The sequence below is a fragment of the Zea mays genome, chromosome 5 (assembly GCF_902167145.1).
Source record: "Zea mays cultivar B73 chromosome 5, Zm-B73-REFERENCE-NAM-5.0, whole genome shotgun sequence".
Taxonomy (NCBI): Eukaryota; Viridiplantae; Streptophyta; class Magnoliopsida; order Poales; family Poaceae; genus Zea; species Zea mays.
This window is the reverse complement of record NC_050100.1, coordinates 213,961,026-214,031,369: the sequence shown is the minus strand read 5'-3', so window position 1 is coordinate 214,031,369 and position 70,344 is coordinate 213,961,026. Positions and strand designations below refer to the sequence as shown.

General features: G+C 47.6%; 4 protein-coding genes across 8 annotated transcripts; all 4 read left to right on the top strand.

Annotated features, from left to right (window-relative positions):
* The first annotated feature begins 19,234 nt into the window (after window positions 1-19,234).
* LOC100281101 (microtubule-associated protein TORTIFOLIA1) lies at window positions 19,235-22,888 on the top strand. The gene is made up of 5 exons (NM_001154020.2): window positions 19,235-20,078; window positions 20,175-20,304; window positions 20,482-21,020; window positions 21,651-22,039; window positions 22,388-22,888. Exons 1-4 carry the CDS (start codon window positions 19,296-19,298, stop codon window positions 22,035-22,037), a joined length of 1,839 nt encoding a protein of 612 aa, NP_001147492.2. The 5' UTR covers window positions 19,235-19,295; the 3' UTR covers window positions 22,038-22,039; window positions 22,388-22,888.
* A 1,172-nt stretch (window positions 22,889-24,060) lies between these two features.
* LOC103627702 (E2F transcription factor-like E2FE) lies at window positions 24,061-29,004 on the top strand. Of its 5 annotated transcripts, none has more exons than XM_020538689.1 (12): window positions 24,061-24,651; window positions 24,758-24,878; window positions 24,989-25,066; window positions 25,158-25,223; window positions 25,884-26,010; window positions 26,107-26,174; window positions 26,258-26,330; window positions 26,429-26,490; window positions 26,577-27,027; window positions 27,742-27,843; window positions 28,311-28,479; window positions 28,570-29,004. In XM_020538689.1, exons 1-11 carry the CDS (start codon window positions 24,470-24,472, stop codon window positions 28,322-28,324), a joined length of 1,344 nt encoding a protein of 447 aa, XP_020394278.1. In that variant the 5' UTR covers window positions 24,061-24,469; the 3' UTR covers window positions 28,325-28,479; window positions 28,570-29,004. The 5 variants fall into 5 exon arrangements, with proteins under 5 accessions (XP_020394278.1, XP_008646227.1, XP_008646229.1 ...); XM_008648005.3 differs by having other exon boundaries at window positions 24,073-24,651; window positions 28,247-28,479; XM_008648007.3 differs by having other exon boundaries at window positions 24,073-24,651; window positions 26,255-26,330.
* Window positions 29,005-29,631: 627 nt separating this feature from the next.
* LOC100283889 (pyruvate dehydrogenase E1 component alpha subunit) lies at window positions 29,632-34,210 on the top strand. The gene is made up of 8 exons (NM_001156787.2): window positions 29,632-30,371; window positions 30,475-30,554; window positions 30,914-30,991; window positions 32,345-32,440; window positions 32,521-32,592; window positions 32,729-32,782; window positions 32,866-32,931; window positions 33,579-34,210. The coding sequence occupies exons 1-8, from the start codon at window positions 29,690-29,692 to the stop codon at window positions 33,621-33,623; spliced, it is 1,173 nt and encodes a 390-aa protein (NP_001150259.2). The 5' UTR covers window positions 29,632-29,689; the 3' UTR covers window positions 33,624-34,210.
* A 28,636-nt stretch (window positions 34,211-62,846) lies between these two features.
* Window positions 62,847-64,629, top strand: LOC100191570 (putative galacturonosyltransferase-like 9). Its single transcript, NM_001137000.1, has one exon. It carries the CDS (start codon window positions 63,078-63,080, stop codon window positions 64,173-64,175), a length of 1,098 nt encoding a protein of 365 aa, NP_001130472.1. The 5' UTR covers window positions 62,847-63,077; the 3' UTR covers window positions 64,176-64,629.
* Window positions 64,630-70,344: the final 5,715 nt, after the last annotated feature.

Genomic DNA, 70,344 nt, shown 5'->3' with positions numbered 1-70,344 from the left:
ATCCTGCTGGCGTGATGTCGTGGCTATCGGAGGTGCGGTGGAGCCTGATGGAGGGACAGCTGTTGGAGCGGTCGAGTCCCTGCTGACGTTGTCCTGCTTTCGTAAGAGAGCTGGGGGCCGCCGTCGTCATAGAGCTTGTGGAGCGCCATCATTGCCCCTCTGGCGGAGCTGGCCGGACGAGACGCCGGTCTTGTTCTCCGTGGCCCGAGTCGATTCGGGGTAGGATGATGATGACGTCTCCTGTTGACGTGGCGGTCTGTGCTCTAGGCAGGGCGACGTGGGGTTTCCTCCGAAGCCGAGGTTGAGTCTTGCCTTCAGTTGCCGTGGCCGAGCCCGAGCCAAGGGGTCGGGCGAGGCGGAGGTCGTTCGGCCGAGGCCAGGGCGGAGTCCGAGCCCTGGGGTCGGGCGGAGCGGAGTTCGTCGTCTTCCGGGTCTTAGCCCGAGTCCGAGCCCTGGGGTCGGGCGGAGCGGAGTTCGCCGTCTTCCGGGTCTTAGCCCGAGTCCGAGCCCTGGGGTCGGGCGGAGCGGAGTTCGCCGTCTTCCGGGTCTTTGCCCGAGTCCGAGCCCTGGGGTCGGGCGGAGCGGAGTTCGCCGTCTTCCGGGTCTTAGCCCGAGTCCGAGCCCTGGGGTCGGGCGGAGCGGAGTTCGCCGTCTTCCGGGTCTTAGCCCGAGTCCGAGCCCTGGGGTCGGGCGGAGCGGAGTTCGCCGTCTTCCGGGTCTTTGCCCGAGTCCGAGCCCTGGGGTCGGGCGGAGCGGAGTTCGTCGTGGCGCCCTTGGCAAGGCCTGATTGCCTGTCGGACTCACTCTGTCGAGTGGCACTGCAGTCGGAGTGGCGCAGGCGGCGCTGTCCTTCTGTCAGACTGGCCAGTGGAGCGGTGGAGTGACGGCGGTCACCTCGGCTCTGCCGGGGGCGCGTGTCAGGATAGAGGTGTCAGGCCACCTTTGCGTTAAATGCCCCTGCAATTTGGTCAGTCGGTGTGGTGATTTAGTCAAGGTTGCTTCTGAGCGAAGCCAAGACCTTGGGCAAGCCGGTGATGTGTCCGCCATAAAAAGGGGGCCTCGGGCGAGACGGAAGTCTCTCGAGGTCGGCTGCCTTCGGCCGAGGCTAGGCTCGGGTGAAGCGTGATCGAGTCACTCGTGTGGACTGATCCCTGACTTAATCGTGCCCATCAGGCCTTTGCAGCTTTATGCTGATGGGGGTTACCAGCTGAGAATTAGGCGTCTTGAGGGTACCCCTAATTATGGTACCCGACAGTAGCCCCCGAGCCTCGAAGGGAGTGTTAGCACTCGCTTGGAGGCTTTCGTCGCACTTTTTTGCAAGGGGACCAGCCTTTCTCGGTTGCATTTCGTTCCGGTGGGTGCGCGCGAGCGCACCCGCCGGGTGTAGCCCCCGAGGCCTCGGAGGAGTGGTTACACTCCTTCGAGGTCTTAATGCTTCGCTTTACGCTTCGGCTGGTCTGGTCGTTCCCTCATGCGAACTGGTCGTAGCCCGGGTGCACGGTCGGGGCCCAAGCTCTCGGGCTGGTATGTTGACGCTGTCAACGATTTGGCCGGAGCCGGTTTTTGCGAGAGCAGCCCCCGAGCCTCTGCACAGGGCGAGAGGACGATCAGGGACAGACTCGGCTTTTTACATACGCCCCTACGTCGCCTTTCCGCAAGGAGGAGGGGGGGAGTGCGCCATGTTACCCTCGATGGGCACCGAACATGGTGTCTCCGGTGAGCTGCAAGCGGGTAATCCGAGTGGGCGTCCGTGCCCCGTTCGTTGGGGGTCGGCTAGGGGCCCAGAGGCACGCCCAAAAGTACCTGCGGGTGATTTGCCGGACCCGGTCCCCTGGCGACGGGGTCCGAGGGCTCGATGCCTCTCTCCGATGGGATTCCGTTACAAGATCGTTCCCGCTGGTCTCGGAAATGTCCTAGGGTACCTCGGGAGCGCAGCCCGAGCCTCGGTTATGTATCGAACGTACCCCCGGTCATCCCTCGCTCGGTGTCTGAGGCGACTGTGAACCCTTCGGGGGCCAGCCTTCGAACCTCTGATCAGTAATGGGCGCGGAGCCCGAGTAGCCTGAGGCGGCCATGGAGCCCTTCGGGGGGTTGGCCTTCGAACCCCTGACCAGTAGTGGGTGTCGGGCCCACGCGATCTGAGGCGGTTGTTGAACCCTTGGGGGGCCAGCCTTCGAACCCCTGATCAGTAATGGGGGGCTCGGAGCCCGGTTCCTTCGCGGAGAAGGATCCCTTTCGGGGTATCCCCCTTCCCCGGTCCCTGTTGCAAGAGATAGAGAAAGAGGAAAACGGAAAAGGATACGAAATCGGACGACGTGGCGTACCTTTTCTGAAGCGGTTATTATGGCGAAGGTGAAGCGTCGCGCGCTCCTCCTTCCAGAGGCGCCGCGTGTCCCGCCGCGGAGTTAATGCGACGGGGCGAGTGGTTGGCGGGGCGGCCGTTGCGCGCGGGTGATCCGTTCGAGGAACGGGTCACGGGTGCACCGTCTTCACGCCGTGAGAGGAGGCTCTCTTGCTGTCTCAGGATGGGACGTGAGCCTGGCTGACGACGTGACCGCTGCGCCCGCCCGCCTACCACCGCTATTACTGCCGGCCCACTTTCGGTCGCTTTGACCGACGCGCCAGTCTGGCGCTGTTGGGTCGCCTCGAGTCGTGGCATAGGCTTCGCAACCGAAGAGGCGTGATGGTGGCACAAGTGGCGGTGCGGTTGCTTGCATGCAGCAACTGGCGTGCCGGTTGCTCGACGCGTGGGCCTGGGTTCCAAGCTGGCGTGTCAGAAGTCGGAGAAGCGCGTCCATCTGGCGCGGTTGCATGCCGCCTGCATGGCTGCCCGCCCCTTCTGCCCGTTGGTCTGGGCGAAAATGGGGGGTCGCCTGTAACCGCTGGACGGTCGTGCGCACCATGCGCGGCGGTTTGGCTTCTTCTGCCCTGAGCCGGCTTGCATGACATGCGGGACCCAGCCCCCGAGTCGCAGGGGAGGGCCTTGGAGCGTGTTGGAGAAGACTCGGCCCGCGGCGCCTGGGGGCGCACGTAGGGGGAGTTGCCTTTAAAAGGAGGGAGGCTCCTTCCGTAAGGCAACCATGTCTTCTTCCTCCCTTAAGCGTCGGGTCTTCCCGTCTTCCAAGCCCCCGGATGGGGGGTATCCGCCGCCTTTCCGCCTCCTCGTTGGAGGAAAGCAACTCCATGGGAGTTGGTACCTCTCAGCCATCGTTCGGCTTCAAGGATTTTCATCAGCCGGCCCGGCCGTACCCCCATGCCGACGATCACCCAGGATGGTGACCGCCGGTTTCTAGGTGGGGAAGAGCAAGCCAGGCTGCGATCTTGGTCCCACCCTCAGCTTCAAGGATGTTCATCATCCCCGCTGGGGCGGGAGCCATGCTGAGCCGGCGCTCTACCTTTCGCGCGGGTCCGCGGGTCGCGCCTTCCCACGGCGTTTGGGGGTGGAGGCGCTCGCTGGCCCTGCGGACGGCGCGGACTTCGATAACGAGGGGCTGAACGACGGCGGGCGTCGTCACCTCCAGCGTGTCGGAGTCGTCGGCCGGGCTTCCGGCGGCCCCTCCTGCCGGAGGGTGGCCGCCGCATCGTGTGCATAGGAGGACCACCCAGGATTCCGCGCGCCGTTAGGGCGGCGTTCGTGTTCTGGGGTGGTCCTGCTTTTGCACTGGGACGGCGCCCTTGCGCAGTGGCCGGCGCCCCCACTCGTCCGGGATCACTGCCACCGCCCGCGCCCCGGGCCACCGCGCCGGCGTGCTTGTCCTCGCCCCTCGAGCGTCGGCGGGGGCGGGAACAAGATCGCAGCAGCGCCGACCCACTGTTGCCGCAGTCAGGACGGGCGGCGGCGAGCCGGCCATCGGTCTTCTGTGGCTCCGCAGGCCTTCCCCATGGAGTGGGGTCGTTCGTACCTGCGGAGGGGGGAACCGGAGTTCCGTTGGTAGTGGCATCTCGTATGCCAGTGTGTTCGTTCATTGTGGCTGTCGAGGCCTGAACGTGTATGTAATTTTGGCACGGAGCCGTGTTTTTTCCTCATTTCCGAGCACTAAGTCTCGCCTGTTTGATTATCTGAACCGCTTTACCAAGCATGAGTTGCCCCTGTGTCAAGGTGACGGGTGAGGTATCCGTATCCCGGAGGCGTAGGAATCCCTCGGCCCGTTCGGCCTTGTTATGTGAGGCTCCTCTAGCTTAGTTGAAGAGACCCCTCGGCCGCCCTTTGGTGGATCAAGGCCGGGGGTAGGGATATCAGCATGAACAGAGGCGGAGTTGACTCGAGAATGGGGAACCTGGTTGGCCGGAGCCTAGCCGCGTTGCCCGTCAGCGGAGCCGACGCCCAAGTCGGTCAGTCGAGGCCTCGGATCGGGCTAGCGCCCTTGGAAGCCGGTTGCCCGAGGCCTCAGGGGTAACCGGTTGAGCCGCCTGCTCGGGCCGGATTCCTGGAGGAGCCCCTGGACCTCGGCGCCGCCCGAGGCTGGGTCGGGCTTTGCTGTAGACGTCGTCGATGCCGAGGGTGCTACGGCTCCCTTCGGCGTGAAGACCCGAGCCTGCAGGATCAGATCATCTTGTAGCGTGCGCTTTCTGCGGCCGCCGAGGCCAGAAGAACACGCCCTCGTCGCGCTTGCGAAGCTGCGTCTTTTTTCCTCCTGCTTCGAGCATCTGGACTTTTCACCCGTCCATGAGGCCCTGTCCCCGACTTAGTCGAGAAAGCTTGAAGGACTGCTTCGGCAGGAGAGCTTCTGAACGTGATGACTCGTTCGGTCCACGGAGTCGCTTTACCCGAGCGCAAGTTACTTATCGCAGAAAGGGACGAGTGAGGTATCCGTATCCCGGAGGCGTAGGAGTCCCTCGGCTCGGTCAGCCTTGGCTGCTTACATGTACCTTGTCGTTTCCAGGATCCGCTTTCCGAAGTAGTCGAGAGGCACGGAAGAAACCCTGCTAAAAAGAGATCCTTTTTCGAGAAAAAATTCGACGCAGAGGGGGTCTCCCCCCCTTTTAGCCCCCGAGGGAGGGTCGGGCTTTGCCGGGGCTAGGCCGACCCTTCCTTGACAACTAAACTTTACGTAGGTGCGAGGTATATGGACAACTTGAAAACATCTTAAGGGTAGAAGCGACGTAGCTGTTTGATGTTCCAAGCGTTGCCGTAGATCTCGCCTTGATTGTTGGCCAGCTTGTACGTTCCGGGCTTCAGAACTTTGGCGATGACGAATGGCCCTTCCCAGGGGGGCGTGAGCTTATGCCTCCCTCGGGCATCTTGTCGCAGCCGAAGCACCAGGTCGCCCACCTGGAGTTCTCGGGACCGGACCCCTCGAGCGTGGTAGCGTCGCAGGGATTGCTGGTACCGCGCCGAGTGTAGTAAGGCCCTGTCCCGAGCCTCCTCCAGCTGGTCCAGCGAATCTTCTCGGCTAGCTTGGTTGCTTTGGTCGGTGTAGGCCCTCGTCCTCGGGGAGCCGGATTCCAGGTCAGTGGGCAAGATAGCTTCAGCCCCGTAGACCAGGAAAAAACGGCGTGAAGCCCGTGGCACGACTCGGCGTCGTCCTTAGGCTCCAGACCACCGAGGGGAGTTCCTTCATCCATCGCCTGCCGAACTTGTTGAGGTCGTTGTAGATCCGAGGCTTGAGCCCTTGTAGAATCATGCCGTTGGCACGCTCTACTTGCCCATTCGACATGGGATGAGCCACGGCGGCCTAGTCCACCCGGATATGGTGATCTTCGCAAAAATCCAAGAATTTTTTGTCGGTGAACTGGGTGCCATTGTCGGTGATGATGGAGTTTGGGACCCCGAAGCGATGGATGATGTTGGTGAAGAATGCCACCGCCTGTTCGGACCTGATGCTGTTCAGAGGTCGGACCTCGATCCACTTGGAGAATTTGTCGATGGCGACCAGCAGGTGCGTGTAGCCCCCGGGCGCCTTCTGCAAGGGGCCGACGAGGTCCAGACCCCAAACAGCGAAGGGCCAGGTGATGGGTATTGTCTGCAGAGCCTGAGTGGGCAGATGTGTCCGCTTCGCATAGAATTGGCACCCTTCGCAGGTGCGGACAATTCTAGTGGCGTCAGCCACCGCCGTTGGCCAGTAGAAGCCTTGCCGGAAAGCATTTCCAACAAGGGCTCGGGGTGTTGCGTGGTGGCCGCAAGCCCCCGAGTGTACTTCTTGCAGCAGTTCCCGACCTTCGGCGATGGAGATGCATCGCTGGAGGATGCCCGAGGGGCTGCGATGGTAGAGCTCCTCTTTGTCGCCCAGCAAGACGAATGACTTGGCGCGTCGCGCTACCCGCCGAGCCTCGACTTGGTCGAGGGGTAGCTCTCCTCGACGGAGATATTGCAGGTACGGGGCCTGCCAATCTTGGTCTGGCGTGGCCCCGCTCTGCCCTTCCTCGATGTTCAATGCCCCGCCCTCGGGGGCCGAGGGTACCTCGGGCCGGGCCGAGGGTACCTCGGGCTGAGCCGAGGGTACCTCGGGCTGAGCCGAGGGCGCCTTGGGCCGAGCCGAGGGTACCTCGGGCTCGGGCGCGTCGTCGAGCTTGACGGAGGGTTGATGCAGGTCCCGGGAGAAGACGTCCGGGGGGACTGTCGTTCGCCCCGAGGCTATCTTTGCCAGCTCGTCTGCGGTTTCGTTGTAGCGCCGAGCGATGTGGTTGAGCTCGAGCCCGAAGAACTTGTCTTCCAGGCGCCGAACCTCGTCGCAGTAGGCCTCCATCTTCGGGTCGCGGCAGTGGGAGTTCTTCATGACTTGGTCGATGACGAGCTGCGAATCACCGCGGGCGTCGAGGCGTCTGACCCCTAGCTCGATGGCGATTCACAATCCGTTGACCAGAGCTTCGTACTCGGCCACATTGTTGGACGCCGGGAAGTGGAGGCGCAGCACGTAGCGCAAGTGCTTCCCGAGGGGCGAGATGAAGAGCAGGCCCGCGCCGGCTCCTGTCTTCATCAGCGACCCGTCGAAAAACATGGTCCAGAGCTCCGGTTGGATCGGAGCCGTTGGCAACTGGGTGTCGACCCATTCGGCCACGAAATCCGCCAATACCTGGGACTTGATGGCCTTCCGAGGGGCGAACGAGATCGTTTCTCCCATGATTTCCACCGCCCACTTTGCGATCCTGCCCGAGGCTTCTCGGCACTGGATGATCTCCCCCAGGGGGAAGGATGACACCACAGTTACCGGGTGAGACTCGAAGTAGTGTCGCAGCTTCCGCCTTGTCAGGATCACAGCATACAGCAGCTTTTGAACTTGTGGGTAGCGGATCTTGGTCTCGGACAGCACTTCGCTGACGAAGTAGACCGGCCTCTGAACGGGCAATGCATGCCCTTCCTCTTGCCTCTCGACCACGATCGCGGCGCTAACCACCTGAGTGGTCGCGGCGACGTAGACCAAGAGGGTTTCTCCATCCGCCGGGGGCACCAAGACGGGCGCCTTCGTAAGGAGCGCCTTCAGGTTGTCGAGGGCTTCCTCGGCCTCGGGGGTCCAGGCGAAACATTCGGCCTTCCTTAAGAGGCGGTACAGAGGCAGACCTCTTTCGCCGAGGCGTGAGATGAAGCGGCTCAGGGCCGCGAGGCATCCCATGACCCTCTGTACCCCTTTTAAGTCCTTGATGGGTCCCATGCTGGTGATGGCCGCGATCTTCTCCGGGTTGGCCTCGATGCCTCGCTCGGAGACGATGAAACCTAGGAGCATGCCTCGGGGCACCCCGAAGACACACTTCTCAGGATTAAGCTTGACTCCTTTCGCCTTGAGACACCGGAATGTCACTTCAAGGTCGGAGAGGAGGTCGGAAGCCTTCCGAGTCTTGACTACGATGTCATCGACGTAGGCCTCGACCGTGCGACCGATGTGTTCGCCGAACACATGGTTCATGCACCGCTGGTACGTCGCACCTGCATTCCTCAAGCCGAACGGCATGGTGACATAGCAGTACATGCCGAACGGCGTGATGAAAGAAGTCGCGAGCTGGTCGGACTCTTTCATTCGGATCTGGTGATACCCTGAGTAGGCATCGAGGAAGGACATGGTTTCGCACCCAGCAGTGGAATCCACGATTTGGTCGATGCGAGGCAGAGGGTAGGGAACCTTCGGACATGCTTTGTTGAGACCAGTGTAGTCTACACACATCCGCCATTTCCCCCCTTTCTTCCTCACAAGCACAGGGTTGGCAAGCCATTCGGGATGGAATACCTCTTTGATGAACCCTGCCGCCATTAGCTTGTGGATCTCTTCGCCAATCGCTCTGCGCTTCTCCTCGTCGAATCGGCGCAGAGGCTGTCTGACGGGTCGGGCTCCGGCTCGAATATCCAGCGAGTGCTCGGCGACATCCCTCGGTATGCCGGGCATGTCCGAGGGACTCCGCGCAAAGACGTCGGCGTTCGCGCGGAGAAAGTCGACGAGCACTGCTTCCTATTTGGGGTCGAGCCCGGAGCCGATTCGGATCTGCTTGGTGGTGTCGCCACTGGGGTCGAGGGGGACGGCCTTGACCGTCTCCGCTGGCTCGAAGTCGCCGGCATGGCGCTTCACGTCTGGGACCTCCTTGGAGAGGTTCTCCAGGTCGGCGATGAGGGCCTCGGACTCGGCGAGGGCCTCGGCGTACTCCACGCACTCCACGTCGCATTCGAACGCGTGTTTGTACGTGGGGCCGACAGTGATGACCCCGTTGGGGCCCGGCATCTTGAGCTTCAGGTAGGTGTAGTTGGGGACGGCCATGAACTTCACGTAGCATGGCCTCCCTAGCACGGCGTGGTAGGTTCCTCGGAACCCGACCACTTCGAACGTCAGGGTCTCCCTTCGGAAGTTGGAGGGTGTCCCGAAGCAGACTGGGAGGTCGAGTCGCCCGAGGGGCTGGACGCGCTTCCCAGGGATGATCCCGTGGAAGGGCGCAGCGCCTGCTCGGACGGAGGACGGATCGACGCGCAGGAGCTTGAGGGTCTCGGCGTAGATGATGTTGAGGCAGCTGCCCCCGTCCATCAGGACCTTGGTGAGCCTGACATCGCCGACAACGGGGTCGACGACGAGCGGGTATTTCCCCGGGCTTGGCACATGGTCGGGGTGGTCGGCCCGGTCGAAAGTGATGGGCTTGTCGGACCAGTCTAGGTAGACTGGCGCAGCCACCTTCACCGAGCAGACCTCCCGGCGCTCTTGCTTGCGGTGCCGAGCCGAGGTACTCGCCGCATGCCCTCCATAGATCATGTAGCAGTCGCGGACCTCGGGGAACCCCCCTGCTGGGTGATCTTCGTTCTTGTCGTCGTCGTGGGCCCTGCCACCCTCGGCGGGTGGCCCGGCCCTGTGGAAATGACGCCGAAGCATGACGCACTCCTCGAGGGTGTGCTTGACGGGCCCCTGATGGTAGGGGCACGGCTCCTTGAGCATCTTGTCGAAGAGGTTTGCACCTCCGGGGGGCTTCCGAGGGTTCTTATACTCGGCGGCGGCGACAAGGTCCGCGTCGGCGGCGTCGCGTTTCGATTGCGACTTCTTCTTGCCTTTCTTCTTGGCGCCGCGCGGAGCAGACGCCTCGGGGGCTTCTTCCGATGGGCGGCCCTAGGGCTGCTTGTCCTTTCGGAAGATAGCCTCGACTGCCTCCTGGCCAGAGGCGAACTTGGTGGCGATGTCCATCAGCTCGCTCGCCCTGGTGGGGGTTTTGCGACCCAGCTTGCTCACCAGGTCGCGGCAAGTGGTGCCGGCGAGGAACGCGCCGATGACATCCGAGTCGGTGATGTTGGGCAGCTCGGTGCGCTGCTTCGAGAATCGCCGGATGTAGTCCCGGAGCGACTCCCCCGGCTGTTGCCGGCAGCTTCGAAGGTCCCAGGAATTCCCGGGGCGCACGTATGTGCCCTGGAAATTGCCAGCGAAGGCCTGGACCAAGTCGTCCCAGTTGGAAATCTGCCCCGGAGGCAGGTGCTCCAACCAGGCACGAGCAGTGTCGGAGAGGAACAGGGGGAGGTTGCGGATGATGAGGTTGTCGTCGTCCGTTCCACCCAGTTGGCAGGCAAGGCGGTAGTCCGCGAGCCACAGCTCCGGTCTCGTTTCCCCTGAGTACTTTACGATAGTAGTCGGGGGTCGGAACCGGGTCGGGAATAGCGCCCGTCGGATGGCCCGACTGAAGGCCTGCGGACCGGGTGGTTCGGGCGAAGGACTCCGATCCTCCCCGCTGTCGTAGCGTCCCCCACGCCTGGGGTGATAGCCTCGGCGCACCCTTTCGTCGAGGTGAGCCCGACGGTCGCGTCGATGGTGCCCGCTGCCGAGGTGGCCCGGGGCCGCAGGCGCGGTGTTGCGCGTACGCCCGGTGTAGACCGAGGCTTCCCGCATGAATCGGGAAGTCGCGGCATGAGGTTCCGAGGGATATCCTTGCCTTCGGGATGCAGTGCTCTCGGCCCGCCGGGCCGCGGCGCCTTCCAGGAGATTCTTGAATTCTCCCTGGATCCGCCGACCCTCGGTGGTTGACGGCTCCGGCATCGCACGGATGAGCATTGCTGCGGTTGCCAGGTTCTGACCGACCCCGCTGGATGCGGGCGGCGGCCTGATCCTGACGTCGTTGGCGACGCGGTGCTGGAGACCTTGGGGCGGATGACGTATTTCTCCGGCCAGGGGTCGGCCCACCCATGCCTGTCCGACGTCCCGACGGATCGTCTCAAGCGCTCCTGTTCCCTCGTTGAGCCTGGCCTGTGCTTCGCGGACTTGCTCGAGTTGTGGGTCGTAACCCCCCGCCGGAGCGGGGACCACAGCTAGCTCCCGTGGGATGTCAGCGCGAGGCACCGGCCTAGGGAGATCACCATCCTCCGGCATACCAAGATGGTTGCCTTCGGTGGGAACCCCCAGCTCGATGTGGAAACATTCGCGGCTTGGGCCGCAGCTCTCGTCGCCAAGGCTGTGGCTTCCATCGGAACAGTCGGACAGACAGTAGTCACATGCGGTCATAAAGTCCCGCACGGCACTGGGGTTGCCAAGTCCGGAGAAATCCCAACCGATGCTGGGGTCGTCATCTTCCTCGGACCCAGAGGGCCCGTAGGTCGAGACGTCCGTCAGTCGGTCCCAAGGCGACCGCATACAGAACCTCAGTGGGGTTGCACTCGCCTCAATGAGAGCGCCCGCCAAATCGAGGTCGTTTGGCGGGTGGAGGCCGAGTCGAAATGACGCAAGATGGGAGTTAGTCGTTACCTTTTGGTCGACGAGGAGCGACGTAGTCACATCGGGGACTGGTTGCGCCGTCATCTCTGGTTCGAGGGCGACGTCCTGCAGGCTTTCCGCGAGCGCGCCGGCGTCGTCTTCTTGCTCAGGGTCAGCGTGCCGCGGGGGGACGGCGCTCGCCTCCGTCTCGAACACGAGGTCGACGTCCAGCGTGCCTTCCGTCGGGGCGTCGGGGGCGTCGATTCGCTCGACGGCTGACGAAGCGCGGCCTCCCGTCTGGCCTTGACGGCTCCGCCTTCCCCTCCGTTGGCGGGGGAGAGAACGGAGCGAGCCCGAATATAGCTCTTCCACCACGCGGGGAAGACGTCGTCGATTCCGCCGCCGGCGGGCGGGTTGTCGGCCGCCATTGTCGTGGTCGCACGGCGGTGGAAGAAGTATCATGTCGTAGCTGCCGTCGAAGGACATGAACTCGAGAGCCCCGAAACGAAGCACCGTCCCGGGCCGGAGAGGTTGTTGGAGACTGCCCATCTGGAGCTTGACGGGGAGCTATTCGTCAGCACGCAGCAGGCCCCTACCTGGCGCGCCAACTGTCGGCGTTTCGAGACAGGGGGGTCCCTAAGCCGACGAGTGAGTGTGCTGCGTGCCCCAGCCCAGATGGGTCGAGCGCGTGGGCGAGCGCGGAGGGGGGAGAGGCGAGGCGGCCGGAGCCGAGCGTGAGAGAGGTGGAAGTCCCGCGGCCTTCGTGTTCGTCCCGCGCCCAGGTCGGGTGCGCTTGCAGTAGGGGGGTTACAAGCGTCCACGCGGGTGAGGGAAGCGAGCGGCCCCAAGAGAGCGCCTGTCCCGTCCTCGGTCCCGCGCGGCCAACCTTCTCTGAGAAGGCCCTGGTCCTTCCTTTTATAGTCGTAAGGAGAGGACCCAGGTGTACAATGGGGATGTAGCAGAGTGCTACGTGTCTAGCGGAGGGAGAGCTAGCGCCCTAGGTACATGCCGATGTGGCAGCCGGAGAGATCTGGGCATCCTGCTGGCGTGATGTCGTGGCTATCGGAGGTGCGGCGGAGCCTGATGGAGGGACAGCTGTTGGAGCGGTCGAGTCCCTGCTGACGTTGTCCTGCTTTCGTAAGAGAGCTGGGGGCCGCCGTCGTCATAGAGCTTGTGGAGCGCCATCATTGCCCCTCTGGCGGAGCTGGCCGGACGAGACGCCGGTCTTGTTCTCCGTGGCCCGAGTCGATTCGGGGTAGGATGATGATGACGTCTCCTGTTGACGTGGCGGTCTGTGCTCTAGGCAGGGCGACGTGGGGTTTCCTCCGAAGCCGAGGTTGAGTCTTGCCTTCAGTTGCCGTGGCCGAGCCCGAGCCAAGGGGTCGGGCGAGGCGGAGGTCGTTCGGCCGAGGCCAGGGCGGAGTCCGAGCCCTGGGGTCGGGCGGAGCGGAGTTCGTCGTCTTCCGGGTCTTAGCCCGAGTCCGAGCCCTGGGGTCGGGCGGAGCGGAGTTCGCCGTCTTCCGGGTCTTAGCCCGAGTCCGAGCCCTGGGGTCGGGCGGAGCGGAGTTCGCCGTCTTCCGGGTCTTAGCCCGAGTCCGAGCCCTGGGGTCGGGCGGAGCGGAGTTCGCCGTCTTCCGGGTCTTTGCCCGAGTCCGAGCCCTGGGGTCGGGCGGAGCGGAGTTCGTCGTGGCGCCCTTGGCAAGGCCTGATTGCCTGTCGGACTCACTCTGTCGAGTGGCACTGCAGTCGGAGTGGCGCAGGCGGCGCTGTCCTTCTGTCAGACTGGCCAGTGGAGCGGTGGAGTGACGGCGGTCACCTCGGCTCTGCCGGGGGCGCGTGTCAGGATAGAGGTGTCAGGCCACCTTTGCGTTAAATGCCCCTGCAATTTGGTCAGTCGGTGTGGTGATTTAGTCAAGGTTGCTTCTGAGCGAAGCCAAGACCTTGGGCAAGCCGGTGATGTGTCCGCCATAAAAAGGGGGCCTCGGGCGAGACGGAAGTCTCTCGAGGTCGGCTGCCTTCGGCCGAGGCTAGGCTCGGGTGAAGCGTGATCGAGTCACTCGTGTGGACTGATCCCTGACTTAATCGTGCCCATCAGGCCTTTGCAGCTTTATGCTGATGGGGGTTACCAGCTGAGAATTAGGCGTCTTGAGGGTACCCCTAATTATGGTCCCCGACAACTAGCTTCAAAATCCCATAAACTAAATGACATGTAAAATGTTTCTTTGTCTCTACCATTTTTTCGAGAGAGCTCGACAATGGTTTGGAGATTGAGAAATCTATCATCTTGTTGCACATCATTTATATAAAGGAAAAGCCTGCGTTAAGATCACTCGTATCATCAGAATCAAAGTCACTTGGATATAATTCAGCCAGACTCATCAACTTGTCAACACTGAAATCATGAAATGAATTTCTTGGAATGAATGAAGATGAACATACAAGCAATTGAGAAGCAATTTCACTGAAGCGGCTATCAAGCTCCTGTAGCAACCAATCAATAATCTCATTAAAACAATCAACTTGAAAATAATGCTTGTTGGTAATTCCGATTTTCTTCCTTGGCTTAGTTGGGGTCAATGTAAGCCTCATCCATTTCCAACTTGGCAATGTCATGTTTGCTACAAAATGCATAAACTTCACCAAGTAGTTTCTCTTAACCATCTCTTCTAACTTTATCCAAACGACTTCTAGTAGATCCCACACAATTAACAACATTCAAAATATCTTTCTGTTGTAGTGTCCTTGACAAGGTATTCGTGATAGTTAAAATGCTCAACATGAGATGCAAATAGAACACGAATTCGAAAGACGAGTACATAAGAACACCCCTTGCCTTTCCATCCATGTCTTCTTTTTCCACAAATTATAGCGCTTTTCCCACAGATTTATAGTGTGAACTCCAACAAGTATCTCTGGGGCGTTGAAGTTGAAGGTATTGTTCTTGATTCAATCCTTTTCTAGTTTTAAGTAACCCACAACCCAATGCCTTACTAACTTCTTTGAGATTGATACCTCGAATCATGTCCCTTCTCTTTGAAGATCCACCCACCACATTGAATAGGGTAGAAATCTTGCTAAAATCAGCAATCCCTATATGCTTCTTTGAAATTGATGGGCAAAACATTGAACATAATATGCACTACTATTATCTCTCATAATCAATGTTTGTAATCGGCTCGCTCGATTTATGGTCAGCTCGGTTCAGATCGACTCGTTTGATTTTTTTCACGAGCTGAGCTGACATCCTAGCTCAGTTTGTTAACGAGTTAACTCGCGAGCTAAACAAGCTATCACATTTCAGCAAAACGAAACTATATGCATTTACGTATCAATTGATGAACATGTTGTTTGTATGTGTGGTGTCTATAAGCTATAAATTAAACTAATGATTGATGAATTGTGTATATGCGAATATAAATGTCGGTTAAACTGATGAACATATGTGTGAATTATTAATTGATGAGTAATGGGTTGTGTTAATTTAGTGTTACATTGTTGTGATCTACGAAACTATGAGTGTAATTACTATTTTTATTGTAAAATTAGTTTAGAATTAACTATAAAATTATTATTATATATAATATTTTTTCTGCTTTGACTCGCGAGCTAAAAGAGCCAAACCGAGCTGACTCTATAGCTTGTTAGCTTAATGAGCCGAGTTTAACTCGTTAGCTCTCCCTTGCCACATAAGGTTCAAGTATGAACAAGGAAGTCGTATAGACCCTTTGTACTATGCATAGAGAACTAGACCATGGTGGCCAATAATTTTTCCTTAAATTTGTGAGACCACTTCTGATTGTACTAGTGTGTTTTGTTGAACACTATAGTTCCCAGGTGTAGGGCTCCAGCTTTACCTTCTTCGTACCAAATGATTCACGTGAAGATAAGGAGACAATCACTTCTCCATGACTCCATTTACACTACAAACCATAAGCTTAAAAAACATACTTTCATCTTTGCTCTTATTATATTCTCGTGAGAATCAACATAAAATCAATTCTAATTAGCATCTCACTCTCAGAAATCCAATAGAATAATTCCACAAAAAGAAACCGAAAAGAATCAGTGACGGAGCTCTCACAAACGACTCTGTTTAGTTTGAAGAGTTAGTACATTCTAGATGAGATAGCACATCATGAGTCTATTATATAAATATAGTGGAATAAACTCATTTATTATATTATTATTAATTACGAGCCTATAAGAAATAAAATGGTGTTGAATCAAATTATTCTATTTCATAGACCAAATAAGAAAGTGGGGAATGAGAAGATGTCCTCAAACCAAACATGCCTACCCTTGCTTCCGTGTTCGCACCCTACATTTGAAGGAAGACAGAAATACCACTTTTCTTGCGGAAAAGACAGAAAATGACACTACGGCACTGATCATAGGTTCTGGTAGTACGGGCATGTTTGGTTCGCTGCCTAACTTGTCACACTTTGCCTAACTTTTCTGTCTAAGGTTAGTTTTTCAATTCGGACGATTAAACTTAGGCAAAGTGTGGCACAGTTAGCCACGAACCAAACATGTCATACATCTTTCTTGAGGTGCAACTCTTGGGTAGGTGGTCGCACGGGTAAAAAGATATAAATTTAGTGTTTGCGTCTAAACCGCATAGGTTGCGATGCCCAGATCAATCATACTTAAGCTGCTTGGCATTTTCCAATCCTCATTTGTTTTCCTGTCCTAATTGGGTAGTTGCGCCATAAAGCCTCTCGTTTGGTCCAAGAACCATATCATTAGTTGGAATGTGCTAGTTCGATTAATACGCGTTATTCCAATCACCCCCATTACAACTACATAATCCATTTTAGGATAATGTGTCCAGATAGGAAGATACTACTAATAAATACCAGTTGCATATCCTTTTCTCCCAGCTTCTCTGATGATGAAACGGAGGTAGACCCGTCTTCATATGGGCATCATATGGCACTGGGCAGTGGTATCATGATCGTGTCAAGTCCAAAACAACGCACGACACAGTGAGATGTTCTTTCATAAGAATATTAGGGTTGCAAACAAGTGGCAGGGCGAAGCTGCATAGTAGCTGCTCTCGTAGGTGGGTGCATATGCACCCAAAAATATAAAAAACAGTTATAGTAACCAAAATTTCATCATATAAGCACCAGACATATTTTATCGCTATGTATTCACAAAAAGAGACACATCTTCTTTATTTGTTCTAACTTCACTACTACGAATATATGTTAGCGTTTCTTTTCATTAATGTTAATCCGACTGATAGGTATCTACAGACTGTAGGTATCACTTGCACCCACAACTGCTTACCTCAGATATTTTTCTCCTTTAGGCTAAGATAAAATTAAAGTCCACACTTATAATTATAATAATTTAATTATATGCATAATTTATTATATATTATTGGTCATACAAGGAAGATACTTATGTGTTATATTTATACTACGTGAAAGCAAGCCGAAGAATACGTTATATATAAGTTATAGATTAGAAACATAGTTGGCTACAAAACTGATGTTCAACTCTTACGTACCAGTGACATAATGAAAAGGGAAAAAGTCTACATAACCTCTAACCTTTAGAGTATAATTTACTTCACCTATTCACCTTCAAAACTAGTTGTTTAACCCCTTTAGCTTTGCAAAATCAAACAAATTACAATCTAGCCAGTTTTTGTTGATGGTTTTTATGACTTGATTTAAGTGGCACCTATTTTGTCTATTTAAATTCTGTGATATAGCAGTATGCAAAAATTATATACTTTTGCACACAAATTGGTAATAAGATATTATATGTGCCTTATTTCTTCTATAGTTTTAGGAGTACCAGCTTAATTACTAGAAAAATAAAAAAACTACATGAAAAGAGCTTAATATTTTTGTGTCTGATTCATTTTTTATCTTCTAGGGTTAACCATTTAATAAGAGATATAAATAATAATATTACTAAAATCCTGATTCTTTTGTTGATTTTATTAAAAATATCTAAGTGACCTTTATTCCAATTAACAATTAAATCAATTTTACATTTGTTTTTTATAAACACTTAGCTAATAGTAATAAAATGATCTTCGGTTTTACATAGCATACACAAATATCTATACAATTTTCTGAGAACTTTAAATGTGGACCTATAATTTACATAAATATTTCTAAGAACTTTATACTGATCTAGATTTAAAGTTCTCAAAAAATTCTAGAAATATTTGTATATGTTATTCTAGCTAAGTGAAAGTTTATGTAAAAATTGGAGATAGTTTAATTGTTTGCCAAGTGTTTCTAAAAAACAAATGTAAAATCAATTTAGTAAGTAATTAGAAAAAGGACGCCAAACTTGTTTAATAAAATCAACGAAAATAGTAATAGTATTAGTTATCGCTAGTAAAATATTTACTCTCACAGAATAAGAAGTAAATTAGGAAAATATTAATCTTTATTTTATGTAGTTTTTATTTTTAGTATCTAAGCTGGTACTCCTAAAATTTAAAAATGACGCAAATAATATCTTGTTAGTAATTTGTGTGTAAAATTATATAAATTTTAGAGATCATATAACTAAAATAGACAAATTTGATACCATTTAAATCAATGTCGTGTCATTGTCATCAAAACCGGCAACTAAAATTGTCTAGGGGCTATTTGTCTGATTTTGTAAAGTTGAGGAAGTTAAACAATCGGTCTAAGGGTTTGTTTGGAAACACAATATTTTTTCAGTCTAAGACAATATTGTGGTATTTGAGTATACTGTAGTATTTTAGACCAAAAGGTATTTCGATTACATCTAGAAACTTTGTATTTTAAACAAGTTGTTCGTTTAGCTTTAATCTATACCGGCTTCTACTTCTTGTATAGTATTTTGTCTCTATGATTTTACCAATACCATCATATTTTTGGGTCTAAAAGTTTTTTGTCTAGTTTTTCTCTGACGCACACTACAGTGTTGCTCTTCTCCTTCCCTTCCATGTGTTGGCGACAATTTAGTCACCAAACACTATAATGAACCCGCCTGGTGGTACTTGGCACCTTTAGATGATATAGGGTCAATTAAATTTGAAGATCTTTAGAGGACTGAGTCAGCTCTATGATGGCTACCACGTATTTGAGACCAAACAACAATGAAACCTAGGACCTTCTGGTGATTAGCAATACCTTGGTTTGGCTCCGTGAGGTGAACGGTGGCGACGGTCCGCGCCGGGTCGTTGGGTCGCCTGGCGGTGCTCGCTACCGCGACGTGGACGGTCCGTGGCTCTGGACCGGAGGTCTGTGACCTGGCGATAGGAGCGGCGCCTTCCCTGCACGTTGTCCGAACGGTCCGCGATGGTGCAGAGTCATCTTCTTCTCCTCATAGGACCTAGATCCCGCCCTCGGGGGAGACATTTGAGTGATCTAGGTCTGCAGGTCACCCGGGTGTCTCCAGACGATGTAGAGTCGCCTAGAAATTAAGATATCAATTTGTGGAAGGGATCTTGAGTGAAGTAGACGAAGTAGATCTTGCCCTCTAGAGGGGTAAGATCATAGGGTCGTCCTAGAGTCAGCAGACCACCCTAGGATAGATCTAGACGACATAGAGTCGAATAGGGGTAGAGATGGATATGCGGAAGTCTACAACTAAGCTACGTTACATCTACTCCTATATCAGGAAAAGTAAATAAAGTAGATATATTCGATTGGAATATGTTCGGTGGTTCTCAATAGGTCGTACTCTTTATATTTATAGGGGAGAATGTCTTGCCTGTTTCTAGGCGATAACCAACAGATATCACGTGATTAGATAGATAACCATGCACGAGATAAGGATAATCAACCGAGTTAATCTGATCGCGGGGTGCGCGAACTGTCCGAATACAAGGACCGGACCGTCAACCATTTTTAGTGCTCAAGATGCAACTAAAATAATGTGTCTTTAATAGGTGTTGTATTAGGTTGATGTAAATATTCCTTGGGTACGCCACATTCGGTACAAAGGTTATGTAGATTTTTTTCTAAAGAAAAGGAATGGCCAAGAAAATAAAAGACAAGCGCATAAATAAACGCACGCAGCAGCACTGATTACTGACTGCGGACCCGGTACCGCCACCTATTTGGGAGATCACCAGTGGCCTAAGCTAAGGCAGCTTCCATGACACTCCACGCCGCGGTGCCCCTTCCCAACTCTCTCCCACCCGGCCCGGGCGCAACACAATAACTAGCCGGGCACCAACACTCGGAGGCACAGCCCGTGGCTCCCGCGCCAGCCATGGGCGCCACAACGCGGCGCGAGCCGCTGAAGCAGCGCGTCAACCGCTGCCTCCTCAAGCTTTCCGACCGCGACACAGAGGCCATGGCGGCCGCCGAGCTGGAAGCCATCGCGCGCGCGCTCGAGCCGGACGAGCTCCCGACCTTCGTATCGGCCGTTTCGGACGCGCGCCCCACCGACAAGACCCCACTCCGCCGCCACGCGCTGCGCGCCCTGGCACTCGTCGCGGCGTCCCACCCGCGCGACGTCGTGGCCCCGCTTATCCCGCGCATCCTCGCCGCCGCGCTCCGCCGCGTCCGGGACCAGGACTCCTCCGTCCGCGCCGCGCTCGTGGACACCGCGCGCGCCGCGGCGGCGGCCTCGGCCTCGGCCTCCACCGCGCTCCGGCCTCTCACGGACGCGCTCCTCCACGAGCAGGACCAGTGCGCGCAGCTAGCGGCCGCGCTCGCCACGGCCGCGGCTGTCGAGGCGTCCGCCGTCACCGACGACCTCGCTTCCTACCTCCACAAGCTCCAACCGCGCCTCCTCAAGTTACTTCGCAGCAATGCCTTCAAGGCCAAGCCCGCGCTCATTACCCTCATCGGCGCCTCCGCTACCGTGGGCGGCGATGCCGAAGTCACTGCCTCCATCCCGTGCCTCCGCGATGCAGTCGCTAGCGATGACTGGGCAGCGAGGAAGGCCGCGGCGGAGGCGCTTGCTGCATTGGCCCTAGAGCACACGGATCTTCTCACGACCTACAAATCCTCTTGCGTTACCTTCTTCGAGGCCAGAAGGTTTGACAAGGTCGGTCACTCGGTCATCAATCTGGTTTGGGTCTTACAGGTGTTTTTTTTGTTTGGATCTGACTATGGGGCTGAGTATCAAAATGCTTCAATGCAGGTCAAGATTGTGCGAGAGTCGATAAACCGGATGATTGAGGCGTGGAAGGAGATCCCGGGTGCTGAAGAGGACGAGTGCTCCTCCGCTCCGCCATCAGCGTCCCAGTCACAACGAAGATATTCTCTTACAGGTGAGGAACATTCCTTTGTAGTTTTTGCTCTACTTGGCTACTTGCTACTAGTTCATCATGTACAGATCTGGTAAATTTATCTCTTGTTCTTTACTACTTATGAAGTCTTGATGAATAGTTGGGTAAATGCTACACCTATTTCTTTTTTTATATACAAATTATCTTGTAACTAATCAGGAAGTGCAAGTGATGGGCGATATCCAGCTGCTTCGCTGGGCTCAAACTCAGTTCCATCAGCAACAAGGAGGAGCAGATTACCTGTGAGCAGATCATCTCCACCTGATGTGTCACCCAGTGTCACCAAAACATATAGTCCTTCATCCATCAGGAACAAGAAGCTGTCACCGCCTTCATATCGGAAAGCGCGCCAAGCAAATAATTGTAACTACAAGGTTGAGATAGCTGTTGCTCCGGATGCTACACCAATCAAAGTGGTGACGGAGGAGAAGCTGCTGGAAGGAGGCAATGTGAGAGGCAGACTGGAGGCTAGGAGGGCACTCTTCCAAGGCAGCCAGGATAGGTCGGCCAAGCTGGCTGGATACAAAGCAGGGTCACGAGTTGTTCCATACGAGGGTGGTGGTAATTTGGAAGAGATTTCAGAAGTTGAAGGTAGATCGGAAAGGTATGCAGTTCAGAAAGACGAGAGCTTGTCAGAAATAAGGACGCAGCTCCTTCAGATTGAAAATCAGCAAAGCAGTTTACTGGATCTTCTCCAGGTAGTTTTCCTTTATTCTGTTGGTTCTTATATTTTACACGTTTCTTTCAGAAATAAATAACTATTAACTGCTCACCTGATTACTAAGCTTATATGAGAGGAAACATTCTGTAACTTTCAAGTTAGTCCATACTGGAAGTAGTTGGCTTCTGGATATTTGGTTGCAACATTTACGTTGGTTGCAAGAAGAGGGGTAATATTAGCCCCTGTTTCAGAATACTGAAAAGGGACTGCTACTTAAAAATGGATGTTTCCATGAATTCCATCCAGCATTAACTTTTCAGTATCAGTGACACGTTGGGGTCAGATTTGAACATGATTATTGCAAGTCAAGACATTGTCATATGCATATAGTGGCACATGTATGTTGCTTTCCATGTTCCCCTCGTTACATGACATTGCTAAACTTAACCGTGCAGTGCACTAATATTTTATTAGTGACATGAAACCATACATATTATCATCTTGCTGATTTACCTGCACCTGTCATGTGCAATTAACAGACTGTCTTGTAACATATAAAGCCGTTTAACATGAAAACAAAACGTTTTGTGTCATAAGGCACATAGGGTTTAGTCATCACGAAGTTTACTGGAAGTGAGTCTGAAATTTGTCATCCTTTATTTATCAGAAATTTATGGGGAAGTCCGAGAACGGTATGCGTTCTTTGGAGACAAGAGTGCATGGGCTGGAGATGGCTTTGGATGAGATCTCTCGTGATTTGGCCTTCTCTTCAGGAAGGATGTCAAGCAGAGAGCCTGATGCAAAGACGTGCTGCATTCCGAGCCCAAAATTCTGGAGAAGGCACAATGGTGGTAGGTCTTCCTCAAGGTTTTCTGTCTCAGACGCAGCAAACAGCTCAGATGGGAGCAGAACTTCTTACAAGTGGGAGAGGCAGAGGTTTGGGCTTCAGGGTGGGTTTGTCACAAACCCATTAGCCGAGCCGAACATTTCATCTGCAGGGAAAACAATGGTTACTCATGAAGGCAGGAAGAAGGATAAAACTTTACAAAAGTGAAGGTAATTCTTTGTTAATCAAAAACTTTGATATGGTTGTTACTTGTTAGGACAATCAGATATTCCAAAAGAATAGATTGCTGAAGTTAGAAGCTGACAATAACAATGCAACATAAAGGTAGTACTTTTCATACATAATAAATCGGTACGGTTTTGAAGTTATGATGTCCGTCTCAATTCTGAATTCTTAATATGCAATGCATCCTTGAGCACCTTTCTCTTTTAAGGCAGGTGGGGCTTCCCTCTCGATTCCCACCAACCTACATTTACATTTGCAATATATTTTCCATAATATAATTATTCCCCTCTCAACTACTTGGTACCTAATATCTTCGTACCTAAATTACTCAGGGCGGGTTAGGCATGATGAAGACATTCTGTTCCAAGCGTGAACTGCTCGAGTTTGCTTATTATCATGGAGGCGGCTGTAGTTCTCTTTTCCACCGCGACCTCTTTTTTTTCCTAAGGAACGTACATTGTCATTTTTGGAAGCTTCTGAAAGCATGGCGTGCGCGTGAACTATGGATGTATGAGTCACTCCGAAGCTAAACTGTTTGAGTACTATGCTAAGCTGAGGAGCTGCATTCACATCATGTGGTGGAGCGCGAGGGAGGCTTCTTTATCGGACAGCCTCACTTGTCACCGACGCAATCAGGCACCCCCCCAAGCCGTGGACTACGCTGGGTTTGGCTTTGGCATGAGAACGACCGCTGTGTTTGTCATAAGTCATATCGTAACTAGAGAAACAAGTAGCTTTATAATCACAATGTATCACCATCCTACAGAACTATGGATGCGTCTTGTACATAGGCCGGATAAAGCGCTTCTATGTTCCCGAGCGTCTTTTCTTTACCATGATTCCAAAGTGTGTTTTTTTCCCCTTAGTATTAAGAAGAAAAATAAGGAGGTAGAAGAAAGTCTGATAAAACACACTCGCTTCAGCTTAAAAGGAGCTGCGGGCTGCGGCTGCCACTGCAAACCTGCAATGGTTCTCCAACCAGCAACTCACAGCATGCTGCATGCAGCTGCATCTGGGGCAAGGAGGGCCATTCGAGTAAGAAAGGCATTATTACGGGCCTGATTAGTTGCTTTCTCTATCCAGGCTCGGCGGAAACAGACATTCAGGCCCATGGCTGCCATGCTGGAGTGGAGATGTGTAAGGTTTTTTTGGTTGTCTTCTCTCAGCCTGGTCTAGCTCTAGCAGCTCTGGAATTTTGGTTGCAAGGTTGTGCAGTTGATTTCGGCCTCCCGTGCTCACGTCCTCGCACCGCCCCGACCAGGCTCCATGGGTCTGGGAGCGAGGATCTTGAATCAGCTGAGCCGAATGTGGGCAACTAATCACCCCCTACATCTTCGGATGATACCTTGAGATTGGGAGGGAGTAGCTGCTAGACAAACTGCAATTTCGCAGTTGGGACATGACTTGGCCCGTCTCTACGGCCCAAGAAAGCGGCCGCATGGACCTGCCAATCTGCCATAGTATGAATGGATAAGTCCATTCCACATCTGTAGTTGCGCAAGAGAGCCAAGGGCGCAGCGTTCCTTGCTGAATTAACAGCTGAAGAACTGAATAAGCGAACAGCTGAAGAAGTGCAGATAGATGTCATGCCCTGAATGAGGGAGGTCCAGAACTTCAGGAGTCAAGTTACTGCCCCTTTGCTTTTGCCCGACGGCACGGTAAGCAGCAGCAGGCGCCAGGAGGGAACGCCTGCAACGACACAGTACGACAGGGCTGGAGTACTGCGATTCGGTCATTCAGAGAGGAGGTTGCAATGCAACTCACGAGTTCACGTTTGGCGCGAGGGCGCGCGGCGCCGCAGATCACTGAAGCCAAAAAGTCAACCGTCACGAGTTCACGTTTCCCATCGAGACGCGCGACCGCCGCGATGAGCAGAAGAAAATCGCACAACCGCGCAAAAACCTCCGAATCCGACTGTCGCATCCGCGCACAGGCACCATGGGTCCACGGCCCGGCCCGGTCACCCGCTCCTCCTCCTCCTCCTCCTCTCGGCTCGCCCGCGCGCGTGAGCCGCTTAAATTTCAGTTCAAACTGCCCAAGGCAAGCCATCACGCGGCTCACGCACGCCACGCATCCCCCACCAGGCCACCATGCGCCTGCGAGCCACGCCAAGCCGATCTCTCAAGCGAAACGGCCCTCCAGATTACATTCGACGGCAGAGGCAGACGCACGGGAGCAGACAGAGAAAATTTTGAAACGCGGGCAGGCCGCCACCACCGCGCCAAATCAAGCCCTCCAGTCACATTCCATTCGACGGCCGGAGCGGCGCCTCCTACCTCCGACCTCCTTCTACAAGTCAGATCCGTCCACATATACAACACTCTCAGGAATTCCCTCCTCTACCACCGCACCGTCCACGCGAACTCAAATCCTGCAAACTCCTCGCGACCACCTCACGCGGATCGGCGACGGCGATGGTGGCGGCCTCCTCTACCGTCGTCGAGGTAGCGGTGGCAGCAGCTGCGGCGGCGGCGTCAGCTTTGCCGCAGGAGCAGCAGGCGCAGCCGCGGCCGCGGCCGATGCACGCGGGTGGCGCCAATGGCCGCCACCACGCGTACAGCCGCAAGGACAAGTCGCTCGGCCTCCTCTGCTCCAAGTGAGCCTGTTGCAGTGCAGCCTCGACACGTCTAGAAAGAAATTTCATTTGTAGCTACTGAGCTCTCCTTGCTGTTCTGACCCAGTTCTCCATGCTTGTTTTTTAGTTTCGTGGTTCTCTACAACCGCGAGGACGTGGAGTCCGTCGGCCTGGACGAAGCGGCCAAACGGCTCGGCGTGGAGAGGCGCCGGATCTACGACATTGTCAATGTGCTTGAGAGTGTCGGGGTTAGTTCTTTTCTTCTTCGGCCTTTCTGGGACAGAATTCTTCATTTCTGGCGCGGTCTGTTTGGGTATGAAGTATGATTCTAGTTTTTATTCAATTCCCTTGTGAGAAGATTCTTTCGAGGAAAGCCAAGAATCGCTACACATGGATAGGTTTCGGCGGAATCCCAATGGCGTTGCTAGAACTCAAGGTCTGCGTCTAGTCCCCTGCGTGATACTTCGATCAAGAATTGTAGCTCTCATCCATCTAACCCGTCATTTCTCTTGTTTTCTAATTCTCAGGAAAGGGCGTTAAGGGACAAGTCTGGTTTGGCTTCTCAGCAAACCGAGCAGCAATCTGCTGCCACAGTACGACCTCTTACTTTACCTTACATTTGAACTGATGTATCTGATTCTGGTCCACAACGATTTGTACTGTCTTCGTCCTGAAAAAGATGCAGTTCTAGGTCTGCCTCTAGTCAAACTATTCAAAAATTGACCAAATTTATAGAATATAACGTTGTTATTTAATATTTATAATGCAAGATAGGTATACTATGAAAACACGTTCTGCGGAGAATTTAATAACGCTTATCTGGTAACATAAATATTGATATTTTTTTTTAAAAAAAACTCAGACGTGGAGATAATGACTGCCCTCCCGGTATTAATGTCTAGGATCCGCACATAAGAATGTACACAGCCTACTGATGGCTAAGATGAGATCGAAACATTGATCCTAGCCAAGAAAATTTCTGAACCCTGGGCAACCTGAGAGCAGATGAGACAACGAGGAGATTTTTTTAACCAAATCGGAAATTTGCCTCCTTGGGAAATCGAACATGGGACTTGGAGGTGCTACCAGAAGCACTTAATCACTAGGCTAGAGGCTCTTTCTCAATATTGATATTTTATGCATACGTTTGGTCAAATTTAAAATGATCCGACTTGGTAACATGCTAGAATCGCGTTCTTTTATATGGATTGGTTCCTAACAAAAGGGTTTCTCCTCCTATGTTTTTTGTGGAGATTTCTGATGACGAGGATGATGATACATTGGGCAAAGAAGTTGCTAATATCGAGAATGAGAAACTGAGTCAGACTGTTAACAATCCTTCTGACAAACCTGGTGCACCCCGTTGTCGCCTTAGATCTGGTACATTGCTGTTTGCTTCATTTTGATTTAGCATGTGTTACATGTGATTTTCGATTTTGTCTATCTGGTTCAGAATTCCGGTTGTTACATTTTCAGATCATAGGAAAGAAAAGTCACTTGGGTTGCTCACACAGAATTTCGTGAAGCTCTTTCTCACCATGGAGGTGAGAAATTCTTGAACTCTGTATTTCTGCCTGAAGATTCATTCATGATCAGTCCATTGGTATGAAATCTATACTTGCAGCAGGTTGACACGATCTCACTTGATGAAGCTGCAAAGCTGCTCCTTGGGGAAGGCCACGAGGAGACCAATATGAGAAGTCAGTACTTTCTTTTTGTCTTTCTCTAAACGTGCAACGGTAGCACTATCAGGGCTAATAAAACTTAATTTAACCTTGATGTTTAATTGGTAATGCAGCTAAAGTTCGGAGGTTATATGACATTGCCAATGTCCTGTCTTCACTGAATCTAATTGAGAAGGTTGGCTTTTGATGCTTGCTGAAGATTAAGTTGCAATTTGGTAGTAACATGTTTCTTAACATACATTCTTGAACTGTGAATTCCAGATACAGCAAGGGGACTCAAGAAAGCCTGCGTTTCGTTGGTTGGGTAGGGCCACAACGCCGGACACAGAAAATGGTGTCACAGTTGTTGTACCCCCACCAGGGAAGACTAAATCGAACAAAAGAGCATTTGGAACTGAACTCACTAACATCGACATGCATAGAAGTAATCTAGATTCAAAAGTTCAGAAGAAAGCAAAACTGGCAAAGAGTGGTGGCGATGTCTTGATAAATTGCAAATTGGATAGTGGTGGCGATGTCTTGATAAATTGCAAATTGGATGTACGGAATCGGCTTGGACAGGGTAAACAAAGTGGCATTGTTTATGGTCCTTTCCACCCTGCTGGCGCAAGGAAACATGAACTTGCTGGTGGCAATAACCCCGGGCAAAGGGAGATGGCCGAGGACTGGAAGAGCCTTTCTGCTCCATTTCGACCACAGTACAAGAACCAAGGTGGGTTCAATACTTTAATCCTGTTTTGTTTCTTAAGAGTGAAGACAGCAACAACAAACAATAAATAAAGTCATTTAGTCCCAGATAAGTTTGGGTAGGCTAGAATTGAATCTTAACCTTTTGTGTTTTATCTTTGTTAGAATGGTTAGGTTTAACGTTGGCTTATCAAGACTATTACAATCCTTCTCCTAGGTTTGCTACGTTGAGACAACATAGAGTTTTAAGAGTTAAAGACAAATCTAGGATTTTTCTACTTAAGCAGCAGAAGTACGTGTATAGTGTGCTTCTCTAGCTGTAGTTTTATACAACTAGGCTTAAATCAATACTGGCATCTGATGGTCATCAGACGGAAACGCTCTGCACATCCTAGTGTTTGGCAATACGTTTCATCATGTTAGCTTTGGCAGCCCTGTTGCAACCAGTCAGCTAGAAAGTCTGAAAATGAAATATGACCTCAGGAACGCTGCAACACATCTTTAGTGTAACATCATTATCTTCTATTCATTAGAAGTTAATATGAGATTTGTTGAATTTTTGTAAGCTATTTATGCAGGAAACTAGCCAATGCAAACTCATTATGACCATTTGACATTTATTATCACGTCTATGCAAACTCTTTTATTGGAAGTTTGAAGTAGGACTGGAATAATTGCTAGATATAGAATGTGCTCAGCCATATGTTACACTAAAGCATTCCCACTTTTCTGAATGCAGCACTCAGTGATCTTTTTGCCCATTATGTTGATGCGTGGAAGACATGGTATTCTGAATTTGCTCAAGGCAGCAACATCATGCAACAACACTTTGGCCATTTTGGTAACCATTTTTTGTAGGCAAATTATAGGGTCAAGCATTGCAGTTCTTAGTGCACGCTTGTGTATTTTACCTGTACAACCTGTTAAAAGGGGAGAGAACAAGACATGATTAGGCCTAGGGTTCATTGTATTTACTCAATGCAGGACATCTTTAGGCTATTTTAGGTGGAAAACTAGAGTGGAACTATTAGAGAGAGATGTTCCCCAATCTCTCTAATAGAAACATCATTATCATCTCACCTTTAAGTTCTCTATTGTTAATTGTTGTTTATGTGCTTACCTTTGTGGGTTCTACAACTGTCTGTCACTAGCCATTCTTATGAAACTTCTCATAACTAAGTATATCTTGCACTTGTCTATCGCAACCAAAAATAAAATAAAATTCTGTTCAAATTATATTTCAGATACAATCACAATGTCATCAATTCTTTCCTTTCCGCTGTGATCATAATTCTTGCTACAATTCAGATGCTACAAAATAGGGAAAGCCTCGAGGCCTGGCCTGTAGATGTCTGTACTCAGATTATGCAAAGCCAGCTGATCCCATCGTCTTGCTTTAATTTAACCGTAAAGACAATTATGGTCGCGTAACGACACCAGGACTCCAGGAGTACATAGGAGTGGTGGTCTCAGCATGGTGAGCCCTACTGTTTTGGTCAGTTTCATTTACTCAAAAATCACATAGTTTTTTTTTTGCATTGAATTAGTCACCATCATTTGCTTTCAGGTCTACAGTACAAGCAAGAGTTTCAGGCTGCAAAATTGTGATCCCAATATTTTGGTTGTATGGGTTGTTGTCAGTGTTTGGGGAATACCATATCTCCAAAGGACATCAAGACGTATTCAAATATCCCTGTAACTGTCATGCGCTAGATGCCTTGACCCACCGAGCGCTATGCAAAGCTTGAGAAGGATGGTTCGTCGAAACATGTCCCAAGTGATTGACTCCTCGCCATTGCTTGGGTTGTTCTGAATAAATATGTTTAGTTGGCTACTTGCCTTTTGGTTTGTCTAGCTAACACAATTTAAATCAAATATTTCCCCAACGTCATCGACAGGAACACTGTATCTACTGACCATTCGTGATTTTTTTTCTTGGACTATGGAGAGCATCTGAGCTACAAAGCTGTTCTCTTGGCTACAACTTGATATATCAAATTGATTTTGTTTGTCCCTTAGTAAATTTCAGATCTTAGTGCAGATAATGATGCGCTAATCTATTTACAGTTGCAGCCACTTGCGCTACTAATTTTCCAAGAATGAAAAAAACACACTGTCCTGCTTTAAACATAATTCTGCTAACTAGCAACATGTTTCATAATCGAAGAAAACCTGTGGAGAGGAGATACCATGCGAAAATAGTATTAGAATGTCAATCAGATGCACTTGTTCTCCAAATAAAATGCTGTTGTCAGTTGTCGTGTGTCATTTGTTAACCATATTGCAAATCTATTGGGATGTATTATTATTATATTATACGGAGTAACATATACTAGTTCTTTATTACTCCCTCCGTTTCTTTTTATTTGTCGCTGGATAGTGCAAAATTGCACTATCCAGCGACAAATAAAAAGAAACGGAGGAAGTAGTACGTATCAGTTAAATGTCGAACCAATTTACAGAATCGCGCACGACCGCACGCACGGGACAATCTCGGTCTGCGCCGCCAGCCTGTCAAGTTCAGCGGCTGCAGGCCAACCAACCCAGCTCCTTGTCAAGAATGCAACAACTACGCGAATAAAAATCTCGCGTCTTTCTTCCTCCATTCCTCCTCTCCCTCTCCCTCTCCACGGCCCACGCCCACGCCCACCGCCCCATCCACCCCGAAACCCTAGCGGATCGTCGCCATGGCCGCGGCCGCGCTCCTTCGCCGCATCCCCGCCGCGCGGGCCCCGGCCACGGCCTTCATGGCGGCGCGTCCGGTCTCCGATTCCACGGCGGCGCTCACCATCGAGACATCTGTCCCTTTCACCTCCCACCTCGTCGACCCGCCCTCGCGCGATGTCACCACCACCCCCGCCGAGCTCGTCACCTTCTTCCGCGACATGTCCCTCATGCGCCGCATGGAGATCGCCGCCGACTCCCTCTATAAGGCCAAGCTCATCCGCGGGTTCTGCCACCTCTACGACGGCCAGGAGGCCGTCGCCGTCGGCATGGAGGCCGCCATCACCCGCTCCGATTCCATCATCACCGCCTACCGCGACCACTGTACCTACCTTGCCCGAGGAGGTGACCTCGTCTCCGCCTTCTCCGAGCTGATGGGCCGCGAGGCCGGCTGCTCCCGCGGGAAGGGTGGATCCATGCATTTCTATAAGAAGGATGCCAATTTCTATGGCGGGCACGGCATCGTCGGCGCGCAGGTGCCCCTCGGATGCGGCCTAGCCTTCGCTCAGAAGTACAAGAAGGAGGAGACGGCCACGTTTGCGCTCTATGGTGACGGTGCGGCTAACCAGGGACAGCTCTTTGAGGCTCTCAACATTTCGGCCCTCTGGAAGCTGCCCGCCATATTGGTTTGCGAGAACAACCATTGTGAGTTCGTGCATCAGTTCCGGGAAACGGGGTTACATCGTGAAAATCTGATTGTTCATCATGAGAAATATGACGTGATCTGGGTTTGATTTCTGTTGTATAGATGGTATGGGAACAGCGGAATGGAGGGCAGCGAAGAGTCCTGCTTACTACAAGCGTGGCGACTATGTGCCTGGATTGAAGGTAATTATTCTTTTAGTTTGCTCGCATTGTTCACAATAGCTGGCTGGTATGATAAATTTTGTTTCTCTTTATGGTATGTTTGATTGTTTATGGTGGTTTTATATGGGGCCTTCGACTTTAGGTTCTCTGTGTTGCAACTTTTAGTTGCTCAATAGGGCTTGTTCATTGATCAAAGTATACAGGCATACAGTTGAGTGAGGATGGCATACGGTTGAGTGGAAAAGGCATCTTGTATTGATTTGCAATTATAATGATGTATTCTTGACTTTGACTGTTAAGGGAATAGCTTAAGCTTGGATCTCATGTTGGCATTACTTTTAGTGTTTGCTACACACATAACTAAATTGTAATTCATGCAGGTTGATGGAATGGATGTTCTTGCTGTGAAGCAAGCGTGCAAATTTGCAAAAGATCATGCTGTTGCAAATGGCCCAATTGTGAGTACTATGAATCTTTTCTGACTTCTGTTATTGGATGCACCCCATGTAGGAGAAGTACTATTAAGGCTTGTTTCGAAGCAAGGGAAAGAGGGGATTGGAGGGGCTAAAATCCTCTTGCTATTCAAATTTGAATAGCAAGGGAATTTTAGCCCCTCCAATCTCCTCCATTACCCTTGCTCCCAAACATGCCCTTAGGGGTTTGGGGTTGACTTGGCTGTTCTGTTGTTGCTAGATTTAGTAGTTAAATTTGCATGAAGAACTGGAAGCATAGGCCAAAATTTAACATAGTAGCACTGCCCCCACCATTTTATGCTGGGGAAACATAATATATATAATTCTAATGGATGGAAACATAATATAGTTAATTCTAGATTTAGTGGTACTAGTTGTGCTGTTGTTGAACTACCCACATGTCTGCATATATTATTTGTCTGCTAGATCCAACATTGGCTCTGTTTGGGACCGTGGTCTGTGGCCACACGGTGTGGGTAGCCGAACTGTGGCTCCATGTCCGTGGTATTGGGAATCCATGGTGCAGTTGAATCTTGTGGCCAGCCTCTTGTAGTCTTGTGTGGTCTGAAGAATCATGGGCACTGCAAGCGTTTTGGTGGGATTCATATCTTTCAACCGCCACCGTGTGAACCGCGGTCCCTAACAGTGCCATTGTAGGATTAGATTAACATTTGGTGCAATTAAAGTGACAATTTGTGTAGGCTGTCTGCTAAAGACTAAGGAGTGGTACATTTTCTGATCATAGCAGGTGGACAATTGGAGCTATGTCAGCTACAGTTATTGATCTGTGTTCACTTTTGAAATACTAAAATATGAAAATAACTATACAATGATGCTAACTTGACGATCATTGCATGAAAGCATCATATGCTAGTGCTCTGTGTTTATTGCTGCCCTAGCCATCCGGATAGTCCATCGCCCGTCGTGGGCCTCGTGGCACATCCTAGATGTTTTGTCCCGCCTGGCCTGCCTTGATACTACAGGAACACTCTCATGATAACTTAGTGCTCCCTCCATTCCAAATTATAAGTTGCTTCAATTTTTTTAGTACATCGAGTTTGCTATGTATCTAGATATAACATGTCTAGATTTGTAGAAAATTCAATGTACAATTTTTTTAAAGAGATCTATAATTTGGAGTGGAGGGAGTAACTTAAAATGTGCTGCTGCTGCTGCTATTTTGTTGCCACAGGTACATTAGGTAGTTGGACGTAATTGCATATGCTCAAACATTATTTGTGATAAGTGATAACTTGTTCACTTTGTTTGTTGGTTCATAATTATTTAATTTCATGTGCTGAATAATGGTTACTAAACCCTCATGTTCTATGTATCTAGGTCCTTGAGATGGATACCTACAGGTACCATGGCCACTCTATGTCAGATCCAGGAAGCACTTACCGCACCAGGGATGAGATTTCAGGTGTCAGGCAGGTATGATTGTTTTAATCTTTCAGTTTGGAATTTAAATCATGATATAAGTGTTACAATTAATTCTGTTACAATATCATCAGGAACGGGACCCAATTGAAAGGGTTAGAAAGTTGCTTTTGGCTCACGACTTGGCAACTGCTGCTGAGCTCAAGGTACGGAGTTCTTTTGGAAATACACAAGATAAATGTATAATCGAAGCATAAAGGATGTTTAGAAGGGCGATTATTATCAAAATATTATTTCTTCCTGTTCATATTCTATCTTTTAACACGCTTATTATCTTCTCAGGATATGGAGAAAGAAATCAGGAAACAAGTAGATGACGCCATTGCAAAAGCAAAGGTCCCACACATTTAGATATGCCTTTATAGTTCTTGTGCTTCAAATTAGTTATGCTTACCATTTCATTCGCTCTTGTTCTGCAGGAAAGTTCTATGCCTGATACTTCTGAGCTCTTCACAAATGTTTATAAGAAGGGATTCAACGTGGAGGTATGTTGTTAAAAGAAATTATGTTACCTGAAGTGCATGACACCTTACTTGCATTTGCAACATCAATTTATTGTCCCGAGCAAGTTGGAGCAGGCTATAACACCAAACTTTCATTTCTCCGCGTAAAGTTAGTTGCAATCTCTTAATTATGCAAAATGACATTAGTTTAATTTCTGATGTATTGGCACTGGTAGATAAGGGTTATTTGTAAGGCGTTGACTTCTGCAGCCTGTAGTATATATGTTGAACTATTCAGATGGGAGTTTCCATGACTTAGTATCCTTTTTTCTTGAGTATCTCTTTTGGAAATACTACATCTGGGTCACAAACACTTCTGTTCCTGACATTTGCATAGTCTTGAATCATGACTTCAGTCATTATTTTTTTATTGCAGTGTTTGATATGAAAATGCTCAATAATCAAAAACATTTAATTTTTTTTGGTAATGGTATGTCCAAGTTTAGTAGTTTCTATGATCAGAAAGTGTACCATTAGTCCCATTGTAACGGTAGTTTTATTTCCTTGTAACGGTCTTGGTTCATTTGTTGTGTCATCATATAATATATAATATACTGCAACTGCAAATTGTGCGTTTTGATCATATGGGCATGGGTGCGCTAGTTCTGACCCGACTCCTGGTTGTGCAGTCATTTGGGCCCGACAGGAAGGAGTTGAGAGCTACTCTTCCGTAGGTTGGGAGAATGGCAGTCCTCAATATGATATGATATCCAGGAGAAATAAACATTGATGAAGAAGGCCTCAGACATTGCTGGAATTCTTTTGTTGGCAAATGAACCTATGTAGAGATCCGTTGTCAGGAGGATCTGCTTAGGGCTTGTTCGGTTAGCCTTCAATCCATGTGGATTGAGTGGGATTGGATGGGTTTGAATCCCACGCAAGTCAAACTTCTTCATAATTTTTTCCAAACCCATTCAATCCATGTGTATTGGGAATAAGCGAACAAGGCCTTATTTGTTTTGCTTCCCTTTTCCATTTCTACAATTCAGCTTTAACTGCTGCTGGTTGGCTTCTTATTGAAGCTAATATCGTCTGCAATTGCTTCGGTCCAAGGAAATCGAAGCAGGAGATTATAAATTTGCTCACGCCTCTCGTCTATACCTGCCACTCTTAGCTTTAGTTCGGTAATGGTACATGTAGGACTGCGTCGTTACACTTCGACTGGTCGATTAATTTTATTTAATAAATGTGGTGCATGGATCGGACAGTGTGTAACTCAGAATATGGTGCATGCAATTGCCGTGTTTGGTTTCTAGACCCTAACTTTAGTCTCTCCATTTTATTCTATTTTAGTCTCTAAGAGACTTTGGGAACTTTGTTTCTAAAACAAAAACCATAGTTTCTTATTGTATGCTATGATATAACTATGATATATTTTATATCAGTCCAATTTAATATCTGTTTGGATACATAGTATTTTATATGTAGTGTAGTAGAAAAGAAAGTTGCATGCAAACAAAAACCTTTCTTCAAGACTAAAGTTCTTTTTTACCCCAAAAATATTGTGGCCATGGTTTAAAATACAGAGTTCCTGTGTATGTATCATATGCCTTTTGGTCTAAATACCTGCTCTATACGTCTTTTGGTCTAAAATATCATGGTATGCTTAAATACTATGTTATTATCTTAAAACTAAGAAAATATCGTGTTTCACCATAAATTGCTCTATTTTAATTTCTATATTTGACAATTTAGAAACTAAAATAAAATAAAATATTGAAAAATAAGTCCCTACAAACCGAACATTCCCTAAATCTCATCTGACAAATGTCATTAATCATTTTAGATGAAATCGGTCATGATTTTTTATGCTACTTGCTTTGGCTGTTGTTTTGGGGTAGATGCTCGAGCCTCGGAGTCTGAAACAGCTTCCTCGCTTTGGAGGCCCAACGAGTTAACGGTGGGCTTTTCTGAAAGAAATTGTGTAGGCCTGAGTTGGGACTTTTGTCTGCTCCGAAGCCTACAGCCGGCCGAATGCGGCTGTTAGCAGCAGCCTCGTAACTCGTAAGGCTATCTGTCGAACGCGGACGAAAAAAAAAGTATAGTCGATCCTCGTCGACGCTGAAGAATCAATTTGTAACGGGCTCTCTGTTAGATTAATTGGGTTAAAACCCATTGAGAAATTAATTAAATGAATCCCAAGGCATATTAGTGGTGGAAGTTATAATTAGTTACTCGGAGCTACTCTCTTGCTGATCTTGTCTTGATAGCCCACCTTTCATGACTAGTAAACCATATATTTGATAGTTGAGAGTTACTTTTTTATGGTCATTTGTTGGCTAATAACTTATGTCTCTTGATGGTTGGGAGTTACCATCATTTGTTAGCCATTTCATGGCATGAACCTAGAAGCTAAAGGGGCTCCTGGTGCCTATAAGAAGAGGCACTACTTCTCATCCAAGGACACACGTAACACCATCTTTCTAACACCATCTTTCTGGCTCTGTGTTCTTGCACGCACAAAACACAGAGTAAGCATGCCTCAGAAGTCATCGTCGTTGTAAGATATCCTGCTCGGGATAGGCGGCCGATCAGGTTTTTGGAAGCGCACAACATGACTGCTTGATTGACATCGACTTGTTCGCGGGAACCCATTTGCTTCTTCTTGGTGGTTGAATTCCGATCGACTATATCAAACATACACACGAGATGTCTCGTGGGAATGAAGGCTAAGGTGCTTTGAACATTGGTCCATCTGTAGGTACTCACTATTACTTATTTTTGTACATATTATTCTATTGTTTACTTCTACTGTGGCGTAATTATGCACGCATGCATATATATATCTATCGTGAAATAAATTTAATATAAAAATGCCTAAATTCCTTAACTCTGTCATCGGCCAATACATTGCTCTTTTGTAACGGGGTATTTAGATAGCTAGCCAACTACTTCTTGTCTGAAAATCATATATACGGAGTACCAACTGTGACCTTCCCAAGATCCCCTCCTTCTGCCACGCGTAGAGGCGCAAGTAGAAAGTAGCCGTTGGGCTGCCGTCAGAAGCAGCACGCGAGTCAGCGAGTCGCGAAATCAGATCGACTCGACGTTACCGCCGCCGGCGCCGGGCACCGCGTCGCGGGACCGCTTCAAACTCGACAGGCATCCATCCCCGCTGATCGCTGGTGGTTCTGTGACTTCTGTCACTGTCAGAAGGCGGCCAGCGGCACAACACGTAAGCTGACGAGACGCGAAGGCGGATGGGCCCTCGGGAGCGCTCAGAAAAAAGCGAAGGGAAAGCGCGCGGTGTCGTGTGCGTACGTACGCCGGTACGTGGCCGCCGCTGTACGCGACTTGGGCTGCTTGACCCAGTAGTTAGTCCGCGAGAAAGACGTCAGAGACGATCCCCCGCCCGTGACCGTGACCCCGACGATCCCGACCGCCGACCGAGTCCCGGCGCGCGGCCGTGGTACCGGCATGGTGGGGCGCCTCGGCGACACGTGTGACGAGCCGGCCGATCTCGCGTGTCCGGCGCCCATTGGTTCGCGCGTCGCGTGGACCGGAGATGACGCCATGCTGGTGTCACTGCTACTCTACTCTAGAGAGCCCGTGGCGCCTCGAGCCTCGGGAGGGCCCTCCTGCCCGGTTGCCACTAGGAAGCACGCTGACGGACTGTGTCGGTGCAAAGGACCTACGTGCAAAGCAGGACATACTCTCGAGTCTCGAGACCTCTCTCTATGCACAACACAACTAACCAGTTCTTGATGAAATCCAAGGACGTTGGCTGATTAGAAGCAGGAGAGAAGCCAAAAAGTATGCAGAGCATAATATTCTCCACCAATCAAAACGAATAAAAAAAAAAGGATATCGTGGACGCACGAATCGAGCACACGCGCGCGCGCGGACTCGCAGCGCACGCGGACGCGGCGCATAATTGGAAGCAGTCAATAGCTTCAACCGGGGTGCCACTGCCACGAGGACACCAGCACCATCCCCACGACTGCGAGTTCCTGGATGGCATGGCCCCGGCGCGAGCCCACCCCGACGACCGCCCTTCGTTTTTTTTCACGTCCAAACAGAGCGGAAGGGGACGCGCGACAACAGGAAGAGAAACGAAGAACGTTCCTGTTCCATCCCATCCCATCCCATCCCATCCCATCCCATCCCATCCCCTACGCTACGCGGCAACGTTCTACTCATCGCCGGCGCCGCCGCCATCTGCTGTCACGTACATGGATGGTAGAGCTAGCCGTGGCGGCCAGGCCCTTCCTGCCCACCAGGCGCGTTGGAGTTCTTCTTTCCTTCCTTGAGAGTTCAGACGCGGTCGCCGTCTGTCTATGTCTGCGAGTTGAAATTGAAATAAACCCAAAGCCTTTTTTTTCCCCAAGATTCACCGTGTTCTCTGGCGATCGAGACCGCCCGTCCCCATCATCCGGCTCGATGTAGTTGTGGCCAGTTATTAGTATTCTCCTCCCTACTAGTAGTAGTTGACAAGCATACGATGTTCCCGCGACATTTCTCTTCCTTTCGCGTTAAGGCTCGGGGTTTGACAACCCGCCCCCAACCGCTGTTCGACTGCTCCATCGAAACCAAACATGGTAAAAACATTTACAATATATATATATATATATATATATATATATATATATATATATATATATATATATATATATATATATATATATATATATATATATATATATATATATATATAACACTGTAACAACAGTAAAACCTGTGCGGATTATAAGTCAAGCGAACATGTTGTTTCTCTTCTTGTCTCATGGCTCGTAGGAGTATTATTCTTCATGGTCATATTCAGTTGTTTCAGTACCAGTCGCTTGGCTCTGGTGATGCCGAAGCAGAGACGTATCAGGCCAGCGGCCGAGCTGTCCGGCGTCCGGACTACCCCGCACATCGATTTTCAGCTGGCAAATTGCAACTGGGAAAACGCGACTGGGTGAGACAGTGACGCCGATCGATTGATTAGTACGGACGGGAAATGGGCGCCATTTGCATGTTTGATATAGTAAACTCAGGGCCTACTAGTAGTATAGTAACTACCCCTGTACCTTAAAATACATTAGTTCATATAGTAGATGCACGAGAGAGAGATCAAATTGCAGTGGATTATAACTTATGAGTAACTCTTTCGATATATTATTTGTTGACTTTTTTTAAAAAAAACCACATAAGTATTTATCAACACTCTTGTCAAGAGAGCCATATAGTGTAATGAATATAACTTCTAATACAAAACTAAGCCGTAGCATGCTTAATTAATGTATATTAGAAAATGCATACACAACAAAATAAACAGACGAGTTACACAATAAGTTACCTATTTACACCGTGAGCATGGTTTTAAATTTGTGAAGGATAACACAAGCTATCGTTATTTGCACTACCCCTGTCCCTGTTGCCTCTCGCGTTGCTAGTCTAGGAGCACGATCTGTGGTCGTCGTCCCAACAGACGACGCCATGCCATCACGCGCATTTCAGGTCGCGAGAGTGCTTTTTTGCGAAATGGGTGGAATTGTAGCCGCGCTATACGTGCCCTAAGGTATTCATCTCTGTATATGTTGTCTATACGCAGTGCAATTTTCTTTTGGTACAACTAACGTGTCAAATGGTGGTTTTTTCAAATCCAAGACTGTGTGGAAGACCAACCTAGAATCGAAGTTAATCATGTGAGTTTAAGACGCTGGTGCTCTTTAAATAAGTTTAAAATTATCAAGTGTTCAACATCATTTTCATTTTAATCATTTTCACCATAGAAACACCATAGGTTACCGATATTAAGTTTATTGGCAGCTTGCCATATAGGATAAGATTTGTCGGTGTTTTGAACCTCTCCCCGACAAATAAATTTATTGTGCACGTTTTGAACTTTGGTGGGTGTGCACGTTTTGAACTTTGGTGGGTGTGCACCTTGGGCGCAACATTTATACTGATTCAGGCAGAACATCTCTTCATCGCGTCTTACGCTACTCATGATTCAAACTCGTAGTAGGGGTTATAAGCAGGCCAGAGAAGGAGGGGAGGCTTCCAAGTCCGTTGATTGTGGAGGTGGTTACAAAATAAAATCATAGCCAAGACTTGGCTTAACGCTGAGGCTCCGGCCTCTTGCTTCTCCTGTTCATCAGTCTTTTAGGCATACATCCTTCTGGGTGTGTCTGGAAGAAAAGAACTCCCCTGTGCCCTGGGGTCCCGCCGCCTCCTTTTATAGCTGAGGAAGTGGTCGGTTCGTGGTGACTTCCTTGGGAAGCAGCCATCGGTTGATAGTAAAATTGGGCGTCTTACCACGGGGTAAAGCACTAAAGGCACGCGTGCTTCTGATCACCTGGTTGTCCCATATTCTTTATTATGGACGGCGCGAGTGAAAGTCGCCTAGAGGGGGGTGAATAGGCGAAACCTGAAAATTAAAACTTTATCCCCCAACTAGATCCCTTGATTAGTGGTTAGAACAAGATATACAAATATCGGAGAATAGAAACTAAGTTCTTGCTTGAAAAGAGTATTGCTAAATAATGCGGAAGTGATAAATCAATACAACTAGTAAGTTATAGAATAACAAAGCAAGAACCCTTAGATGAGAAGAGCACTAGAACAAGTTCTTTCTTGCAACCTGTTGCTTCACTAAATGGAATTTTAACTTGAAGCAATACCAAATGAAATTAGCAAATAATGGTGCAAGAAAACTTAGAGCAAGAGAAAACAAATCACAAGCAATAAACACAATAGACACGGGTGATTTGTTTTACCGAGGTTCGGCCCTCGAAGGCCTAGTCCTCGTTGAGGAGTCCACTTAAGGACGGGTCTTTTTCAACCCTTTCCCTCTCTCCCCCGATCACACAAGGATCGGCGAGCTCTTCTTCTTCTCAAGGATCACTCTCGATCCCGCAAGGACCACCACACACTTTGGTGTCTCTTGCTAGCTTTTACAAGCCTCCAAAACTTTGGAGGAAGTTCAATGGGAGTCAATACTCCACGCACAAATGAACACAAAGATGTAGCACACACTATCTCTCAATGAATCTCACAAGGCGCTAGGGCTAAACTCAATAGAGGAGCTCTCAATTGCTTGCTCTCTCTTTTGTGGCACTTGTGTTGGTTGTAGTGGACTAAATCTTGTGTATAGGATGGATCAATGAATATATGTGGTTGGGAGGGCTTGAGTATGTCAACTAGATGACTTGGAATGTTGCTTGGGCTCCCTCCTCTTGAAGTGGCCGGTTGGGGTGGTATTTATAGCCACCATCCAATTTTGTAGCCGTTGGAGAAGCTGCTGGCGATGGGCGCACCGGACAGTCCGGTGCACACCGGACATGTCCGGTGCGCCAGCCACGTCATCCTATCCGTTGAAATTGGAGCTGGTCGACCGTTGGAGGCTTTGTCCTTATGTGGCACCGGACAGTCCGGTGCCCCTCTGACTTCTGCTCTGACACTCTGAATTCAACTGTACACTTTGCAGAGTCGACCGTTGCGCGCAGATGACCGTTGCTCCGCTGGCACACCGGACAGTCCGGTGTACACCGGACAGTCCGGTGAATTTTAGCGGAGCGACCTCCCACTTTCCCGAAGCTGGCCAGTTCAGAGCCGCTTCACTCTGGAGCACCGGACACTGTCCGGTGGTGCACCGGACAGTCCGGTGAATTATAGTGGGCTGCGCCTGAGAAACCCGAAGGTGAAGAGTTTGAAGGCAATCCTCCCTGGTGCACCGGACACTGTCCGGTGGCACACCGGACAGTCCGGTGCGCCATACCAGAGATCACTTCGGTTTCTCTTTGCTCCTTTCCTTTGAATCTTGTCTTGTTCTTTTTATTGGTTTTGAGTTGAATCTTTGGCACCTGTAGAACATGTAATCTAGAGCAAACTAATTAGTCCAATTGTTTGTGTTGGACATTCAACCACCAAAATCATTTAGGAAAAGGTTTAAAGCCTATTTCCCTTTCAATCTCCCCCTTTTTGGTGATTGATGCCAACACAAACCAAAGCAAATATATAAGAGAATAATTGAACTAGTTTGCATAGGATAGGTGCAAAGATTGCTTGGAATTAAACCAATATTCATTTCATAAGATATGCATGGATGCTTTTCTTTGTTTTTAACATTTTTGGACCATGCTTGCACCTCAAGTTTTGTTTTTGCAAATGTTTTGGAAATTCTTTTTCAAAGTCTTTTGTAAATAGTCAAAGGTAAATGAATCATAAGATTTGGAAATTTTTCCCCCTGATTCAAATGCTTTTCTTTTGACTAAACAAAACTCCCCCTAGATTAAATCCTCCTCTTAGAGTTCAAGAGGGTTTTAAGATATTGATTTTTGAAATACTACTTTCTCCCCCTTTTGAACACAATAAGATACCAATTTGAAATTTTCAATTGAACTCATTTTAAAATTAGGGTGGTGGTGCGGTCCTTTTGCTTTGGGCTAATACTCTCTCCCCCTTTGGCATGAATCGCCAAAAACGGAGTTATCAGAGCCCATTTTATAAGTTGTCTCCCCCTTTGGTAAATAATATATGAGTGAAAGATTATACCAATGTGGAGAGATAGTATGGAGTGATGGCGAAGGGTAGATAATACCAATAGAGTTGAGTGGAAGCCTTGTCTTCGCCGAAGACTCCATTTCCCTTTCAATCTACGACTTAGCATAGTAATATACTTGGAAACATATTAGTCGTAGTCATGGTACGGGAATAATAGGATATATGCATTTGTACCAAAATGAAAGAGATATGATCAAGAGATATGTCAATTAAGCATGATCATAGTTCTATATAATATAGATTTCTCCCCCTAAATATGTGCCTTGAGAGGAATACATATTTTGGCCTTAAATGCCAAGTGCACATAATTAGGTTAATGAGAACAAGTCTATATCATAGAGAAAGTGAAGTGCATTGTGTCATAGTATATGTGTGATGCTCAAGACAGTTTATGCACTTATGAAAGCATGTTGCAAATGTTTTGAGCATTTTCCTTTAAAGATTTCAAAGAGACTTAAGGACCATCCACCTTTGGAACAAAGGTAGCTTGTCCTCGTTACAAGGTTAAGCTTTAAGCTCTTTGACAATAGAACCACTTCATCTAGTTTTAGCAAAGATGCAATAATGCATGAGTGAAATTTTAAGAGGTTAAACTAGGTATGAAGCAAAGATAAATGCAAAGGACATGCTTTCTCTTCCTTTTATACAAGATATGGAAAGAGTGTATATAAGAGGAAGATTTTAGGTACATATGTAAATGATAGGAATAAGTTTTACCCGTTTTGTACCTTTACTTGTAGACGCTCTCTTCATTGTGCTTTTGTCCTTAGTCTTGTTTGCTTAAGACCTATGCTCAATGACAATGTGTGAAAATATTTTGCACAAAAGAGAGTTCTTGCAACTAGTGATCCTTTTCTAAGTCATGGTTGACATATATTAAGTGGATCACAAATTGTATAAATGAATCATGAATTCTCCTTTTAACTTAGTGCATATCAAGAGAGGTATCGATTGGAAAGAATATGAGGCACTAAGTGTCATTTGATGTTATTCTATGATCAAACAAGCAGTGGATGCGATCAAGAGAGTAACATATTGGAATAGGAATTAAGCTTAAAATAGAAGAATCCAATAAGCATGCTACTTTAGTAATGAGAGCAACAATCCTTGATAAAAGCAACATTATTTTAACAAGATGGATTGATGTGAAGTAGCATACTTCATGAGAAACACTATTCTCATGCAAGAGACTATATGAAATTACTAAGATAAAGCAATAGTCTCAACATAATCAAAATATAAGAATGAACTCCCCCTAAAGATATGCATCAAGAAATTGAAAGAATTGATTTTGATGCATTCACCTTTAAAGACACAAAGGGAGACCCATTACACACCTTGATCGAGGCTTATAAAATTTGCAATAATCAACTTAAGCCTGGTAATTCCATAATGAAAAGGATTTGGAATGCTTACAACCACACCATCGATTGTTGTGAAGACCTTATTGTCCAAGTAGGTGTTATTGTCCTTGATGTTCTTCCTTTTTCATTTGAGTGTCCTCCCTTTGTAGTTGTCTCTTTTTCCTTCCAAGCTCATTGAAAATACTCAAGAGAGATGTTAATAGCGCAAGGGAGTATATGGTGAAAGATGATTACTTTAGATAATTAACATACACGATTCATCATCCACAAGTCACACAGACATGAAGTAAAATCCTTAACATTTGTGCTTATTACTAAAAAGGAATATGCACTATTTAACTATTTGATCAAACATAGGATTTTGCTTCTTCATATTGAGTTTTATTAATTATTACTTAAAAGCAAGTCAATATGAGAACATTTATAGCAAAGGTATGAAATAGATTCTAATGGATAAGTGCATTTATGAGAATGTGATTGAGTGCACATCAAGACAAATTTAGTCCTCCAAAGAATCTATTCTTCAAGAATGATAATTTAGAGAGAATAATCATTAAAGGAAACTATATTAAAGAGATGAGTTCCCATACCTTTGCTTTTACCTTTCTTCCTTTTTTTTGTGAAGAGTACCCTTTGAGGCTTGTGGCTTTAACCTTGCACTTACTCTCTTGTAGATTTTCATAAGTAGACTCAAGAGAAATGTTAAAAGCAGCACAAGCACTCGTTTCCATTTTTGTAATCATTTTGATAAGGAATTAGAAGCTAGATAACTAAAACATGGAAACTTCATAGCATGAACTAGATTATCCATAGATGATGTTATGCTCAATTTTAACTCATAAAACAAGCATAAATAATCCTTTAAGATTATGGGAATAAATCTAATTCATGATATGGAAAGCGATAAATGTGAAAGAATCATATCCAATTTGAGCAAGTAGAAATACAACATAAAACATTGGATTGATTTTTCTTTTCATGTTAGATTACACACTTCCAAAGAGAAACTTATTCTCTACAAGTGAGACTACTTGGGTTACTTAAATAAAATCAATAGTCTCCCTATTCTAGTTATAGAGAGAGTTTTCCTTTTATAAGTGTCCTAAGGATTAGAATTCCTTACATGACACCTCATCCTTTTAAGAATATGAAATATCTCTCTATATCTAGAATCATGGCAATAATAAAACACTTAGTGAAAATACATGCCATGAGATACTTGCAATATTTTAAAGCATGTAGATTGCTATAGAATGGAAATGATGAATATGCAGTCTACCATATGAGAGAAAATTTCTTCAAAGAATGGTAATATAAATTTGAAGATATTTGAAGTGCTACACATTCTTATGTGACTACACAAGACACATAAGATATAATGATTTAAAATACTTGCACTTAAAAGCATAGAAGTTACCATCCTTTGACTTTTCTCTATGTTGTAGATCTTGACTTTTCGCACATGATGTCTCTTTACTTCCTACAACATATAATATTTTCCTCGAGATGATATGAGTTTTAAGACATAGCAATTTGAAAAATAACCTTGGGTTAATTATGTATATAGATCATTGAAGATTGATAGCTTGAGTTGATAAGAATTGAATGAACTCTCTCAAGCACCCCAAAAGACTTCATATCATCTCCTTCTCCTACAAAGCTTGTCAAGCATATTTTGGTACCCATCGCTTGATGGGTCCATCATGGTTAGTCAACAAAGATCTAGGAGCCCAAATGTACTTTGTGTTAGCACTAGGTAAACTCATTACCTTTCTAGCACAAGTTGCAATTTTGGGTTGCCTAGTTACATGAAAATTAATTGACAAGCTAGGAGTGGAATTGTTACCAATGGGACAATCCTTGCATTGATGTCCCTTCTTACGGCATGTGTAGCAAAGGCGTATTTCAAGTTTTGAAGTTTTCTTCTTTCCTTGTTTGTTGCTTGCTACATGGTTAGTAAAAATTTTCTTTTCTACTCCTATGCCTCTTTGTTTTAAATGGGGACAAGATCTAAGCAAGTGTCCCTTCTTGGAGCATTTAAAACAAAGTCTATCATTCTTGTTAATAATCAAGCCATTTTTAATGTAGGGACATGACCTAATCAAGTGCCCATCTTCAAAGCATTCACTACACCTCTTAATGTGAAGTGTGGCTTGATCATTACCTTGGATGTTACCTTTTGTGGAGGCGTGGTTGAGGCTTTTGGAGGAGGTGTTGAATTTCATCTTTTGTTTCTTCCTCTTGGCAATCCTCAAATCCTTGACATTTTCTTCAAGGGATGTAGTGCATGCCACGGTTGTTCCCGTCTCAAGCTTCTTCACCATGTGATCACGATTATCTTGAGAAGGTTGGGCAATGCATTTCCCTTTTAGTTGTGTCAAGCTCATCTTTAGCCTCTCATTCTCTTCTTTGAGCTTTTGATAAGTATCATCTTTTGTTCCTGCAAGTTCTAGCTCAAGAGAAGATATTGATAGTCGCCTAGAGGGGGGGTGAATAGGGCGAAACTGAAATTTACAAATATAAACACAACTACAAGCCGGGTTAGCGTTAGAAATATAAACGAGTCCGTGAGAGAGGACGCAAAACAAATCGCGAGCAAATAATGAAGTGTGACACACGGATTTGTTTTACCGAGGTTCGGTTCTCTCAAACCTACTCCCCGTTGAGGAGGCCACAAAGGCCGGGTCTCTTTCAACCCTTCCCTCTCTCAAACGGTCCCTCGGACCGAGTGAGCTTCTCTTCTCAAATCAAAGCCGGGAACAAAACTTCCCCGCAAGGGCCACCACACAATTGGTGCCTCTTGCCTTGATTACAATGGAGTTTTGATCACAAGAACAAGTGAGAAAGAAAAGAAGCAATCCAAGCGCAAGAGCTCAAATGAACACGGCAAATCACTCTCACTAGTCACTAGGGTTTTCTGTGGAATTGGAGAGGATTTGATCTCTTTGAATGTGTCTAGAATTGAATGCCTAGCTCTTGAGGTTGAGAAGTGGGAAAACTTGGATGCAATGAATGGTGGGGTGGTTGGGGTATTTATAGCCCCAACCACCAAATGTGGCCGTTGGGAGGCTGTCTGTTCGATGGCGCACCGGACAGTCCGGTGCACACCGGACAGTCCGGTGCCCCCTGCCACGTCATCACTGCCGTTGGATTCTGACCGTTGGAGCTTCTGACTTGTGGGCCCGCCTGGGTGTCCGGTGCACACCGGACAGGTACTGTTTGCTGTCCGGTGTGCCAGCATGGGCGATTCTGACTCCTGCGCGCGCAGAGCGCGCATTAAATGCGCGGCAGAGAGCCGTTGGCGCGGAGATGACCGTTGCTCCGGAGTCGCACCGGACAGTCCGGTGTACACCGGACAGTCCGATGAATTATAGTGGACGAGCCGTTGGCTTTTCCCGAAGCTGGCGAGTTCCTGAGGCCGACCTCCCTTGGCGCACCGGACACTGTCCGGTGCACACCGGACAGTCCGGTGAATTATAGCCGAGTCGCCTCATGGGAATTCCCGAAGGTGGCGAGTTTGAGTCTGAGTCCCCCTGGTGCACCAGACATGTCCGGTGGCACACCGGACAGTCCGGTGCGCCAGACCAGGGGCGCCTTCAGTTGCCCTTTTGCTCCTTTGTTGAATCCAAAACTTGGTCTTTTTATTGGCTGAGTGTGGACCTTTTACACCTGTATAATCTATACACTTGGGCAAACTAGTTAGTCCAATTATTTGTGTTGGCCAATTCAACCACCAAAATTAATTAGGGACTAGGTGTAAGCCCAATTCCCTTTCAATCTCCCCCTTTTTGGTGATTGATGCCAACACAAACCAAAGCAAATATAGAAGTGCATAATTGAACTAGTTTGCATAATGTAAGTGTAAAGGTTGCTTGGAATTGAGCCAATAAAACTACTTACAAGATATGCATGGAATGTTTCTTTCTAATTTTAACATTTTAGACCACGTTTGCACCACATGTTTTGTTTTTGCAAATCCTTTTGTAAATCCATTTCAAAGATCTTTTGCAAATAGTCAAAGGTAAATGAATAAGAGTTTACAAAGCATTTTCAAGATTTGAAATTTTCTTCCCTCGTTTCAAATGCTTTTCCTTTGACTTAACAAAACTCCCCCTAAATGAGATACTCCTCTTAGTGTTCAAGAGGGTTTTGATATACCATTTTTGAAATACTACTTTCTCCCCCTTTTGAATAGGATACCAATTGAAAGATGCTTTTGGAAAGTACTAAGTTTTTGAAATTGGTGGTGGTGCGGTCCTTTTGCTTTGGGCTCATACTTTCTCCCCCTTTTTGGCATGAATCGCCAAAAACGGAACCATTAGAGCCCTTGAAGTGCTTTTCTTCCCCTTTGGTCATAAATAAATGAGTTAAGATTATACCAAAGACAAAGTCCTTTTCTTTAATGCTCATTTCTCCCCAAAGAATAGAGAGTGGCTTGGAGCGACGACGAAGGATGAGTTACGGAGTGGAAGCCTTTGTCTTCGCCGAAGACTCCAATTCCCTTTCAATATACCTATGACTTGGTTTGAAATAGACTTGAAAAACACATTAGTCATAGCATATGAAAGAGACATGATCAAGGGTACATTCATGAGCTATGTGTGCAAGCTAGCAAAAGAAATTTCTAGAATCAAGAATATTGAGCTCATGCCTAAGTCTGGTAAAGGATTGTTCATCAAGTGGCTTGGTAAAGATATCGGCTAATTGATCTTTAGTATTAATGTAAGAAATCTCGATATCCCCCTTTTGTTGGTGATCCCTAAGAAAATGATACCGAATGGCTATGTGCTTAGTGCGGCTATGCTCGACGGGGTTGTCGGCCATTTTGATTGCACTCTCATTATCACATAGCAAAGGGACTTTGGTTAATTTGTAACCATAGTCCCGCAGGGTTTGCCTCATCCAAAGCAATTGCGCGCAACAATGACCTGCGGCAATGTACTCGGCTTCGGCGGTGGAAAGAGCGACCGAATTTTGCTTCTTTGAAGCCCAAGACACCAAGGATCTTCCCAAGAACTGGCAAGTCCCCGATGTGCTCTTCCTATTAATTTTACACCCCGCCCAATCGGCATCCGAATAACCAATTAAATCAAAAGTGGATCCCCGAGGGTACCAAAGCCCAAACTTAGGAGTATAAGCCAAGTATCTCAAGATTCGTTTTACGGCCGTAAGGTGGGATTCTTTAGGGTCGGATTGGAATCTTGCACACAAGCAAACGGAAAGCATAATGTCCGGTCGAGATGCACATAAATAAAGCAATGAACCAATCATCGACCGATATACCTTTTGATCCACGGACTTACCTCCCGTGTCGAGGTCGAGATGCCCATTGGTTCCCATGGGTGTCTTGATGGGCTTGGCATCCTTCATTCCAAACTTGCTTAGCATGTCTTGAGTGTACTTCGTTTGGCTAATGAAGGTGCCCTCTTGGAGTTGCTTTACTTGGAATCCTAAGAAATACTTCAACTCCCCCATCATAGACATCTCGAATTTCTGTGTCATAATCCTACTAAACTCTTCACATGTAGACTCGTTAGTAGACCCAAATATAATATCATCAACATAAATTTGGCATACAAACAAGTCATTTTCAAGAGTTTTAGTAAAGAGTGTAGGATCGACTTTTCCGACTTTGAAGCCATTAGCAATAAGGAAATCTCTAAGGCATTCATACCATGCTCTTGGGGCTTGCTTGAGCCCATAAAGCGCCTTAGAGAGCCTATAAACATGGTTAGGATACTCACTGTCTTCAAAGCCGGGAGGTTGCTCAACATAGACTTCTTCCTTGATTGGTCCGTTGAGGAAGGCACTTTTCACGTCCATTTGATAAAGCTTAAAGCCATGGTAAGTAGCATAGGCCAATAATATGCGAATTGACTCAAGCCTAGCTACGGGTGCATAGGTTTCACCAAAATCCAAACCTTCGACTTGGGAATATCCCTTGGCCACAAGTCGTGCTTTGTTCCTTGTCACCACACCATGTTCATCTTGCTTGTTGCGGAAGACCCATTTGGTTCCTACAACATTTTGGTTAGGACGTGGAACTAAATGCCATACCTCATTTCTAGTGAAGTTGCTGAGCTCCTCTTGCATCGCCACCACCCAATCCGAATCTTGGAGAGCTTCCTCTACCCTGTGTGGTTCAATAGAGGAAACAAAAGAGTAATGTTCACAAAAATGAGCAACCCGAGATCTAGTAGTTACCCCCTTATGAATGTCGCCGAGGATAGTGTCGACGGGGTGATCTCGTTGGATTGCTTGGTGGACTCTTGGGTGTGGCGGCTTTGGTTCTTCCTCATCCTCCTTTTCTTGATCATTTGTATCTCCCCCTTGATCATTGCCATTATCTTGAGGTGGCTCATCTTCTTGATTTTGTCCTTCATCAACTTGAGCCTCATCCTCATTTTGAGTTGGTGGAGATGCTAGCGTGGAGGAGGATTGTTGATCTTGTGCATGAGGAGGCTCTTCGGATTCCTTAGGACACACATCCCCAATGGACATGTTCCTTAGTGCTATGCATGGAGCCTGTTCTTCACCTATCTCATCAAGATCAACTTGCTCTACTTGAGAGCCGTTAGTTTCATCAAACACAACGTCACATGAGACTTCAACTAGTCCAGTGGACTTGTTAAAGACCCTATATGCCCTTGTGTTTGAGTCATAACCAAGTAAAAAGCCTTCTACAGTTTTAGGAGCAAATTTAGATTTTCTACCTCTTTTAACAAGAATAAAGCATTTGCTACCAAAAACTCTAAAGTATGAAATGTTGGGCTTTTTACCGGTTAGGAGTTCATATGATGTCTTCTTGAGGATTCGGTGAAGATATAACCGGTTGATGGCGTAGCAAGCGGTGTTGACCGCCTCGGCCCAAAACCGATCCGAAGTCTTGTACTCATCAAGCATGGTCCTTGCCATGTCCAATAGAGTTCGATTCTTCCTCTCCACTACACCATTTTGTTGTGGAGTGTAGGGAGAAGAGAACTCATGCTTGATGCCCTCCTCCTCAAGGAAGCCTTCAATTTGAGAGTTCTTGAACTCCGTCCCGTTGTCGCTTCTTATTTTCTTGATCCTTAAGCCGAACTCATTTTGAGCCCGTCTCAAGAATCCCTTTAAAGTCTCTTGGGTTTGAGATTTTTCCTGTAAAAAGAATACCCAAGTGAAGCGAGAATAATCATCCACTATTACAAGACAATACTTACTCCCGCCGATGCTTATGTAAGCAATCGGGCCGAATAGATCCATGTGGAGTAGCTCAAGCGGCCTGTCGGTCGTCATGATGTTCTTGTGTGGATGATGGACTCCAACTTGCTTCCCCGCCTGGCATGCGCTACAAATTCTGTCTTTCTCAAAATGAACATTTGTTAATCCTAAAATATGCTCTCCCTTTAGAAGCTTATGAAGATTCTTCATCCCAACATGGGCTAGTCGGCGGTGCCAGAGCCAACCCATGTTAGTCTTAGCAATTAAGCATGTGTCGAGCTCAGCTCTATCAAAATCTACTAAGTATAGCTGACCCTCTAACACACCCTTAAATGCTATTGAATCATCACTTCTTCTAAAGACAGTGACACCTACATCAGTAAAAAGACAGTTGTAGCCCATTTGACATAATTGGGAAACAGAAAGCAAGTTGTAATCTAAAGAATCTACAAGAAAAACATTGGAAATAGAATGGTCAGGAGATATAGCAATTTTACCCAATCCTTTGACCAAACCTTGATTTCCATCCCCGAATGTGATAGCTCGTTGGGGATCTTGGTTTTTCTCATATGAGGAGAACATCCTTTTCTCCCCGGTCATGTGGTTTGTGCACCCGCTGTCGAGTATCCAACTTGAGCCCCCGGATGCATAAACCTACAAAACAAATTCAGTTCTTGACTTTAGGTACCCAAACTGTTTTGGGTCCTTTGGCATTAGAAACAAGAACTTTGGGTACCCAAACACAAGTCTTTGATCCCTTGTGTTTGCCCCCAACAAACTTGGCAACGACCTTGCCGGATTTGTTAGTCAAAACATAGGATGCATCAAAAGTTTTAAATGAAATGCTATGTTCATTTGATGCATTAGGAGTTTTCTTTCTAGGCAACTTAGCATGGATTGGTTGCCTAGAACTAGATGTCTCACCCTTATACATATAAGCATGATTAGGGCCAGAGTGAGACTTCCTAGAATGAATCTTTCTAATTTTGCTCTCAGGATAGCCGGCAGGGTACAAAATGTAACCCTCGTTATCCTGAGGCATGGGAGCCTTGCCCTTAACAAAGTTAGATAAGTTCTTTGGAGGGGCATTAAGTTTGACATTGTCTCCCCTTTGGAAGCCAATGCCATCCTTAATGCCAGGGCGTCTCCCATTATAAAGCATGCTACGAGCAAATTTAAATTTCTCATTTTCTAAGTTGTGCTCGGCAATTTTAGCATCTAGTTTAGCTATATGATCATTTTGTTGCTTAATTAAAATCATGTGATCATGAATAGCATCAATATCAACATTTCTACATCTAGTACAAATAGTGACATGTTCAATGGTAGATGTAGATGGTTTGCAAGAATTAAGTTCAACAATCTTAGCACGAAGAATATCATTCATATCTCTAAGATCGGCAATTGTAACTTTGCAAACATCAAAATCTTTGGCCTTAGCAATCAAATTTTCATTCTCTAATCTAAGGCTAGCAAGAGAAATGTTTAATTCTTCAATCCTAGCAAGCAAATCATCATTATTATCTCTAGGATTGGGAATTGAAACATTACAAACATGAGAATCAACCTTAGCATTTAAACTAGCATTTTCATTTCTAAGGTTGTCAATTATCTCACGGCAAGTGCTTAGCTCACTAGATAATTTTTCACATTTCTCAATTTCTAGAGCATAAGCCTTTTTAACCTTAACATGTTTTTTGTTTTCTTTAATTAGACAATCCTCTTGGGAATCCAAAAGATCATCCTTTTCATGAATAGCACTGACTAATTCATTTAATTTTTCCTTTTGAGCTATGTTAAGGTTGGCAAAAAGGGAACGCAAACTATCCTCCTCATCACTAGCATTATCATCACTAGAAGATTCATATTTAGTGGAGGAGTTAGATTTAACCTTTTTCTTTTTGCCGTCCTTTGCCATGAGGCACTTGTGGCCGACGTTGGGGAAGAGAAGTCCCTTGGTGACGGCGATGTTGGCGGCGTCCTCGTCGTCGGAGGAGTCGCTTGAGCTTTCGTCGGAGTCCCACTCCCGACAAACATGGGCATCGCCGCCCTTCTTCTTGTAGTATCTCTTCTTCTCCTTTCGCCTCCCCTTCTTGTCATCACCTCGGTCACTGTCACTAGATATAGGACATTTAGCAATAAAATGACCGGGCTTACCACACTTGTAGCAAACCTTCTTGGAGCGGGACTTGTAATCCTTCCCCCTCCTTTGCTTGAGGATTTGGCGGAAGCTCTTGATGACGAGCGCCATTTCCTCATTTGTCGAGCTTGGAGGCGTCTATTGGTTGTCGACTTGGTGTAGACTCCTCCTTCTTCTCCTCCGTTGCCTTGAATGCAACGGGTTGAGCTTCGGATGTGGTGGCATCATCAAGCTCGTTGATCTTCCTCGAGCCTTCGATCATGCACTCAAAACTTACAAAATTCCCGATAACTTCCTCGGGGGTCATTTTAGTATATCTAGGATTACCACGGATTAATTGAACTTGAGTGGGGTTAAGGAAAATAAGAGATCTTAGAATAACCTTAACCATCTCGTGGTCATCCCACTTTACGCTCCCGAGGTTGCGCACTTGATTCACCAAGGTCTTGAGCCGGTTGTACATGTGTTGTGGCTCCTCCCCTTTGCGAAGCCGGAACCGACCGAGCTCCCCCTCGATCGTTTCCCGCTTGGTGATCTTGGTGAGCTCGTCTCCTTCGTGCGCGGTTTTGAGCACATCCCAAATCTCCTTGGCGCTCTTTAACCCTTGTACTTTGTTATACTCCTCTCTACTTAGAGAGGCGAGGAGTATTGTTGTTGCTTGAGAGTTGAAGTGCTCGATTTGGGCCACCTCATCCTCATCATAGTTCTCATCCCCTACCGACGGTACCTGTGCACCAAACTCAACAATATCCCATATACCTTTGTGGAGCGAGGTTAGATGAAATCGCATTAAATCGCTCCACCTAGCGTAATCTTCACCATCAAAAGTTGGTGGTTTGCCTAATGGGACGGAAAGTAAAGGTGTATGTTTGGAAATGCGAGGGTAGTGTAGGGGAATCTTACTATACTTCTTGCGCTCTTGGCGCTTAGAAGTGACGGAGGGCGCATCGGAGTCGGAGGTTGATGTTGATGAAGTGTCGGTCTCGTAGTAGACCACCTTCCTCATCCTTTTGTGCTTGTCGCCTTTCCGATGCGGCTTGTGGGAAGAAGACTTTTCCTTCTTCTCTTTGTGGTGAGAAGAGGAAGACTTTTTCTCCTTCCGTTTGGAGGAGTTTTTCTTCTTCTCCTTCCTCTTGGTGCGGGACTCTTCCGATGAAGTGCTCCCGTGGCTTGTAGTGGGCTTTTCGCCGGTCTCCATCTCCTTCTTGGCGTTATCTCCCGACATCACTTCGAGCGGTTAGGCTCTAATGAAGTACCGGGCTCTGATACCAATTGATAGTCGCCTAGAGGGGGGTGAATAGGGCGAAACTGAAATTTACAAATATAAACACAACTACAAGCCGGGTTAGCGTTAGAAATATAAACGAGTCCGTGAGAGAGGACGCAAAACAAATCGCGAGCAAATAATGAAGTGTGACACACGGATTTGTTTTACCGAGGTTCGGTTCTCTCAAACCTACTCCCCGTTGAGGAGGCCACAAAGGCCGGGTCTCTTTCAACCCTTCCCTCTCTCAAACGGTCCCTCGGACCGAGTGAGCTTCTCTTCTCAAATCAAAGCCGGGAACAAAACTTCCCCGCAAGGGCCACCACACAATTGGTGCCTCTTGCCTTGATTACAATGGAGTTTTGATCACAAGAACAAGTGAGAAAGAAAAGAAGCAATCCAAGCGCAAGAGCTCAAATGAACACGGCAAATCACTCTCACTAGTCACTAGGGTTTTCTGTGGAATTGGAGAGGATTTGATCTCTTTGAATGTGTCTAGAATTGAATGCCTAGCTCTTGAGGTTGAGAAGTGGGAAAACTTGGATGCAATGAATAGTGGGGTGGTTGGGGTATTTATAGCCCCAACCACCAAATGTGGCCGTTGGGAGGCTGTCTGTTCGATGGCGCACCGGACAGTCCGGTGCACACCGGACAGTCCGGTGCCCCCTGCCACGTCATCACTGCCGTTGGATTCTGACCGTTGGAGCTTCTGACTTGTGGGCCCGCCTGGGTGTTCGGTGCACACCGGACAGGTACTGTTTGCTGTCCGGTGTGCCAGCATGGGCGATTCTGACTCCTGCGCGCGCAGAGCGCGCATTAAATGCGCGGCAGAGAGCCGTTGGCGCGGAGATGACCGTTGCTCCGGAGTCGCACCGGACAGTCCGGTGTACACCGGACAGTCCGGTGAATTATAGTGGACGAGCCGTTGGCTTTTCCCGAAGCTGGCGAGTTCCTGAGGCCGACCTCCCTTGGCGCACCGGACACTGTCCGGTGCACACCGGACAGTCCGGTGAATTATAGCCGAGTCGCCTCATGGGAATTCCCGAAGGTGGCGAGTTTGAGTCTGAGTCCCCCTGGTGCACCAGACATGTCCGGTGGCACACCGGACAGTCCGGTGCGCCAGACCAGGGGCGCCTTCGGTTGCCCTTTTGCTCCTTTGTTGAATCCAAAACTTGGTCTTTTTATTGGCTGAGTGTGGACCTTTTACACCTGTATAATCTATACACTTGGGCAAACTAGTTAGTCCAATTATTTGTGTTGGCCAATTCAACCACCAAAATTAATTAGGGACTAGGTGTAAGCCCAATTCCCTTTCAGATATGCTTGTCGACAAACAACAAGCATTAGCACATGGTAATATAGTATCAATTTGAATACATGTGCACGAGTGAGGTTGTTGGGATTTTAAGTTTTCTATCACAACCTCATGAGCAATGTTTAATATGATATGATCATCCATAAGGTTTTCATGAGAACATAGAAGCATATCATATTTTTCTTGAAAAGCTAGATTTTCAACTTTTAGCTTTTCTACTTGGTCCTTAAGCAAGGTATTCCTATTTACTAATTGAGCGATACAATGTAAAGCGTTATCATGCTCAATTGAAACAGTTTCATACCTTTGGACCAAATCAACATGAGAGCACTTTAGCTCCTCATGTTCTTTAGTCAACTCGTCAAAGTGTAGCATTTTTATGGAGAGAACATCTTCTAGCCTTTGACGAGCTTCGCTTTGCTCTCTCGCTCTTTTTAGAAGTTTGAGCATGACCGCCTTATCTTCTTGGCTTAGGCGAGCGTAGAGATGCAAGAAGCTTCTTTCTTCCTCCTCATCCTTATTTGTCCTCCCGCTATCATTTGCATTAGCCACACAACACATGTGGGAATCGAAATGGGAAGACAAACCTTTTGGAGAGGTGGATTCATCGTTTGGTCTCCATCGTTCATTCTCTTCTTCTTCCTTGCAAGGGTTAGTATCACAAATACCAGAGGAAGTAGAGACACAAAATGAACTATCATGTTTGGACTCATCAAGTTTGCTTCTAATTCTAGTCCAAATATCATGCGCATCATGGACGGATTCGTCATAGTTTGATATGAAGGCATGATAATCTTCTTTGCTAAGAGAATTAGTTAAGATGTCAAAAGCTAGATAGTTTAAGCGATAACATCTTTGATCCTCCTCGGAATTAATTTTTCCATTGAAATTAGAGGGAAAAATACTCTTGTCTATAATTTGTTCTAATCGTGGATCTATGGTTCTAAAAGCATTTATCACACTAGTAGACCATGAGTCATAATTGGAACAATCATCAAATAATATTTCAAGAGTTACCTCTTTTTGAGTTACGTTCGATGGAGGAGTCTTCTTGTTCTTTTGGGATCTTTTACGAGCCATCACTTCGAGTTGTTAGACTCAAGATGAAGTGCCTAGCTCTGATACCAATTGAAAGTCGCCTAGAGGGGGGTGAATAGGCGAAACCTGAAAATTAAAACTTTATCCCCCAACTAGATCCCTTGATTAGTGGTTAGAACAAGATATACAAATATCGGAGAATAGAAACTAAGTTCTTGCTTGAAAAGAGTATTGCTAAATAATGCGGAAGTGATAAATCAATACAACTAGTAAGTTATAGAATAACAAAGCAAGAACCCTTAGATGAGAAGAGCACTAGAACAAGTTCTTTCTTGCAACCTGTTGCTTCACTAAATGGAATTTTAACTTGAAGCAATACCAAATGAAATTAGCAAATAATGGTGCAAGAAAACTTAGAGCAAGAGAAAACAAATCACAAGCAATAAACACAATAGACACGGGTGATTTGTTTTACCGAGGTTCGGCCCTCGAAGGCCTAGTCCTCGTTGAGGAGTCCACTTAAGGACGGGTCTTTTTCAACCCTTTCCCTCTCTCCCCCGATCACACAAGGATCGGCGAGCTCTTCTTCTTCTCAAGGATCACTCTCGATCCCGCAAGGACCACCACACACTTTGGTGTCTCTTGCTAGCTTTTACAAGCCTCCAAAACTTTGGAGGAAGTTCAATGGGAGTCAATACTCCACGCACAAATGAACACAAAGATGTAGCACACACTATCTCTCAATGAATCTCACAAGGCGCTAGGGCTAAACTCAATAGAGGAGCTCTCAATTGCTTGCTCTCTCTTTTGTGGCACTTGTGTTGGTTGTAGTGGACTAAATCTTGTGTATAGGATGGATCAATGAATATATGTGGTTGGGAGGGCTTGAGTATGTCAACTAGATGACTTGGAATGTTGCTTGGGCTCCCTCCTCTTGAAGTGGCCGGTTGGGGTGGTATTTATAGCCACCATCCAATTTTGTAGCCGTTGGAGAAGCTGCTGGCGATGGGCGCACCGGACAGTCCGGTGCACACCGGACATGTCCGGTGCGCCAGCCACGTCATCCTATCCGTTGAAATTGGAGCTGGTCGACCGTTGGAGGCTTTGTCCTTATGTGGCACCGGACAGTCCGGTGCCCCTCTGACTTCTGCTCTGACACTCTGAATTCAACTGTACACTTTGCAGAGTCGACCGTTGCGCGCAGATGACCGTTGCTCCGCTGGCACACCGGACAGTCCGGTGTACACCGGACAGTCCGGTGAATTTTAGCGGAGCGACCTCCCACTTTCCCGAAGGTGGCCAGTTCAGAGCCGCTTCACTCTGGAGCACCGGACACTGTCCGGTGGTGCACCGGACAGTCCGGTGAATTATAGTGGGCTGCGCCTGAGAAACCCGAAGGTGAAGAGTTTGAAGGCAATCCTCCCTGGTGCACCGGACACTGTCCGGTGGCACACCGGACAGTCCAGTGCGCCATACCAGAGAGCACTTCGGTTTCTCTTTGCTCCTTTCCTTTGAATCTTGTCTTGTTCTTTTTATTGGTTTTGAGTTGAATCTTTGGCACCTGTAGAACATGTAATCTAGAGCAAACTAATTAGTCCAATTGTTTGTGTTGGACATTCAACCACCAAAATCATTTAGGAAAAGGTTTAAAGCCTATTTCCCTTTCAGCGGGCAGCGTGGACCCGAGCGTCATCATTTGGGCTATGTCGACCTCTGGTCTTCGTAGCCCTGGGGCTCAACGTGGCTCGTCATGTTGCGCCCTGCTAGTGGTATGTGCACTCAGGCCTAGTCCCGATAGATCATGAGTGTGTCGCTGGTTGGAGGATGCGCGGGCCATAAATGCGACGCAGTCCGAGGGGCTTGTAGTTCACGAGTGCTCTCCGGCACAAAGGATTTATAGGTCATGAGTGGGAGGCAGACCAGTGCCTCCGCTGTGGCTCGGCGTTAGGCACAGTTAATGCAGCTGGTCATTTTGACGGGTCGGTCTCGGGCCAGAAGCGATATTCGTTCGAGTGGTTTCCCTTTGGCACGCCCGGTCCCCTGTCCGGTTCCACCACTCGACATCGGGCTCGGTGCCATGGGGTTTGTGCGAAGGCTGGTTCTTGCACATAGACGCTACCAATCTTCTTCGATTGACCAGCGGGCTTCAGTTGTCGGAGACCTTTTCTCCAGTGTTCTTGTTGACTGATGGGTCTCAAGAACTAAGGATCATATCGTCGACAAGATTGAAATTCAAATTGTGATTATAGAAGTGCAAATAATTCTTTTATACGTGCACAAAAGTATAAATGAAACAAAATGCACGATAAGACCATAAATAGAGCAACGTACCGGGTGTAAACAAGTTTCCATGCAAACCAACTAATAAATGTCATAAAAAGTACCCAAAAATTATAGATGTACTTTATTAACTACTATACCACTAGATAATATTTTAAGTTCAAATTCATCATATGTGAATAGATATAAAAAGAGAAAATTCTGAGATACAAAAATCTGAAAATTATCTCATATTTTTCTTTTTTGTATCTCTTAATATGTGATGAAATTTGAATTTGAAATTTTATACAGTAGTAGAGTAGTCAATACTCAATAGGGTACATCTATACTTTTTTAAATATTTTTTTTGAGAATTTTTTGTAATTTTGTTAGTTTATTTGCGCGGAAACATGGTTTGCATCTGATTCGTTGCCCATAAAGAGACCCTATAAGACTAAGAATAAACTATGGTGACATCTGAATGAGCGCTATAGTGATTAACACTTAATTAACTGTTGCAATTATTTTGATTTTGGTATATTGTTTTATTAAAGTGTATTTTAAGATACATAATGTTCTTTTTCTCATAAGTTCTCTCTAACAAGTATAAGTAATTATTTTGTTTAACATAGAGTGGTCTACTATAGATGTTTGATCTAATAGTGCTTAATGACGCTTAACTAGTTGTTATGATTTTTTTTTATCTTAGAATAGAATATGACTACTAATAAAATTATCAAACCATTCCATAAATAGGAGAATTTATTTATCTCAGCTTAGTCCATAACTAATCTGAGTCGGGGACACAACTAACTCGCAGTGGCGCAGCTGCTGGGTGGTTCGGGTGGGCCATTGCATACCCTATGGGCTGGCCCACCGAACCATCAGCCCACTAAATCCAGCAAAAAAACATAGAGCATGTCTAGTCTAGCTCTAGCAGCGGTGCAGGCTTGAGGTTGAAGCAACAAGCAACAATAGAACCAATAGGAAAAAAAACAGCAGCACCGCAGGGTTACGTGACGTGAGTATATCCTATCATTATAAATTATACTAATTTTTTTATGAAATTTTTATTATGTCATAACTTATGAAATTTTTATTATGTCATAACTTATGAAAAAAATTCTAGCTACACCACTATAGGCAGCAATTATTGGAAGAACTATTCAGTCTCGTCCAAGTCACAGACCAGCTCACGCAAAGCAATCTATGGCCAACGACGACGTTCACTGTTGCGTTTGGTCGGATATGACTGTTAGTCTGTCATCACGCACAATCCAGAACCAGATTGCATGGACGCCTCACATATATTGGCGAGATGGAGAGACGTGACAACAGAACGTGCAGGTAAACAAGTTTGCTTAAGTAGAGGTAAAACTGACCAAAACAAACTTAGCTACTATTAGCCTCAAGCTTTGTGAGGCTCGTGCATAAATAAAGCTGTGGAAGAGATGGATTACTGCAAGCTAAGAAGAAGCACGCAGCAAACTCTGACAGCGACGTGAACATCAAGATTCACAACACGCTGCCAAATTTACTACCAATACCTACTAAAAGGGATGAGTAGTAGTACCTACGTACTTTCCCTGAAAAGGACCCCGATTAGACGTGGATTACCCGGCAACATAGCGAGACCTTTTTGCAGCGTAGAAAAGCATGGAGCAACAACCTGTCATGGTCGAGAGACTCGGTGCTACCGCTGCTGCTAACACTGTAACACGTACGTACGTACGTACGGAGCAGAGTCGACGAGTAGTAGTATCACAAAATACATCACTGTATCGTCCCTACGTGACCGTAATCACTGCTGTCAATCAAATAGAGTAAATGATTAAATAAATGATGTTGGTGTGAGAATCTATCCTCATCAGTCCCACGCGCAGATCATCGCCAAGGTTGTTTTTTATAAGCGTACGAACGTGTACGCCACTTTATATGCGGAAAACGCCACAAGTGTTAGTAAAAACTGTACAGGTTATTACAGAGATCAAGGGTCCTTTCTTTTAATCTCTTTTTTTTAAAAAAAAACTGCGAAACGAATTGGAGACGTGCGCCGCCAGCTGACCGGGTAGCTGCCCAGTGCTTTTCCTCAACAACTCATCGCATAGAAAACCAGTAAAACGTGCAGGCCTGTCGGCGTCGCGAACTTGCAATAGATCGCGTGTGATCGGCAGGGAGAGAAGAGAAGCCCCAGTACGTGTCCAATGTCGAACTGTTTCTGGAATAGCGAATGCCGTTGCGCATGCAGCAGGCTGTCAGCACAGCAGACCGCACGGTGGATTTCTACCACGATCGAATAAGCCATGGAGATATATACTTGGCAGCGACGTGAAGCATTCACGGCGGATCGATGCGACCCGCGACCACGGACCACCCCACCGCGTGTACACCTGACGGCCTTCCAGAACAATATAGGAGTACATGTACATGCCATGCAATGCTGCACTGCACCCGGCCGTGTCCACGCGCAACTTTTCCGTGCTGCGATTTGCTTTGGGAGCCTTGTTTCGGAAGCCACAGCAGACGTGGGGGACCTCAACGCCGAGCAACTGTATATGTCTCAATTCTGGAATATTCGTAGTTTCTCTCTCTCTATATTATATATGAATTCTGGAACGATCTCCTTATTGCGTGGCGTCGTCGTCGTCGTCGTATGGCCCCTCTCCATGCATCATCCTGAGGACCAGCGCAAATTGGCCACGAGCCTCGGAGGGGGACTCTTCCAACACGGAAACCCTTTATTCTTCTAGACTAGAGAAAAGGCGCTCGGCAGTCTGCTGCTCTTCAGACGGTCAACTAATCAAACACGAACAACATAATGTTCGTACTGTTTTCCGGCCGGAAGCTTCACGCGTGTACACGCTTCTTCTTGTGACGAGTTACAAAAGAGCATTTTGGATTTGTGTATATATGCACCCATGCATATGCGTGTTTCCTCCTCTCCTCTCCTCCATCGATCGCAATAAATGAAGTCAAGTATCAAGTTTGATTTTCGCAGTTTTTTTTTGGGACAAAAACTTGTATACTATATAAGTATATTTTTGTGCACGTTTGTTGAGCACGCTACCGGTACATCGGGCGGGGGAAGGAACACGGAGGTGGAACCAAAGCACGTGGCGCCACGTTTAGGTCAGCCTGTCTCTGTTCACACCTAAAAGCGGTCACTGTTCTCTAGGCCCCACAGCGTGCGCGGTCTTGGGCCCCGCGGCTAGGCCGCGACGCAGACGCTGGGCCTGGACCGCGTCCAGCGAATAATAGTAAGCCGTGTGATCGTCATTTGACCGGGACCCTCCAGGGCCCAGGCGGCACCCTCCTAGTCCTAGGCTACAGTGCAACTTGGTGCCCTGTATAGCACTGCATAGATATACCAACAAAGCATCGTATATCATGGTTCCCACTTCCCAGAATGTGTTTTCTAGCTACAGTGCTACCAGCTGTGTTTTCCTCTCTTATTAAGTAGTGTTTGGTTTATATGGACTAATTTTAGTCCCTACATTTTATTTTTATTTTAGTTACTAAAATTGTTTAATACGGAAACTAAAATAATAGAGTTTTAGTTTATATATTTAGCAATTTAGAAACTGAAATAAAATAAAAAATAGAGCAACTAAAAATTAGTCCATAGAAACCAAACATCGTTCTAAGGAGTTGTTTGGTTTCTAGGGACAGAGAGCGTTTAAATGCACTGTAGCTAATAATTAGTGGCTACAATTAGTTGGAGACATCCAAACACCATATCTAATAGTTAATAGTTCAACTATTAGCTAATTTTAGTAAATTAGTTAATAATTAGCTAGCTATTTGTTATCTAGCTAATTCTGTTATCAATTTTTTTAGCTAAGTAACTATTAGCTCTAGTGCATTTAAACACCGTCTAATTTTTAGTCCTTCAATTTTATTCCATTTCAGACCCTAAGTTGCTAAATACAAAATTTGCTCTAATTTAACAATTTATGAACTATTATCTCTATTATCGAATATTTGTTGCCTATTAATTCGTTTTTAAGCTAAACCGCGATAAATAGAAAAAAGGAGAGATTAAAATATAATAAAATGAAACACTTAAAAATTAGTTCACATAAACCAAAAACACCCTACATATAATTGACAGCTCTTGAGCTGGTTCGTTTCAAAAGAAAAAACTGTACCAGGAGCACAAATGCTTCCCCCCCCCCCCCCCCCCCAGAAGCAAGTACAGTGAATGTGCTGGCAGTTTTTAATTAAATGTGAACCAAAATCACGCGTAACACTGTCTCTACAGCGTTATTACTCTTTACTTATATAATGGGCAATCTAGTTAGCACAGCACAAACAAGCAGAGACGTTCGTATTTCAAATGCGCGGTTTCATTGGGTTTAGTGGATCTCTACGGAACAATAGCTGTGCAGCAAAGCGAATCCAGCAGGACTGCAGCTGGTCACGGTCTCAATTTGCACCTTGCTTCAACGACATGAATTGAAACGCACGCACACATAGAACGACGACGACTACGGGAGAACACCAGAAAGACGTCGAAGACGTGTGAGTTGCCATACGTACGCGGTGCGCGAGTAGTGTACACAGCTGGGCAGCTGGCGGACTGCTGCTAATCCCGCCCGAATTAAACAGCCCAGCTCGTTAACCACGCCGTAATTAACCCTGCCCCGCGGCCCCACCCAACCGATGCCCCGCTTGCAGTTGCGAACTTGCGATTGCAGTGCAGGCAAGGAAAGAAATGCCCAAGCCAACGAAGCGCACGTGGGACCCACCTTCCACGCGTGCTTTATTGGTAACGCCACATATAAATGTCCCCGATAAAACGACCCGAGCCGAACGACCCGGCCCAAGCTGCCATCGAGGAGGGACGAGGGAGGGATCCAGCGAGCGGAGCGGAGCGGACGCCACCCTCGCGCGCACACCTACGCGCAGGCGCATACACCAACGACGCCGACCCCTTCCAGGGAGGGAGGGAGGGAACCACACAACCGGACCCGACCCGACGCCCCGAGGCGAAGGCGAGGGCGAGCGGTCAGCCGGCCGGGGCGGGGACCAGGGGGGATCCCCTCGGCGGCGGCGGCCATGGGCGCGGCCTCCCCGGCGATGTGGGCCGGGCTGGTCCTGGTGGTGTTATTGGCCGCATCGGGCCCGGCGTCGGCGGGGCTGCCGAGGTTCGCCGAGGCGCCCGAGTACAGGAACGGGGACGGGTGCCCGGCCCCGGTGACGGGCGCGGGGGTCTGCGACCCGGGCCTGGTGCACATCGCCATGACGCTCGACGCGCACTACCTCAGGGGCTCCATGGCGGCCATCTACTCGCTGCTCAAGCACGCCTCCTGCCCGGAGTCCATCTTCTTCCACTTCCTCGCCGCGGAGGGCGGCGGCGCGCCGGCCGTCGCCGAGCTCCGGGCCGCCGTGGCCGCCTCCTTCCCGTCCCTGCGCTTCGAGATCTACCCGTTCCGCGCCGACGCGGTCGCCGGGCTCATCTCCGCGTCCGTGCGCGCCGCGCTCGAGGCGCCGCTCAACTACGCGCGCAACCACCTCGCCGACCTGCTCCCGCGCTGCGTGCCGCGCGCGATATACCTCGACTCCGACGTGCTCGCCGTCGACGACGTGCGGCGCCTCTGGGAGACGCGCCTGCCCGCCGCCGCGGTCGTCGCCGCGCCCGAGTACTGCCACGCCAACTTCTCCCGCTACTTCACCGAGGCCTTCTGGGACGACCCCGTCCTCGGCGCCAGGGTCTTTGCCGGCCGCCGCCGCGCGCCCTGCTACTTCAACACCGGCGTCATGGTCATCGACCTCCGGAGGTGGCGCGTTGGCAACTACCGCCAGCGCATCGAGCGCTGGATGGAGATGCAGAAGGAGAAAAGAATCTACGAGCTTGGCTCCTTGCCCCCCTTCCTGCTCGTCTTCGCCGGCGAGATAGAGGCCGTCGACCACCGGTGGAACCAGCACGGCCTGGGCGGCGACAACGTCTTCGGCAGCTGCCGCCCTCTCCATAACGGGCCCGTCAGCCTGATGCACTGGTCCGGGAAGGGCAAGCCATGGGACCGTCTCGACGCCGGCAAGCCTTGCCCCCTCGACCACACCTGGAAGTCGTACGACCTCTACATTGGCGAGAATGATTCTTCACCAGCATCAGGGCCGTCCCGGTCAGCCTTGTCATCGTTGGTGGCATGGTAGAAGTTCATATACACAATAATTCTTTGATCTCGGGTGCCCGTGGTTCTTGGCCGGTAATGGAATTGCCTTGCGATGCATTCCCACTGCCGGCTGCCGCCACAGCTGCTGCCGCAAGCCAGCTGCCGCCTTCGGCTGTACAGGACAGTGAGGGGAGGGGCGGTATACAGATTGCAGCAGGAGCAGCAGCAGCAGCAAGGGGGTGAAGACAGTGAATAGCGGGGGGGAGCAAATTCTTGTTCGTTTTGCACTATGATTGAGATTGATTCATTAGGCTCTGGTTTGGAGGCTGTGACTATCATGGGATGGAAGGAATTACTTGGTTGGTGGTGTACAATTCTTGGATAGGACAAAGGTTTCGGTTTTTTGGTGTATTAGTTCAGAATTGTTTCATTTACATGTCTATTCAGTACACTCGTGTAATACGGATTAAATTGATTTGAAACAAATTGAGTGCATCCTGGTCGTGTACCTGTGCTGAAATCCTGCTCTCTTTGTGACTTTCGTCATCCAGAATGTCCTGCCAATTGCTCTCTTGGTTGCCATGTTTATTGTCTATGTAGGGATTCTAGGATAGCACAATGGTTTGCTGTTCTGGTTTTGCGTATTATGCTCAGCAAGAATGGCCTAATTCATTGTTGAGAGTCCTTGCCATCCTTACTCCATCCAGAATGGCCTAACATGCTGTGCTCCTGCCATTGTTGGTACTGTCTGTCTGCTGTTATTAGTTCTACACCATTTGGTTAACAAGCTTTAGCTAATGTCTGATTCCTGTGTTCACCTGTTGTTGAACTTGAAATGCTGTTTCCTGTGTACTCGAACTTCACAATGCTTCCAAGATGGGATGACTGAATTTGATTTGACTCGTGAGCTGTGCCTAATAGCGTTTCTTCAGCGTTACACATATGCAGGGGCATCAGTGAGTTTAAAAGAGCACTAGACCTTTACAGGTGGGTGTGCACCAAGAGAGAGCTGCAAAGAAAGGGAAAAAAATAGCAATAATATTGAAGTTAGTTAGGATGAACTTTTTATATCGCAAGAAGGTGGACGCGTAAGACGGGGACTTCTCAACGGACTCATAATACAGTGTTAATACAGCCTCTAATCCTCCAACTAACGCCACCTAAATGTGCACAAAGCCGGAGAGGCAGATAACCTCTCTTTAAATTATCAGTCACGGGCGACGGAATCTTTGAAAGCAGACCGCAGGCAGGAACGCAGTAGGAAAGGAAACTATATCATTTGAATCCTGACATGAGCATCAGAGTTATAAAGGCTGTTTTCTGAAATCGCGGCAGCTGCATCAGCGTCCCAAATTATGTTCATTGGTGATTGGTGAGGCTGAAAATGAAATGAAATGAAATGCAGCGGCCGAATGGGCATCCTCCACGCGCAGTGAGCCAGCGACATCTCTCTCTCTCCCTGGCGATAACTTGAGCAGGTGCAGGCTTTTTGCAGCTGGACTGGACCTGTACATCTTGCTTTCACTACAGACCACACAGCAATAGCTGTGATCATGATATATAGGATTCTGAAAAACAATACAAAACAAATCAAATCAAATCACTCTCCTAAATATCATGGTCCCATGCGGTGATACTGCGCGGGGAGAAACTGTGGCCACTACTTCCAAATCGGACGGCTCTTGGTGCACGATGTCCGTTCCCCCACATCGCTTGGCATGCTGGCAGGGGTGTAAGGCTACGCCACACACACAGCTGCACAGGCTGGAAGCTGGCAGTGACCAGGCTGGAGAGGTGGAAACGCAAGGCAAGTGCAACTAATGATTGCCTGTATTCGTTCATCCTGCTTGGCCACTGCGCTTTTCATATTTCGTTTTTTTTTTGGCTAAAAGCTGTCTACAGCAGCTTACCTATCATATCTCTTATCTCGTCTTCATCTTAAATTTCATCATGTAAATAATACAATCTACAATATAAAAGATGTTGTTTTACATGATTTTTATTAGGGCCAAATGGTCCATCTCGGTATCACCCTTGTGAGTGCGATGAACTCCATCCCCACTCCCCCACACACACTGGTGGTCATCAACCACCCTACGCCATTGTATTCAATTCCTTTCACATGCTTCATGCCCGTACGTACTCCCGGGCGGACAAGAGCACGAGTTCTTTTAGGCCGGCTGGACAGTGCCATCTGCCATGCCATGCCAATGATGGGCACTGGCCAACGGCATCGCCCTGTGATGTTTAGAAGATCGCCGTCGCTCGATCGCCTTGTGGTTCATGCATGCACGTCAGGCAGGCGGCCAGCCCACCCACCCCTCCTGGAAGCTACCGGTCTCTCGTTCCAGCCCCTATTACGTACGGGCAGGTCCGGTACGGTTGGTGTGGTGCCGCCGCGGCGTCGGCCGGCCACCACCGGCTCCAACTTTACCAAGCCCGTGTCATCGAGAGGACGCGGAGCACGTCGTCGGAAGTTTTCGGAGCGCCGGGTCGCGGTCGTGGCGATCCGCATCCGCTGGCCCGAGCGAGCTCTTTCAGGTTCACCATCGACGTGATGTGTTGGGCCAGTGCTGGGGACTGCTTTAATTCTTGGAAGAAAGTGATGGCGTTTGGTGATCGTTTGGAGCCTAGCATTTGCGCCGAGTAGAAAAGCGTTTAGGCTGCTGCAGGTTTTGATAGGGGATGATTGATATGGTTCGTGCATTGCAGAGAGACGCATGGCATGGCAGTAGGAGATAGCGCCAATGGCATAGAAGGACAAGAGAGCAGCCTGTTTTTTTTTTATTCGATGAAAAGGTGGAACAACACTTGAAAGTAAGCCGTAATAATCGTCACGGGATCAAGCCAAAACACTAGGTGTGTTTGGTTGCGGGACAACTAGGGACAACCAGGATAGAGACGTCCTCTGACATCCTCTTTTGTCCCTCCAATTTTGAGGGACAACTGGAGACAACACTGTGATAATCATATTCCAATCCTTAATTCTGAATCAAACAACCTTATTTGAGAAATAATTCTATCCTATCATGTTCTATCATTGCAACCAAACGCATCCTAAGACCCTCACATGGCGACCTCCCCAAAACCCGGAGGTATACTTCCTATTCTATGTTTTTCTAGTGGCTGTAGTTTACTAACTAAGGTCATAGATAGCTAATATTGGTATCAGAGTCATAGTTTTGGATTAAGGCTCTAACCCTAGATACTAGAATCTCTTCGATTTTAAGTAGAATCTGAGTAAATGCTCTCACAAGTCTCGAGTTTGTGTTGCTATCTCGTTAGAACAACAAGTACAAGAAGAGGAGAAAGAAACCCTAACCCTTGCATGCTCTAAATCCCCACCCAAGTAGATAGAGGAAGCAGAAGAATCTCTCGGAACTTACCTTGGTTATCGGTGACGTGGGTCACAGGAAGAGGAGGTGCGTCCGCCGGTCTCTCAGAACTTACCTTTGATGTGCTCTCGAATCCTGACCATGGTCTCTTGGGCTCTAGCATTAGGGCTATACCTCGGCCATCAAAATCACTGGAGATGAACCACCTGGTGGTGCTCTCTACGGGAGCGCGGACGGTCCGCGGCATAGAATCGAACGGTCCGCGACCTTGGTGCAGGAGTTGTTTCCTCCCTACACGCTTTCGGATGGTCTGTGACTGGCGCATAGGTCTTCTTCGTAGGAAACTCATATCTCGCCTCCAAGGAGGGACCCCGTCGGAGAGGAGACATCCTAGGTGTGTCTTAGGGTCGTTAAGCCACCCAAGACGTCTCTAGACGACGCCGGGACGAATAGAGATGAAGAAATAGGTCGAGGAAGACTAATACTAAAGCTAAACTAAGGATAGATTACTCATATTCCTAAGGAATGGAAAGAACAATGCAAATAAGATAAATTTGTTAAGTATGTTTGATTGGATCGATTGTGGGGGCTCAATCAGTTGTACCGCTTTTCATCTATATAAAGGTCGAGGTTTGAACCCCTTACAAATCGGTTACCGAGTTAATCACGTGGAGTTTACTAACAAATCTCGCAAAAACGAGAAAACATAACTGATTTTGCGCACGCGTGGACTGATCGCGCCGCCATGGCGGACAATTCAGGGATGATACGTCCGTTAGGTCAAAAATGGTGCTGAACACATGAGACAATGTAGAACAAAATTGGATTGATCTCATTTGACCCATCAGGTGATCGAGCCGGACACTACAATCTCACCCTGATCGGGGATGCAGCAACCTGTTGTTTGCGGTCCTCCTTTACACCACGTGATTACGTGAATAATAGAGAATGTGACAACACGAGAACTCACATTCGTTGGTATCACCTCATCTGTACACACCAAGCGACCTAATCTCTACGAGATTAGTGAAGAAAAAGTTGTCGCCTCTACTCTAGAGTCGTCGTCGTACTTCGACTCTCATATGATGATCTAATAAAATCCTAAAGATATACTATCTATTCTTATGTTTTTCTAGTGACTATCCTTACGAGATGATGTGATAGATACAAAGTTCACAAAACCGGTTCCCTTCTAAAAACCGGTCGGGACTGGTATCCAATTAATCGCGATAAATCGGTAGAAACCGGCCAAATTCACATCCAAACCAATTTTTGAATTGAAACGGCTCGAAACTGGCATATAAGACCGATAAATCGGTCATTGATAAATCCAGATAAATCGGTAGAAACCGGCCAAACCTACATCCAAACCAATTTTTGAATTGAAACGAGACGAAACCGATTATTCGGCTGATAAGATCGATAAATCGGTCATTGAATTGATAAAACAGTAGAACGTGTGAAGAAACCGAACCACTTGACATTTGGCAAATAAAGGACATTGAGGTCGCAAAGTTTAACAAAAGATGACCAAAATCTTATCACAAGTTAAAATATTTGAAGTTAAAAGGAAGGAAATCCTCAAAACCTAGCTACTAGAGGCCACCAGGTTATCTCTACCTGGGATCGATTAATCAGCGGCTAATTGGTAAAATCGATTGATTTTTTTAAAACTTGTTTGATTTTTAGTTTGAAATTCGTATCGTGTTTTCAAATTTGGTTTCAATGAAAGTATTAAAACAATTCATAGTATTTATAAAAAATTGACATCGAATTTGTTCAGAATTTATAAAATATTCTAAATTTAAATGGGTAAACCGATGATACGGCCAAACCAACAAGACTGTTACCAATTAATCGGCCGGTTAGCTGGATTTATCGACCGATTTAGTGATCCTTGGATAGATGACTTAACACATGGCACCTAAAAGCCAACCACCACGAGCCATTGAGCAGCCGTGGCCACCGAAGCTCAGCTCCTATCTTTGTTATTCTAATAATGGCGATCGACGTCAAGGCAACAACACCGTAACGACAAACGTCGTCAACACCGGCATCAGGTTAAGGTCCTGACTAAGCGCGAGGGTAGTTTAACGGTGAGAGTTTTGCAGATATTTCATTAAAATCGCTGGATTTCAGCACGAATCGGGGCAAATTCCGAGCTAAATAAACTCCAAACGCACCTGAGTTCCATTATCGTGCGCGTGGCATAAAAATGGCTCTCCTTCTCTATTAATACATGTCCCGTATTACTCGCGTGCAGTCGTGGTCGTGTATTTTAAAAAAAAAAATAGAAAATGGTTAAAGGCTTAAAGCACCGGTCCTCGTCCTAACAGCTCTCAACTACTACTTCTCGACGTCAATGATAATTTTTTTTAAAAAAAATCTCGCTGTCATCAATGATCAAAGGTAAGGACAAACAAAATGGTGGGGCTATGCACCAATCCAAGTGTAAAACCTTGGGAATATCTCGCAATGATTTCCACGCGTCACTGGGGCTGACATTGATTAGCAGGTTTGGTTAAGCAACGAACACGAATATGACAGCTCGGCAGGTCACCAAGATGCGTGCAGGTAAGCTTACTCCCAGTACGAAAGGAATATCACAGGTCCGGGTTAGGAAGGAGCACGGCCGGCCGCCCGTCCAATAAAAATGACATTCGACGGCGTTCGTTGCACCAGCAGTTAGCAGGATCTGAAGACTTTTGAAGTGCGGTGCAGGAAACTAGTTGTCAGTCTTCCTCTTCCATGACGCAGGGGTGCTATCACAGAGAATAAAACAGCTAGTAAATGACACGGGCCGATCAAAGAAGAGTACCAAGTCTAGCAGTCTACTCCAAGGCATCAGATACTTGGGGTAGAGGACGAGGCCAC

Excerpts from the sequence above, each read along its gene's own strand:
- LOC100281101 (NM_001154020.2), top strand. The coding sequence starts at position 19,296 with ATGGGCGCCACAACGCGGCGCGAGCCGCTGAAGCAGCGCGTCAACCGC. Across the intron at positions 20,305-20,481 it reads ACGAAGATATTCTCTTACAG|GAAGTGCAAGTGATGGGCGA; the intron begins GTGAGGAACATT and ends GTAACTAATCAG. Across the intron at positions 21,021-21,650 it reads GTTTACTGGATCTTCTCCAG|AAATTTATGGGGAAGTCCGA; the intron begins GTAGTTTTCCTT and ends TTTATTTATCAG.
- LOC103627702 (XM_008648004.4), top strand. The coding sequence starts at position 24,470 with ATGGTGGCGGCCTCCTCTACCGTCGTCGAGGTAGCGGTGGCAGCAGCT. Across the intron at positions 26,491-26,576 it reads CACTGAATCTAATTGAGAAG|ATACAGCAAGGGGACTCAAG; the intron begins GTTGGCTTTTGA and ends TGTGAATTCCAG. Across the intron at positions 27,028-27,741 it reads ACCACAGTACAAGAACCAAG|CACTCAGTGATCTTTTTGCC; the intron begins GTGGGTTCAATA and ends TTCTGAATGCAG.
- LOC100283889 (NM_001156787.2), top strand. The coding sequence starts at position 29,690 with ATGGCCGCGGCCGCGCTCCTTCGCCGCATCCCCGCCGCGCGGGCCCCG. Across the intron at positions 30,372-30,474 it reads GGTTTGCGAGAACAACCATT|ATGGTATGGGAACAGCGGAA; the intron begins GTGAGTTCGTGC and ends TCTGTTGTATAG. Across the intron at positions 30,992-32,344 it reads CTGTTGCAAATGGCCCAATT|GTCCTTGAGATGGATACCTA; the intron begins GTGAGTACTATG and ends CTATGTATCTAG.
- LOC100191570 (NM_001137000.1), top strand. The coding sequence starts at position 63,078 with ATGGGCGCGGCCTCCCCGGCGATGTGGGCCGGGCTGGTCCTGGTGGTG.